This window comes from Primulina huaijiensis, chromosome 9 (genome assembly GCF_012295235.1).
Source record: "Primulina huaijiensis isolate GDHJ02 chromosome 9, ASM1229523v2, whole genome shotgun sequence".
In the NCBI taxonomy this organism is placed as follows: Eukaryota; Viridiplantae; Streptophyta; class Magnoliopsida; order Lamiales; family Gesneriaceae; genus Primulina; species Primulina huaijiensis.
The window spans coordinates 5,011,583-5,083,671 of NC_133314.1; the positions used below are offsets into that span (position 1 = coordinate 5,011,583).

A 72,089-nucleotide genomic window follows, 5' to 3' on the forward strand; every position below is an offset into this window, starting at 1 on the left:
GCTCCTAAATTTTTCGAATTACTACACTTCAGTCCCTAAGTTCTCGGTTCCTTAAAATTCAAGCTCATACTTTAAAATTCAAAGCATGCAGCCCTAAATCATCAAGTTCAATTAACCTCAAATTACTCTTAGCATCCATATTCAGCATTTCAAGCAATAAAACAACATAAAATACTTAAATAGTCGGATTACATGTAATAAGTGTTGTGTCTAGCTCTGCTTGCTCAGCATGCATCACAAAAGTTGGTCCAGTCACGGGCTGCCTCAGCTTCAGGCAATAAGTAGCTTTATGCTCATCTCCTCCGCATTTGAAACACTTGTTGGTGCCCCCACATGCCCTTGCCATAGTTCTTGCGACTACAATCATTGCAGAGCGGATTTACATAAGTTTTCGGGGCAACTGCTCTTTGTGGCTATCCCTGCTTTCTCAATGACCTCGAAAATGCTTCTTACTCTACTGTTGCTGCTGTTGTGGAGGGGGCCTCTTTCTCTGCATCTCCCACTCAATATCCTTCAGTAACTGCTCTGCTCTAAAATCTCTCATGACAGCATCATTATAATTCTTCGGATATCCTAGCAGCACATCCCGACGAACAGTAGGCTTGAGATCATCTAGGAAGTGTCTCAATTTCTCAGTAACATCATTGGCGATCAGGGGCACGTAATGACAATCCCTATCAAATTTCTTTACGAATTCAGCAATAGACATGTCTCCCTACCGGAGACTCATAAACTCTCACTTCAGCCTGGACCTCACATCAGCACTGAAGTACTTCTCACAGAATATCCTCTTAAAGTCTTCCCAAGTCAGGGTATTTAGATATGCCCCTCGTTCAGCACCCTCCCAACATAATGACGCTTCATATTTCAGCAGATAAATGGTGCATTGGATCCTGTCAGCATTGGCCATATTAATGTAGCGATAAATCACCTCCAGTTATCGGATTCATCCCTTGGTCACGAATGGATCAGTAGTGCCAGAAAAATACTTTGGGTCCATCCTCCTAAACTGCATGTACACATCCTCCTGTCGTCCCCGAACAGCATTGCCAGCATGCTGCTCCAATAATCGAGCCATCCCCTCTAGAACCCGTGTAGCACATTCGGGGTTGGTCGAGGTATCTCCTCACGTCTCTCCTCCTCTGTATGCATGGGGACAGTACGTCTCAGAGGCATTGTCTTAAACACCGTCCAAACCATGTAACCAGCATGCATTTAAATTTAAAAGAACGTCTAACCTCCTAACGTCCATATCATAGAAGCATTTAAATCTAACATGCAAAAATTAAAGTAGTAAAAACTCACAGACTTGATACTTGACTTCTTGAGCTTCTCGGAATGGCAGTAGACACAATCTTTACAAGATCCCTACTCTGATACCAACTGAAACGTCCTTTGCTTCTTACTTTAAATAAATAATACTATAATTTTTTTTCATTATCTTCATAAAGACCGAGACATACCGAAACATAAATCCATATTTACAAAAAAACGAAATTTGCGATAAAAAGCCATAAAACGTCAATCATAAAGCATACGTCAATCATACGAAATCCAGCGTCTAAACTTTTAAAAACAAAACATAAATATTCCTTTAAAATAATGCTCAAAATCTTAATCAAAACTTTGATTATCATAATATTGCAGAAAACGTAATGTCTTCGGAAGTGTACTGTCATGCCCTATCCACTCAAGCGTTCGAGCCTCCCTCAACATCATCTTCACCTGCGATCATTCCAACCTAGTGAGTCTAATGACTCAGCACATCCAAATCATACATAACAAGTAATACATATTCAGGCACATGCATCCTTAAAAAATACTTTTAATAAAATAATCTGACATGAAAACTCGTAAACATATAAACATTTTCATAAATCATTTAAGCACATAATATCATAAAGAATTTCCTCATCATAAATCATTTTAGTGAAGTTTGATCCTTGAAAGTGATTATTCTTTATCATTTATCATTTATCCTATATTTGATTGATCAATCTATAAACATGGTACCTGGCGGCGGGGCGTCAGCAACTCTCATCACTAGGCCGTGACCAAAAATAAAGTAAGTTCACAACCTCTTCTTAAGACGGATCCCCCACAAATCCTCTGAGTCACAGTCAATTCAAATCCTCCAAAATATTTTTCTTTCCTTTTATTTATAACATATCATATCCTCCAAAAATCATAAAATAAGCATTTTTGGGAAAATCACTCAACTTTATCATTTATCGTAAAAATATCATAATTTCACCATAATCATTTTAAAAATCATTTAACATATATTATGACCGTTCGGGACACTATAAAGACATTCGAACTACCCGAGATGTAAAATGATCATTTTATCAATAGACCATGAACTCCCCGTTTTTTTACTTTTTCCTATGTTTCTTGACTCGAGTTTATCTCGAATCATCATATGACCTTATTTTTTACTTCTACTAATTTTCTTAAATGTAAACTCGTGCCCTTCAAGTTATCCAACTTAATCGCTAAACCTTATTCCGTTGGTAGCTCGAATTGACTCGAAACTTAATAACTTTTTCCCAAACTCGAACGATGACTTACTATAACCTAGTCCAACCTCATGAGCCGCGGTCCAGCCCACACAAGATCACAGTCCAGCATCTTGCCTCATCCCTAACCAGACCGCACGTTTTCCCTACTTCACGCTTGGCGAGCACCCTTCCTTCCATGAGTCACCTTTGACCAGCCCCTAGCTAGACCAACTCCAGCCCCTTAGAAACCCTCTTAGGACCCTACTGGACCGCCCTTGCACCAGCCTCCCGCGCACAACCACCATGCACAGCCTCTTCTTCCTTTCCCAAAACTGCACGCCCTTGACTATAAATCGAGCCCTCAACGCTTCCATATCGTACTACCCTTGTTTCCAGCCATGCAAGGAATCTCTAGAACCATGACTCGACCCAACACAAGGCCTTGATCACGGTTGGACAGCCCGCACGCAGCCTCCCCTCGCAAGTGACCGAAACCGAACCCAACACATGCAATACACCCTAACCAAGGCTCGACGCTTTCTCCTCTCGTTCCAGCCCTTTTCTAACCTACATGGGACTCCTTTTAGGACTTCTAAATATCATCTCCCTTCCCCTTAATGACAGCTAGTCCCTAGGAATCATAACAACTCAAACATGCATTAAAAACTTCAAAACTTTAAAATAAATTATTCAAAACATTAATAAAACTTGATCATCATGTTTCTTCATTCAAAATATCATAAACATGCATAATATGTTTGAATGATGTAAAAATAAAGGTTTAGAACGTGTCTTTGGGTTTAAAACGCTTGAAATACGAATATCGATGCGGTGGAATGTCGGTGACGAAGGGAAGACGATTTCTACCATTTTTTCTCGACAAAAACCCATTGAAAACCCACCTTGGGATGCAAGAGAGTCGGTTGATTGTTGCTGGAAGAAAGAACGAAGGAGAAAAAAATTCGAAATTTCCCTTTGCTTGCAAAAGGAATTGGCCGCTGCTCACCTTGTACATAAGTTTTGTGTCTGTGTTTCGGTGTGTGTTGGTGTGTGTGTGTTTAGGTTCTTTTAAATATACATAATAAAATGTCACTTAATCACTTAATTAATGGAATTTATTAACCCTAGTTTTTAATTAATAATTTAGATCTATTAAGATTAATAAAATTTTTAGGACTCATATTAAAATATTTAAAAATACTCATTTCCAAAAATCCCTTATAAATTACATAAATTACTTGCTCGCACTAATTAATTTAAATTCGACTCCAAAAATACTAAAATACTTAAATTATTTAAATAAATGTTTGCTCAACTAAAAAAAAATTAGCTTTCAAATCTTTAACACCTTAATCGTCTACGATCCTCCGTCCCCGGCCAACCACCGATATTCGCCTGAAAACCTTTAAATTATGAAATCAAGCAAAAATATACAATTAATCATTTAATTAATCAAAATATATCCTTCATGCATCCAAAATCATTTAATTAAAATAATTTATCAATTTAATAATTTTCATGCATGCGGTTTATGTAACTGGATTTTTGGACATTGCAAATTGTAATAACTAGGCCTCACATGTGCGGCACATGAGAGTATCATGAAAATTGTGGAGTAGTCATATTTCAAACATTTGATTTTTTTTCCCAAATTTTTTCAAATGGTCAAGAACTTCTCACTACAAATAAGTAAAATAACAACGAAACACTAACCAAACTTTTTATTAAATCATAAAGAAATAATTCGATTGAATTCCTTTTACTACTAAGCTGCACTAACGTGTCAATGAAAGATGTCACAACCAATATTATCCATACTTTATTTTTCCATACCCATATATGAACATTGATAATTTCATGACTAAAAAGATTTTCAAACAAGAAAGGACATAACACATGTTTTATCAACTGAAAAATGTCATACTGCCAAAAAACAATACTACAAGAAAATAAAACTTGTTTTTGATTAAAAACAACCACAAAAATTGTTTAGAAAATACAAAGAAATTTCAGATAGATATTCGTACACGAAGTCAATCGTCGAAAAAAATTCCGCCAACATCTTCATTTATTCAACAAAAGCTTCATGTCTACAAAAATCTTTCCTATCTTGATATTCATTCATCAAATTCTTACAAGACCTCTTAAGATCATTATCAACATATACAACCGTATTAGCCTACGTGAGGATATACATATATGATTAATAACAATAAAAATTCACACATTAAAGTATTGGAATTAACAATCAAATTAATCGGGGTTAAAGTAGGTTTGGTTTGAAGTAAAACTTTTTTTTTTTGGCCTTTCTCTATGGTGAAGTACTGGACGGAGTCACAAACATTGATAATTTCCTTTTCTTTACACTATCATCAAATGATCCATTCTCAAAAATTATCTCATACAACTTCATTATTTTCCTTATCCATATCTATAATATTAGACTTACGCAATTTATCGACACTTATATTGTTATCATCTATACGTTCTCTTATCACCAATTTATCAATACCTACATTTTTTTCCTCTAGCAAGTCGCCAACATCTATATCTTCAACATTCCCAAATTATCCAATTCTTCACCACCTACACCTTCCCCTTCTCCTTTCGCCAAATTAGCAACATATATATTCACCAATACATCAACAAAATAATCAAAATATCTACTTTCATCAAGTTTTAAATTAAAGTCCCCTACTTCAATTTTCTCATCGACCCCATCAACATCTTCAACAGAATTCAGATCATTCTCGACAACAAAGCTCTTTCCCTTAATGTCTCCTGCAACGTCGGTCTCTAACGTGATGTTTTCTTTCTCAAGAAAAAACTTCTTCTTCGCTCTAGATCTCACACTCCCACGTTAAAATTCAGCACAAATTCGTTTCAATATTTTAATCTCAGTCATTTATTCTTTACAATGTTTTCGAGTTTACAAGCCTCAGAACTACCTTCTCCATGATTCTAAACCATTAGCACAATCTACAACATTACATAATTAATGAAGTCTGAAATTTTTATTTAAAAAAAGTAAAACAAAATATGTACGGTATTCGATTTATCTCCTCACCAAACGAAGGTAGTGACAAAAAATGTTTCAGAAAAATAAAACAAAATATTCTTTCTCAATTAAATAATGAATTTTGTGCAAACATATGTTTGTTATTGATGATTTATTGATGTTTACTCTAGTTTCATTTTTTCTCTTCTTAAAATTTCTTCTCACTCGTAATAATTACACACATAGAACATGTAATCTTGACTTAGATCAAGTATTTTTATCATTTTATCAAATATTATAATTACGGTGACATTAACAAACGAATAGATCTCTTATGAGACGGTCTCACAAATCTTTATCTGTAAGATGGGTCAACCTTTCCGATATCCAGTCTCACAAAATACGACCCGTGAGAGCGTTTCACACAAGTTTTTGCTTTAACAAAGTTAGATATTTTAAGAGATTATTATTATTATTATTATTATTATAACAGTCAAAATGTATCGTGATGATCATTTTTACACACAGTGATATTATTTCCATGTATTATTTCAATTTCTCCTGAAAATCCATCGCCATATATCGCTATCGGGCGTGTCGGTGTCGCTCTCAAAGGCAAAGTGGTCACCATGTATCCATTTTTCAGCTCAATAATTAATATGTAGTTATGAAACATTTTTGTTCTAATCAACAGATTCGACCGATGTTATCTGAAGTTGTACGCGAATTCTTCTCTTCACCTTTGATCTTCACCGTCTAGCTGAATTGCAGTGATCTTGCAGCGCGTGAATTGATTGAAAAGGTGTAATGGAGGCGATTACACCCGCTCGATTCGTCGGCTCTGAGATTCATGGCTTCCGTTCCATGGAAGGTATGATTTACATATGGGGCACACCTTTTCTTTTGTTGTTTTGAATTTGATTTGTGAAGTTTTTTTGTCAAATTTTGGATGATGGGTTTGCTGGGTTTACTCTTTTGCTCTTCATTAACTTATTGAATTTTTTTTTTTTTTTTGGTTTGGTTTTATTTTTCTTGATTAACATTTAACAGTGGCGAGTGAGTTTTGAGAAATTTTATTATTTTGCAGTATACGCGCAGTCTACTATCTAGAGGGATATAGAGTAGTGAATCGATGAATTGGACAAGACTTAGTAGGTCTTTTATTTAACTTCATTATTGGTCAACTGTGTATAGAAGTCCCATGAAAATAGATGCAGATAAATTAGGAAAATATATATCGGGTAGAATAAGGGAATTACAAGTCAAGGACGGTGGACCGAATCTCAGCCTTTTAATGTTGGGATTTCTTATGATTTCCCTCGGTCACGTTAATCTTGGGATTCCTTCTAGTTTCTTGCTGTTTTGTCTAGCAAGTTACTTATTGATTGAAGCTGTTTGGAGGTATGCGTTTCCTTGTGCATTAGTTTATCATTCAGTGTTTTTATGATACTTTACATCATTTTACTTCTCAATAAAAGCTCAATAGAAGTGCAATAGTAAGCTGACAATTTTGCCAACTTCAAATGTCAGATTGTTGTAATTTTTGAACCATGTTGCATGGACAGATTTGGATGTTGGTAATATGATGGAGGAAGTCAAGGGAAGGTGGCTCAGACCCAATGAGATTTACGCTATTCTGTGTAACTACAGATATTTCTCTGTTCACGTAAAACCCGTGAATTTACCGAAAAGTAATACATTTGTGTGCTATTTTCTTCTCTTTCACTATTATCGCAGGTTCTTTTTATGGACATCCAGCGGAATATTTGAATGTAGGACATGTAAGAATTATAGTGTGACTCTAACTAATATTGATTCTATTGGGGATGATGTAGGTGGCACAATCGTGTTGTTTGATCGTAAAATGCTCCGGAATTTTCGCAAGGATGGCCATAACTGGAAGAAGAAAAAGGACGGAAAAACTGTCAAAGAAGCTCATGAACACTTGAAAGTAAGGTTGTCTAACACATTGACGATATGTGTTGAGTTAACAATTTGCATGTTGCTACATTGGTGACATGGGTGAACGCAATTTTTAACTCTTTGTTAATTCGTTTTGGGATTTTCGGTTCTTAATAATTTTTTTATGATTTATTGACTATAGGAGGTTCAGTCTAGGTATTTCAGAAAGTATAGGTCAATTAACGTTGGTGTTCACACTGATTGTTGTTTAAATAGCAGTAGCTTGGTGTTTTTAGGATGGGTCCCTAGAAAAAGTAATTTTGTTGCCTCTCTTTGCAAGAACTTAGATGTTTAGGTCTGATATTCATATTTGGTTGGTTAAAAGATGAAGCAGCGTGGACTACTGATGTCAAATTTAATCATTCATGTTTTCCCATCAAATCTTTATGAATTTCCTCACAATGGTGTTTAACATATGAGCTCATTGTTGCCATGTTCTACAACTTCATCAGTGCAACAACTACTTCGTGAGCACCACAACCACCACTACCCTGAGAAACTGTGGACTTCTTAAATGTTCTGGTCCCTGGATTAATGCAGTGCGGGCAAAATTGCATCTTAAAAAAAGGCTAGTTGGAAGCATTACGATTGAAGATTCTGATAAATGGTGTTGGGGGTTTTTTTTTTGGGGCTGGGTGGGGATGTTCATTGAGGTTTGTGGAGCTTGGGTATAGTTTGGGAAACAAGGTGCGGAAAACTGATGCTGTAGTGAAGAGAGAGATTGGAGGGTGACAAGGAGAGGTTGGGAGATATAGGCATATCAAAAGCATTGGGTCAGCTCACAGCGAAAATTCGAAATTTTCTCATTAGCGAATCTCTAGGCCATAACAGTTCTGTTTTTATTTAACAAGCTTCTAGATTTTTTTACTGATTTAATTATATTAAAGCACGTTCACGAATTGAAGATTTGTAAAACAACATAAATAAATTGAATTTTGTCTTTGATTATTTTCCATCCTGCTACTTACCAAATCGAGCAACAAATTATGCCACTAATTTGCCAGCTTAATTTCATTCTAACTTAAACCCCAGTACTAAGTAATAGGACTAAATGCAACTGCTTATTCATTCAAAAAAAAAAAAAAAAGAAGAAGAAGATCGAAGGCTGCAATGTTCGGCCTGCCCTAGTCTAGATAAAATCAGTTCATATTCACATAAAAAAATCAGATGTCTTAAGTGCAAATATGACAATTACACAATATAGGTCCTTCTTGCCAAAAGCTCTGAAATTTCTAGCAGTTTTTTTTATCCTTTTCTGATTCAGAGTTATCTACCCTTTTCCTGTCTTTATAAGCTAGGGTTTTCTGTGAATTGGCCTCTCTGCCGCAGTTCAATTTCATGCCTTATCTTTTGTGGAATTCTTCCTTGTGTGAACGTCTTTCCTTTTTCTTCCCTTTTCCATCGTAACACATGGCATGTGAGTCGTGCTTATTGCCCTGTACTCTGTCTCTGGGAGTCCATATGCTATAGCTGGTACGCAGTACATATAGTTTCTTATACACGTTGCCGTGCTACACATGACTCATGTAGGTGTCGCTGTGTCTCTGTGCTAGTTTCTTCTATGCACAGTCAGTCTATATATAGCTCAACACATGACCTAAGAAGTGTTTGATTTTGTCTTGGTTTTTGGCTTGATTGACCGTTGACCCAGGGTGCAAAAAAAGGGTCACCACATACTCGTCACTTTTCATAACCCAACAATAAATTTTTTTATCAGGAATCAGTCATGGAAACTGAATGCATAAGCTTATTCAAATTTAATCAGAATTTTAGTTATAGTTGTTGCTAAACTGTAGCTATTAATCATGCCTATCAGTGTGGCAGGACTAATGATCAATCTTGCAGCATCCCATGAGGAGAATAATCCTTTACTGGATGATTGATTAAGAGTGCTGTATGTGTAGACTTCACTTCATAAAGTGATTATGGAACCTCATTAAACAAATATTCCACACAGCAAGCCATTTTCCATCTCTGTTGTGTTCTTCTGTGAACTCTGATGCACAATAAGCCATTTCCATCTGTCTGTTGTCTTCTTTTGTGAACTCTGATGTACAATAAGCTATTTCCATCTGTCAGTTTTCTTTTGCGACTCCTGATATGACTTACTTCTTTAAGATAAACATAGAAGTTCCATAGATACTTGGGATATAATTGTTTGCGTTATCATTTAAGCAACGAGTAATAAACTAGTGCTTAATTAGAAGATTAAAGTGAAATATATAATATGAAGAATCCATAGAATTAATGATATGCCAAATATGCCTTCTAGGCCTAGCTTATTATTTTTTACACATCTCGGACTCTCGGTATTAGAATCTTTTAATGGTAGTATGTCCCTCAATTGCACAGGTCAATTTATCTATTACAGTTATGCATTTTCTCTTATATTGGGATTCATTTGCCTTATCAGAATTAAGATGGTTGAATGGAACCTAATTTGAGAACTTATCCGACTCTTTGTTTTTGCAAGGGCGCCTAAGCTTTTATTTATATTCAGTACAGGTAGGTAATGAGGAAAGAATACATATATACTACGCTCATGGAGAAGACAAGCCAACATTTGTTCGTCGATGTTACTGGCTACTTGACAAGTATGAAATCATAAAATCGCTGACAAGTTCACAAATACACCTATCATCACATTCCTTATCATTTGATTATGAACATGATGCAGTCATTAATGAATTACTACATTAAACGAGAATTTGCTCTTGCGAGGTACGTGTTCTCATTAACAGCTTAGTAACTTGCAGGTCTCTAGAGCATATCGTCCTGGTCCATTATCGTGAAACTCAAGAGGTCAGTCTTGATTAACTTACTAAATCCTATCTAGATGTCATGTATGGAAAAATTGTCTTCGTTTCCTAATACTTCTCATACATAGAACATGCCTTTGTAAAATTAACACTTTTCCATGAATGTTATATTGTCTTCGAGTAAATGTTCAGTAGTTTTGCATTTTATTCTCTTTTGCTGGATAATCAAATGCATATATGGATCACACTAAGATACTTGTCGTGTACTTATTAGGGTACAATGTACCAGCTGTAATTTTTCTTGTTATGTTCCACATATTTTAAATTTCTATTTACCTGGATTTGGTAAAATGCATCTCGTACACGTGAAGCTATGGACATTATTTTGACTTTCATTTTTTGTTAGGGATACCAGCCCTTGTATATTCTCTTCTTCTCCCTTTTTCCTTTTCGTTGTAGTTCTATGCATATAAGTGGTAGAAATTAGATTTTTTCCGTTCATTTATGGCCAGCGACACTCTTTTGTCTACCATGAACTGGTAGAGCATCGTTCTAAAATTCGCTAGGCGCTAGTTGGGCGCCAGACTAGCGCCTAGAACCTAGGCCCCCTAGGCGAGGACTAGACGTCGCTAGGCGGATTCTACAGTATCAAGAGACTTGTATTGTAATGGTTCTTAAACAAATTTCATCCCAAACTTTGTTAAAATCCAATTGACACCTGGTTTATTCCTCCTGCTTAAGACGGATCAGAATAATAGGCAATGCAAAATAAATCAAAATAAAGAAAAAAATTACTTTTAGGATCTGATTCGATTTTCTTATGTGTGCAGAAGTAAATAGACAAAGAAGATGACGGTGGCGTGTTAGGAAAAGTGCAAGCTGAAAGCCCAAAAAATTAAAAGCACGATCCTATAATTCTTTCTTATGTCATGTTCTAGTTTAATTCGGCTTTCAATAATTAAAAGCCCAAAAAAATTTCCCAAAAACACTTTAAACGCCGAGGCCCGCTTAGGACTGCCTAGGCGCCCTTGCCGCATAGGCTGGCCGCCTAGAACCTTTTCGGTGCGGTCAAGCGGCGCCTAGCCCGAGTTTTAGAACACCGTGATAGAGCATATATCTGTATGGGCACATATCTTTCGTGATTTCATTATTAATCGTAATTAAAGTCCTAGGATTTGTTACATAACATTTATGTATACTGTCACTAATAAACGCCTTGTTCTTGCAGAGGTCATATCCTCCTCTTATATATTTTTGATAGCATCAATCGGCTTCTCTTCTTTTCTTATATCTGATGCACCAAAATATTTATGCTGGGCAGAAACCTTACATAGCATTGACTCTAGATTTGTGGAATCGTTTTGGAAGCCATGCTTTGGTATTCTTTGTCACTCCATTAGTTATTATAATAAAGGATAGGCTTCTAGTTTTCAGTTTATAGTTACATTCTGTAAAGACCCTTATGCAATCCTTTCTTCCTCAAGCACTGTTCATTTTCAAAGTTTATTTTTTTGTAAGCAGCCAGCTTAATGCCATAATTTGCAGTAATTTGTTAAGTTCAGATTTAGGGACAAGGATACTCTTCCTGTCTCTTATACCATTGTCCCTTCTTTTTTCTTTTCTTTATGGTTACATGCTTCAGGTCTTCGCCCATTTGCTCAAACCTAGAGAGTTGATAGTTTGTCAGCATTTCTGTACTAGCCTTTTTTTCCCTTCTTTAAGGATAGAACTTGGGGGAAAGGTGAATTAGTCTTTGTATGATGTAAACATCAATCAGTCGTGCTTAATATCCAAGGATAATTCATTGAGAATCATTGACACAATCTCATTCCCACCAGCCATATTAATGGATGATTCATGTATGTGAAATAACCTGTGGCTTATGCAACATGAATAATGGTTAACTTATGATACAGTTGCAGGTTTCGCAATATGTAGATTCCAATTCTAATTCAGCTGCCTCCGACCCATCTGCTTCTTGGCCTTCATTGGAAGAATCTGATTCGGAATTTGGCCAAGTGCGCTACAGTGACCGCACATCACCTTTAGGTGATTTTAAGATTTGTGCAAGATATATTGCTTCATCAGTCAGATGGAATTAGTTGGTCCATACCTGGAAAGGATATGCTATTTGATTGACCAACAAAGATGACTTTAATAGAAAATTCTAAAGTTGCAACAAGAGAGTATTTCCTATTACATAACAGGAACATACATGGCTACTAATAAAATTTAAATATGTGAAGCTGTTTATTGTTGCAATAGCGAGAGAGAATTTTCTTGAGCACAATTGACAAGATCTAGCTAAACTTTGTAGTATTCAAATGATTTTATTAATTTTGTTGACTGCTTTTCCTAAAAAAAAAAAAAAACTGGTTTTGAGTCTTCACATGTTTGAATTCTTAGTTGAACTCAAAGATGATAGCATTTCATTAATTAGTTGCTGGAAATTAGTTGGTATTAAGTTCTTCTTTAAAAAAAAATTTCAGAGTTCCGTGACTGTCTGACGACCATAGAGAATCATGAACAGAAACTTCATGAGATAAATACTCTTGAATGGGATGAGCTTTTGCTGCCAGATCATTCCCGCAATATGCTAGCTCTGCACGAAGGTACAGACTTAATATATTTAAGTGTTTAATATTAATATAGAAATATAGTTTTTGAAAGAATTGTTGTTTATCTTCTGTTTTGGTGGTTGCGATTTTTTCCTGCAGGCTTTGAGTTGAATCAATATGAGACGAAGAGTTGTAGGATTGGTGTAAGTGGAACTGGTTTTTCAATTTCGTTTGTAAACGGATTTTTTTATTTTCAATTCATTTGCTAATGAGGTGCATATTCTTAGTGCATTGTTTTTTTAATTCCATGTCCGTAGTGGACAGATTGAGGTCCTTGTGTTTGTTTGATACCCCAAAAGAATGAAAAATAATGTGGTGTACTTCTGCATTGTTTCCGCTGGAAAATAGTAGGTCCACATTTTCATGACTGGAAGCGTTAATTAATCAAAATGAAAGTAAGAATGGGCCAAGTACTCCCATAGAAATACCTTTTTGTCTTTAAATGTTTAGATGATGCTATAAAGGTTTCTCTTGTTTGGTCAGTTTGCTACTTCAATGTTAATGCACCCTGTTTGACTTGGCGTGCACAATATTTATTACTTTTCTGTGTCAAATATAAGAGTTGTAATCTGTGTTGGCTTTGATATTAGCATTCCCTCAGTGTTTTGTCATTGCTATTCTTATGTGGGTTCTATAGTTGCTTTATTTGGCCACTGTGTCTTTTATTGCCCAAATCAACACTCTGTTATTTAGTTTCAAGATGTAGATGTATCTGTGCTAGTTCATTTTTCGCAATTACTCCTTTCGTCCCTTTTATATTCTTTTTTTTTTAATCTTGTTCAACATATTAAGACATTCTGATAATGATAGGGTTTAGATGCCCATTTCTCCCAATATTCATTTTCTTGCAAATCATGTGTGGTTGATCTCAAGATGAATCTGATAGAATATTAGAAAAACAGAATCAGAATTCAGAAAAATTATAATTTGGTAAATTCAATTCCAGACATAACTTTATTTGAGTGGTTGGAGCTACAAAAGGGATGAAGAACTACCAAAAAAGGGGGGCTATAATAAAAACAAAAGGAACCACCACTACACAATTTTACCCACCTTCTTTTATGTGACTAACTTTATTTATAATAACTTCACTAGATATTTTTACTCCTAAAATCAGGGAACAAATTTCCTGAGATTAGGCTCTAAATGCATTAATCCATAATTCTGCCACCAAATCATCTTCCCTGATATTTGCTTCCTGTTTATTGCCTCTGAATAATTTGGAATCTATCATAATCATTCACGGTCTTTTGTTGATTAAAATTCATCAATATTCATTTCTGCGAACAGATTAATGCCATGTCAACCAACAAAGTGTCCCCAGAAAGTTCTGCCAACTGTTTCTTTGATCAAGTTTACGGGCAGAATTCAATTAATTACGCTTTTCCAAGCAGTGAACTCCACCAGGCTGTTGGACGTGAAAAGATTGCAAGTTTACAGACCAAGGGACTAGGGCCATTAGGTGAATGTGTGGATGACCCAGGACAAGATGTTTTCCAAGCACAGGATAGTTTTGGAAGGTGGATGGCCAATATCATTGCTGATTCTCCAGGATCTGCTGATGATCAAGCTCTGGAATATTCTATTTTAACTGTGAACCAGCCTTTCACGTCTGAGGCGGTGGATAATCAACAAACTTCTTCATTCAGGCATATATTCAACATAACCGAGGTCTCACCTGCATGGGCTGTGTCAACTGAAGAAACAAAGGTCATCTCCTTTTCACTGTTCTTCCTTAATGTTTGCCTTTATTTTTCATTGAATATTTATGCACAGGTTTACACATTAGTTTTGTAAATGAAGACAAGTTGCATATGAATGGTGAAGTAGCGAACAATGAAAATCAGTTTGTATCACAAGAATAATGGCTAATCTACTGAATGGAGAATATGTTTCAAATAAAATGTGGAATGAATTGTATCAATTACGGTCATTGTTTTTGAACTTGAGCAGCTTGCTGGACTGAAATAATACATTTGTCAGATCCATTGAACAAGTTATATTCCTCTTTTGGATTTTAAGGAAAAAAAATTCTTTTACCCTTTTTTCATGCACAGTTAACACATGGTTTTCTTTGGATTTCTTGAACTTATGTTTTGCTAAAAATTTTGGTAAATTGTGATTGATTTTCTTTTATTTTGAAATTTTGTGGTTTGTTGACTCGATGATTGTTTTGCAGATTTTAGTTGTTGGGTTTTTTAAAGATGGACAAGTATCCTGCACAAATTCTAATCTCTTTCTTGTCTGTGGAGATTCTACTATTGCTGCGAGAGTTATACAAGATGGGGTAATTCGATGTATGATTTCACCTCAAAGTCCTGGCGTAGTTAGTCTTTATCTGACCTTTGATGGCCACAATCCTATCAGCCAAGTTTGGACTTTTGAATTCCGAGCTCCCCTAGTGCCCAAGCATGAGATTTCTTCTGATGACAGACCTAATTGGGAAGAATTTCAACTTCAGCTAAGGCTAGCTCATTTGTTGTTTTCATCATCGAAAGACCTCGGTGTGTTTTCTACTAAACCTTCCCAAAATGCCTTGAAGGAAGCCAAAGCCTTTGCTCAAAAAACTTCACATGTCTCCAATGGCTGGATGTCTTTGACCAAAATAGTTGAAGATGCCAAAATTTCTTTTTTCCGGGCAAAAGATAGCTTGTTTGAGTTGACTTTGCATAATAGACTGCAAGAGTGGTTGCTAGAAAAAGTGGTAGCAGGGTGCAAAATTTCTGAACGTGATAAACATGGTCAAGGTGTAATTCATTTGTGTGCCATGCTAGGTTACACATGGGCAGTTTACTCGTTTTCGTGTTCTAGCTTATCATTGGATTATAGGGACAAATTTGGTTGGACAGCTCTACATTGGGCTGCATATTCTGGAAGGTAGTCTGGAAATGTTTCCTCTATTTGTGAAAGTTTCTTTCTCTCACTATGTTAACCCTCTCCTGAGGTTTTGTTGCAGTTTATGCTTCATCGTGTGTTGGTAACTTGATGCGTTGAATTCCTGTGATTTGGTTTAAGTGAATTTTCATGGTGTAAGACCTCTAAATAGAAGCTTAAAGTTGTTAAGAAATTGTTCAACATAATTTAACTGTTGAGATCAATAGCGAGTATCAACATAGTTGGAATATGTTTCTGTGACCATCCGTGACTAATTTGTTTGGTTGATTAATAGTATTCTTTATGTATTAATTTAGCACTTTTTTCAGGGAGAAAATGGTAGCGACCCTTTTATCTGCTGGGGCAAAGCCTAATTTAGTCACAGATCCAACTCCTGAAAACCCTGGTGGATGCACTGCTGCTGATCTTGCTTCTAAAAATGGTTTTGATGGTTTGGCAGCTTATCTTGCTGAGACAGCTTTAGTTGCTCAGTTTAATGATATGACATTGGCAGGAAACGTTAGTGGGTCCTTACAGCCTACCACAAGTGGAACAGTGAACTCCGAAAATCTAAGTGAAGATGAGTTAAATCTGAAGGAAACTCTTGCGGCTTACCGGACAGCTGCTGATGCAGCTGCACGCATCCAGGTTGCGTTGATTGAGCACTCAATCAAAGTAAGAACAAAATCAATTCAGTCATCTAATCCCGAAGAAGAAGCACGTAACATAGTTGCAGCATTGAAGATCCAGCATGCTTTCCGCAATCATAATAGGCGCAAAAAGATGACAGCTGCTGCTAGAATCCAATATAGATTCCGTACTTTCAAGATGCGAAAAGAGTTCCTTAACAAGCGTCAGAAGGCTATTAAAATACAGGTAAGTAGGAACTAAATGTAGGGAGGGGGGGCTTCATGAATGGGATGAGATCCATTTGTGGATTAAGAACATGGCTAGGTTGCTGGTTGCCAAAATAGTCTTTAGTGGGGGCAAAATGTTCGATCCGGTTTTCCCTTTTGACAAACCTAGTAAACACGGTAGCATTTGTGCATTATTCATTCTGCTATATCCAGTCTTGTGCTGAAAGTAAGTGCTTCTCATTCGATGCAGGCTGCTTTCCGTGGTTTTCAAGCCCGACGACAGTACCGCAAGATTGTATGGTCAGTTGGGGTCCTTGAAAAAGTAATCCTCCGTTGGCGTTTAAAGAGAAAAGGCATTCGTGGGATTCAGATACAACCTGATGATCCTACTCAAGAAGGTGACTCGGAAGAAGTTTTCTTCCAAGCCAGCAGGAAACAAGCTGAGGACCGGGTTGAGAGATCCGTTGTAAGGGTCCAGGCAATGTTTCGCTCCAAGAAAGCACAAGAAGATTACAGAAGGATGAAATTAGCACATAAAAATGCATCGGTAGATTAGTATTTGCATCTATTATCGTTCTGCAACATTAATTCCCTCAATCAACTAAACTGCTGTCTTGTCTTGTACAGTTGCAATTCGAAGAACTTCTCCATCCTGATTTAAACATGGGACATGTAAAGGACTGATCCACAACTGCCCCCTTAGATTCTGATACTACAGAATGATTAGAACAAAGCAAACACTTGGAGGTATATGATGCTAACATAGTGTGTGATACTTGTAAATTTCTAGACTGAGGTAGGACCTGTCTTGATCACACCTAAGTATAAATAAATATACGGTGTCTACTGCTTTCATCATTTCTCGTTTTCATTCTCGGTGTTTCAGGTTCTTGGAATATCCCTGTATGTTTTAGAACTCATCTTATTTATATATGTTTTTATGAAAATATATTAATATTGAATAAGAAATGAAGTAATTCACCAATTGATATAGAGTTCTGGCCACTACGTAAGCGTGACTGGAAATTTCAAGCTGGATTTAACTCTTCCTGATCTACACTTTTTGTTCAGAAATCGTTCTGAAATTCTGTACGATTTTGCCCAGATTTTAATTATCTGAAATGGGAAACATGTTACTTCTGTTGCCGAAAAACAGTAGTTACAGCTACTTTTCAGTCAATCGGCCAACATTTTGAACAACTTTGGTTCAGAACTAATGTACAAAATAAGTTTGTAACCATATGAAGCAAAGGCTTAGACATGTTGCCTTGAATTGAGCTTTTCTGGAAATTTCCAGTTTCCTTTCGTCTCGATCATGGAGTTTTCGATCTGACTTCGGTTGATCATCTCTTTACACCTTTCACACATTGTTTTCTGGGTGTATAGAGAGCATTCTGTAAAATTATCAGAATCTTTGTTTTTAATAAAATATAATAAAAATTTCAAATTTTAACAAACTGTAACAAAAGTACAAAAATTTTAAAACTATAACATTCCAGGAACAATTCCTCGGATTTAAATAAATCTGAGGAATTGATCATGGGATCCTAATATAGGATTCAAAAAGGGCAAAAAAATGGTTTTATTAAAAATAAAATATGGCCATATATTGGTCATCATTATTAATTTTTTTAAAAAAAATATGAAGTTCTACCTATGTCAATGTTCTGTGTTTGTTTGATGATAATGTACATTTTCCGATCTTCTCATATTTCTATTATTTTTAAAAAAACTCCAGGAAATCTTAAATTTTTTTCCCAAAAAAAGCCATTACCATTAAAATTATTATAATTTCATTAGTATTTTTTTAAGAATAAAAGCGAAGATGTGCTGCTTCGTTTCACATGAGTAAAAGGTTAATATTTAAATGGGAATGCGATGATGTAGTGTCTCATTCAATTTTGTATATTATTGATGTTATTCAGACTGTATTTTATGAATCAAGTTTACAAATAAACTATATATATATATATATAGTTTATTTGTAAAATAGAATTGTTCTATGGATTACCATGGATTTTAAAATTCTCCCATTTTATTATAGTTTGGTAAAAATATTTAATTTTTATAATATTTTATTAAAAAACCCAAATTCCTACACACCTCTATTTTCCTATTCTAACTTCGGCAATAGTTTTGCACGATGTTGATAAATGTATAGATGAGTTTCGCTCTNATATACTTGTTATAATGGTTTGATCGTGTTGAGTTATTAGACTCACTAGGTTTGAACGTGTGTAGGTAAGGATGATGTTGAGACCGGAGGGGCTGATCATTGACCAAATCCAGACCAAAAGCAGTATACTCCCGAAGACTTTGCATTTCACTATAACTTGAAGTTTAAAAAATGACGAGAGAACTTTTATTTAGCATGGTCGAGACTTTTTTTATTTGCTAAATTTTGTTGTCTATTGAGTATTTAGAACCTTATTCAAATATTACTTTGATATTTATGTGTCATTCGGATAGTTTTGGAAAATTACATTTTTTATTTAAATGGGATATCGATTTAACTTTTCATTAAAGTTTTATCAAACCGAGGTTTCGAATATTTTTTCGGTGAATAGTGGAAAAAAATTCTTGTGTTATTTATTTAAAATTAGAGTTTGGGAAGTTTCGAAAACAGTTTAGAGGGAGTGAATGAACTATAATAAAAACTATGTTAAATAATACTAAACTTAAGTTGTGTTAGAAGCTCAAGTAAAGTGAGCTAAAAAAATATTTAAGTGTGAAACAGCTCAAGTTGTTACATAAATAAGATATATGATAGTGCAACAACAAAGTTTACGATATTTGACTTAATAGCACAGATAACAATCAAAAAAGCACAAGTAAGTAATTGTAAGTAAAAGAGGCAATAATTTGTTTATGAAAGTTCGAAAGCTAAGCTTATACGTCTCCATTTCTTCTGTTTCTAGAAAGATTTCACTAGAAGATTTGATCAGTTACAACAAATTGTATAAATTCATTTCAGCTCAGTTCAACAACCCTAATAAACTGAAACTTCTAGCACTCTTTACGTCAACTTTATCTGTTCAGAAATAGGTTTCTAACAATTACAAATGATTGTCACAATACAACGCTTGTGTATAAAATATAAGGGATAATACAAAGTGCATAATATTGATCTTTAATCGATCTGATGAAACTTAGTGCATGTGCAAGGACAGCTTAAATATGAATCTTTTAATAGATCTTACGCGATTTGAATGCTTGATGAAAATTGATAAAATAGTAGCAGTTGCAAGAGCGATCTTCAATCTTTATGCATTCCTTCTTTATAGTCGTTGGTCCTCAACGTTAATAAATATATACGGTACTCACAGATGTACTGGATAGTCGACAATTATGCAAATACATGTGTCCTTATCGTGTAGCCGAATATAGTACCTGCCAATTCAATTTTCTTGGACACTAGCTGAAAAAGGTAACCAACAAATCTTTTCTCTTTTGTCACTTCTAACAACTTTATGACATACTTGGAGATAGTATGTTTGTCTTCATAGATTGTTGATAAAATGGTCTTCGATTCGATCTGTTCTGCTCGAACAGATTAGTTCAAGTCATGCTGATGAAGAAACTCTATCAGATCGAAATAGTTGACTAGCTCGATTTGTACGTTCAATAAATCTTGTAACAACGTAGGTTGATCAACACGCTTGTAGTCTTATTTAGTTCAGTTTAATGATCTCTATTAATATAAGTTTAAGTTAGATCAGTTTAGTTTATGATCGTCAAAACTTAAATATAAATTGTATATTAACAAAGATGTATTTATAAATATTTAAAACAATATTTGTTACGAAAAAATGGTCGTTTAATACATATACTAGGTAGGGGCACCTCAATTCTTGAGGTGCATGTCTTACCTTAGTTTGCCGTCTAACATATAAGTATTTATATTTTTCTTCAGAGTAACTTACCATGTGTTCATATTTGTGTAGGTCTTTTAAAAGCTATGATTTTTATGAGTATAGTAATTTTTATTTTATTTTATATCCGTAGTCATACGATTAGTATTTCAAGTTGGCACTGTGCTTAACAAAGTGAAAAATATGAAAAGATAAGGAATTTATAAAAGTGTTAATAGCTAGGAAAAATATTGAATTGGTGTTCAAATGAGAGAAGTTTAATAACATGTCTCAAATTGGACATAAAATATTTGCTCATCTTAAAATCTAATTAGGAATCTACTTCATAAATAAGTTATTATAAATTCAAAAATAGAGTATATATATTTAAATCATGATAGTGGTTGTAAGGGTGTCATACTTAATGACATTGTTGATGCTAATGAATTTATGAACGTGGTAACTTTAACTTAATATTATTTGTAATATGAGCTATTAAACAATCTATAAGAGCACCTAAAATCTTATTAGTTCTTCAATTTCTTTCTGAAATAGATAGTTGTATTGAAATTGTCTACAGTCGATACACGTACAGTAAGGATTGTTTTCCATTGAATTTGGTTTATATATTGAATCTGTAGTTAACAAAAGATGGGTATTGAGAAATTATAACATATCAAGTATGTTAAACGTTAGGTAACTAAGCACATAAGTGTATATAGAGTAAGATAGAGGGTGCCAAGTGAATTTTCATATATTATATGAAATGTGTTGAGTAATAGATAATTTGTAATAAATGTCGTGGTTGTTTTTGTCGATTGCAATAAAAGCAGGTTATTCATCTATAACTGTCAACAGGTGGTAAACCACTAGCTATAATTTTTACTCAAAAACCTGAGTCACCACCGCATTTGGTGTATTTCTGACACCTGTGATGTTAAAAAAAGTTAGTCATCATTTGTTCATGTAATGTGTCAATAAAATGAACATTGTTATAAACAATATAGCAGTTTTGAAAATGTATGTATGTTTTCGTAATGAAAAGAATTCATGTTCTTAGCTAATTTTAAAAATAACAATACCTGTGTGGTTTTTTATTGTTTCCTTTGCGCGCACGCGGTAGTGTTAATTTCCATGCGGCTGTGAGCGAGGTTCTGCCCTAAAAGGGTCATTTTGTGTGAATGCACGGAAAATGCGCGTTGGCGCGTGTCGGATTTTGTCCCAACCTTGTTTTTGGGCGTACGTCATGCACGCATGCTTGATCTTTGCAAACGACAGAGACAACAAGGAAAAACGTAGATCTGCTTGATATTAGCAGATTTCTATGCCTTTTTCTTCGGTATTTCAAGTGAAAAATTTCCACTTGTGAATTAACAAATAATGAAATCAAGTAATGAATCTAATTAAGAAAAAAATCAAGAAATTAAATATCAAGTATGTTAGATAATACATCTATAAGGTAACTCTGTAAATAGTAATTTAGTATTTTTTTTGGATTTGATGTATATATATTGCTGATAACTATTTTTATTTAAAGATTAATTACATAATTTAGGGAAGAAGAAAGCCTTTACTTTGTTTAAGATGTCGTTCATAATATGAGAGTGCATATTCGGTTGGAATAAAGTTGTTTCTGTAATTTTTTTGAATATTTTCTAATATAGAAAGTTATAATAGCATCGTTTACAAACAATATGGGTATAATCAAAGTTATTTTCATTGGAAAATTATAAAAAGTATTTAAATAAATTAAGTATAATACCTTTAATATTTTCAAAATAAATTTTATTTATTACATTGATGCTGACGGTAGCGAATATAATGATAACAATTATAACAATAATGATAATATGATTAATAGGTATAAAATAATTTTACTTTAAAAATTTAAATAAAAGTAAAACAGCTGGAATATGTGAGCTTGTAGGCTACCTATATGTCTTCTTCACTTTTTTAGAAAAAAATATGATAAGTACACTAAATTGGGAATCACATAGCATAGAGGGAAATCGTTTAATAATAGAAACAGAAGAATAAAAAATAGTTTTATATTTATTTTATTTTTCTATAGATGGATGTATGTAATATGAATTTACATTTAATAAAATAGTCTTTTATCGTTTTTATGCAATTGACGTAAATTAGAAACTTTAAAAACACATGAGATGATATACAAAATATTCAAATATATTCTGAAAAAAAATTGTGTATATTTCCTAAGAATGTATATAAGATTGGAAGTGGATCATAAGGTTAATGTTAGGTAGTGAGATTGAAGCATTGAGCAAAAAACTGTAGAATTATATACAATTAAATAAAGTATATTTATTGAGAATTTTATATATAACAAAAATTATTGAGAGTTTTTGAAACGCTTGGAAATTTTTAACTATGATACATAAAATATGGGATAAGGAAATGTAACTTTGTAAGATGATAATTTTGCTACTATATTGTATTTGTTTTTTGAGTTTAAGGTATTTATATGCATAGTTAAATAAAATTTCAATTCAACTTATGAATTTTAAAAAAGCAGTTGATCTTCTATGCAGATAATAACATTTACATATTTATAGTATTATCACAGGTTTTTAGCAGATAATAACCTTTACATATTTATAGTAATAGCATTGTACGTAAGATCCACTGTTGATCTTTTATGTAGCTACATTGTGAGTGTTTGAGTAGTAATAATATCATATATAGAATCTACGTCCGAACGTACATGTACTTAAATTATAAGTGTTTGAAATCATTGAAGAAACATTTAGAAGAAAAAGTTGTTTCAACTAATTAACAATGGTAAAAAAAAAATAATAACTATGTATATCATGTATAAATATATGTTGTGACTTGGTTTTTATCGTATGTTAACGGTTGATATATTTTACATGTATATAATATTTTTAAACTGGCTTAATCATTTGTATTTTTTCCGGGAATTTTAATGTTATATAATGCGTAGATAGTTGTGTTGATAAGAAATTAGGAAGAAATTTTTTTTGTAAATGTACACGTTACAAACAAAATCCATTGTCAAAATTACATGCACATGTTTGTGTACAACAGATGCAAGGACTAAGAGTTTTAATCTCATATTTAAACTACCATTATTATATCCTTAATTTGCGAAATCATTTCGTTACTTTTTTTTTGGATTTAGTCATCAAAACATCAACAAACTGTAGATATCACACCATATTTCGTAAACTTACATAACCACATCGTAATTTACATACAATTAACATTATGTTTTCCAACTGTATATACCTAAAAAGTACAAAACTAGCTGTTATGCTTCCATTATTACAAGCTTAGGTCAATCTTTGTCGCTAAGTGTTGATTTGAACACGATGAAAATAAACCAAACACCATGAAAAAGCAAACTGACGTCTAGTACATTAAGCATCGGCTAATGATAGAAATCTAATCAATTGTAAAGAGTATCATTGAGAATATCCAATTATATTACTTCAATTCATTGCAAAGCAAACATCTAATACAAAGAAATCAATTCATAACATTTAGCTTTTTTTCCCAATAAATAAACAGAAATCACTGTGCTTATAGCCAACTATATAAATGTCAATAATTTTAGACCCGATATAACGTCTACTAAATATTATTGATCACATTTGAAAAGCAAATGTCGGCGACTAATATCGGGAAAAATAGCGAAGACATCCTCTGTTGATAGATCAACATCCATATATAATCTAAAATGGGACAAACTATAGCATCGGGTTTACCATATTCATCTGACTCCCAAATGTAGGCCAGGGAGACACTAAAAGCGCTTGAAAATTGAATGACATGAAATGAATTATTCGTAGCACTAAATCAATTCTAGCATGAACACCTCTGCTTTGTTTTACTATTTTAATCCAATTTTGTTTCACCTACAAGAAAAAGCATCAGACAACTAGCAAACAAATATTTTGTCTATCATTTCATTTTTCTGAAACAAAATAGAACAATATCATACAACTTCTTGTAGATCAATATTAACAGTCAGTTTTAAAAAAATCAAAGGAAAACTTAAATAATGCAAAACTTTATAGAAGAAGTAGCAATCTGTAAAACGTAAAGTCCTTCGGGCAACTCATTTATAGGCTTATAACAAAAGTGACTAAATGTTGGCTTCTGGAGCTGAACAAACCATGCATTCACGCAGGGCTAGCAAAACTCAATGACCAACTACAACNAAAAAAAAAAAAAAAAAAAAAAAAAAAAAAAAAAAAAAAAAGAACTGAACGAAAAGCCTGGCTTCTTATTTTGAGTAAGTTTCAAACAAATAAATCCTTTGGGGACAACTTGGCAGCTTACATTTAGAGTTCAAGGCTATTTTATGCTTTTTTTTTCCTGCTTGCTTTGTAGAGGGTGTGATCCAAGCTCTGTACATAGTTTTTTAATTTCATCATTAGTTTTGCCTCTTTGAGGTGTACGTGCAGGTGTAGATCAATAAATAATTAGAAATGATCTTTGTTCCTCCTCCTCACACATACACATCTATATAAAATAAAATACTCCATTTTTTTAATTATCATATTAATATAATGTAACCTAGCGCATTAATAAATAATTTAGTATTTTTATCTTAATTCATTTATTCTCCAAAATTATCCATAATATATTTTCAACAATCTAATCAGACTATCAGTGAGCTTATGAATTTTTCTTAGTTCAGCGATAACTGATCCATCATCCCTAGCATTATTTTGGCTAACTCAGCTTAAACTATCCACAATATCTCCAACAATATAATCAGATGACAATTGAACCTACGAGGCCTTACATCTGTTAAACATTAAAAAAAGGATGATTCAGCCAACTACCACCAAGAAAAGCACAGTTATTTACAAAATATATATGAACACTATATTCTAAGACGTTGTGTTTGTCAAAAGGTAAGCAATAGACACATTTTATATATACATAATAATTTTTTGTTTCACTCCAGCATATACGTTTTTGAAGAGCCTGGACGTTTAAATCGTTTACATAATACGATCTTTAAAAAATTGCCAACAAAGCAATTTCAAAAGTGTACACAATGTAAGTACCTCAGTCTTTTTTAGCATGTTTTGGGCTTTTCATTGTTATATCTCCTTCGAAGTCGAGGCTTCTTTTGGCCGTAGAACTGATTTGATGCTCGACCAGAGTTGTTGGAATATGCTCTTTTTGTGTGTTTGAAGTGCTTGCTTGAGATTCAGGCATGGGTATGCCTGCCAGCAACTCTTTTTGAACATGTAAAGACAAGTTCTTTTCTTCAGAGCTACGCGAAGTTGATGATGATTCAGATGATGGAAGACACGCTATGATTATATTTCGCACGAATTTTCTATTTCTTGCTTCGTTCCTTGATGTCCTAACTTGGAAAAGGAATTGAAAATCTTTGAATTTTTCATTAATGGAATTGGGGCTAAAATGTCTTACCTGTTTTAGATAAGAAAAACAAAAGTTAAAAAATTGTAAGAGTCTTTTATTGAATTGAACTGGTTGCAACTGAATATAACCCTTGGTTTTCTTCAACGAGCTCTTCACCTGTCATATCTAATAACATTTCTACTTCCCAATGTTCCACATAGACAGTCAAACTTTCAGTTCCATCATATAATTCTGCTTGGAAGCGTAATATATATAGATATAATAAGTTACAATGTAAACCAGCGAGAATTTGTAATAAAAGTATTATGTATTATGTTTGTAATTGGTTTATGTTTTCAGGGTACAAGTGTAACTTACAGTGGTTGCAGGCCTGGGAAAGTATCGTTGCAGCATAAGCAAGTGAATTCATATCCATAAGCAGCTCCACAAGATTTAGCACAACTTGGACATGCTAAAAAGTATATACAGTGCTGTGAATCTGTAATTTTCAGCCTAGCTTTTAGCCAAAAAGATTTAAATTGTGAATGAAAATGTGTTTATATTAGCACTTGCTCTTAGAATTTAAAGAAAGGTAAAACAACATATGAATAAATGCGAAATTATTGTTTCAGTCAAGCTAAGGATCTTACGGATTTTGCGAATCTGGAAATTAAACGGCTGGTTTACGCCTTGGTATGCTTTCTCTTACAGTTTTTGGGAAATAACAATATCTACATATTATCTGTTAGCTTTGACCCTAAAAAAGTGGTTGTATATCAGTGACTCGCATTCCACAATATAAAGACCACACCAAACTTAAAAAAAATACATTAACAAAGAGTAGGAAGTTTAGGAAAATCTAGAAACATTCAGCCCTAAGAAAGACACCATTTGTTGTACAAAAAGAATTTGTCTTTCGTGTTCCACAGAAAATTGAATAAATAGAAAAGTATTTGTTTAATAAGAAAGTTAGCTAAAATTTCAACTACTTTGTTTTGAAGCCGAAGAAATAAGATTCTAAATAGAGAAAAAATAGGCTGAGCAAATATAAGTTGGAGCAATTCTAAGAATATGGGAGATACAAATATAAAACTTTGAAAAGGTTGTACTCAAAACTTTAATAAACTAATACCTGCAATTTGAAAAGAATAATATGGTAAATTACATTGTGCATAAAGTTAGTTGTAAACAATCGTAATTCAGAAGTTCTCATCGTAGTTAGTATATTAAAAAAAGTAATATATTCGTAGACAACCATATTATATTTCTAAGATGTAAAATTTTGTATAAGTTAATGACAAAGATGTAATTAGAAAGGTAGGCGTTAATAAGATGGAAAAACATCAATGAGCTAAAAAAAACAACTGAAAGTAACAGATTGCTCATAGGAAAAATGATAAATTATTAGTTTAGTACCTATTAAATTTAGGTAGAAGAGAAACGAACGAAACATGGAGCTACAAAATAGCAAGTAATAATAAAGTTGTAATCAACAGACGGACCTGTATGATAGGCGAGCCGAAGAGCTAAACAATTTTTTTTTATTGATATGCCTTTCGCAGCCGTAGCACGTACGGGTTGAAATAGTGGTACCTAATTCGGCCTAAGATGAAAATGTCATAAAACAGGCAACAAAAGAAAGATCAATATCCAGTGCTACAAACCCGTTTAAGATTTAAGCTAACACATGTAAAAAAAATTTAGTTCGTGGGAGTCTTGGATTTGGAACTTTTTTTCTTTTAAAATAATTTAATTTTGTGGTTGGCGGCATATATAATACATATGCAAATAAATATCTAAAGGTGCCGTATTAATTAATTAAAGTTTATGCACAAGCCGGTTGTCTTTCGGGTATCACAGCTTGCTTTCCTCTTTCAGTGTATCCACACTAGTAGAATTTCCTTGATTTATTTCGCATATTAAATGAAGTAATAGGTAGATAATTGTCGAAGTAGACGCACGTGAAGTAATAGGGTACAATTTTACTTCGCATTATCACCGAAGTCGTATCCAATAAATTAGCGAAGTCTTTGGCTGGAATTAGACCGATGACGAAGTAAAACAATGTTTTCTACATCATCGATTTTGTAAAGTGCAGAAGTAATAGCTTATATATAACTGCATAGTTTATATAGAATGACGAAGTATGCGTTGAATAACTTCATAGGTTTTGTATTTTTGTGAAGTAATTGATATGAATGAGTTCACTGTTAGCAACGGTTTCCACTTAGCGACGGTTTTGGAAAGATTAGCCGTCGCTAATTAGCGACAATTTTATGAGTAACCGTCGCTAATTAGCGACAGTTTTCTGAAATACGGTCGCTACCTAGCAACGGTAGCTTCAAAAACTGTCGCTAATTAGCGACGGTTACTCATAAAACTGTCGCTAATTAGCGACCCTTTATACCAAAACTGTCTCTAATTAGCGACCGTATTTATATACCTGTCGCTAGTTAGCGACGGTAATTATAAAACTGTCGCTAATTATATTATTTTTTTTAAAAAAAAATTATCTTTTAAATTTTATAATTATTCCTACATATTTTTAAATAATATCCTAACACATCTAAATATCATGTTTTAAATTTATAAATAATTTATAAAACAATTTTACTTTGCGATAAAATAAGCTAACAAAATTAACTTCATGATCATAAATTTAAAATCAAAGCTAAAAAATATAATCTAAATCGAAATTAAAACCGTCCGAGAAAAATAGAGGTAGATATGAAGTGGTGTGAAGAATAAGCTGCGAAAGTGGGTATTTATAGGGTCAATAAATATGTCGCTAATTAGCGACAGGTTTTACAACTGTCGCCGATTTATGTAGCGACGGATTGTTTAAACCGTCGCTATTGGCGACGGTTAAAAAAAATCGTTGCTATTTAGCGACGGTGTATACAACCGTCGCTGATTTATTTGGCGACAAATATTTAAACTGTCGCTATTAGCGACGGTTAAAAAATAACCGTTGCTATTTAGCGACAGTTGTATTTATACAACTGTCGCCGATTTATTTGGCAACGGATTTGTAAATCGTCGCTAATAGCGACAGTTTAAACAAAATTGTCGCTAATTAGCGACGGTTTACATATTTTTTTGTTTGTAAGTTTTGTTACTTCACAATTTACATCTAATGACGAAGTAGTAAATTTAAAAGACTTCATTTTTTTGTATTGTAGTGAAGTATTTAATAGAGAACGACTTCATAATTATTGATTTGTGGTGAAGTAAATTCTTTCTTTAACTTCGACACAATTTTAATATGGCGAGTTAATTTGTATTTTATTACTTCATCATTTAAGAAAAATTAATTAAAATTATGGTTCATTTTTTACTTCACTAAATATAAATTAAATTTTTTTTTTTTAACTCTTCAATTCATCAAAACTACTGTGTCGAAGTAAAATATTATAAAAAATTAGAAGTGAAGCCCGTGTTTTTTAAATTGTGAAGTAAAAAATAATGCTTTACTTCGCTGGTGTTATTACCGAAGTTGATTAATATATACTACTTCATAATTAATAATCGCCGAAGTAACGAGTGGCTAAGTAAAAGCCAGAAATTCTACTAGTGCCATTAACCATTTTCCCTTTTCATTCGGTACGTAGCATTTAATTTTGGCAAAAACTTGTGTGAGACGGTCTTACGGGTCGTATTTTGTGAGACGGATATTTTATTCGGGTCATCCATGAAAAAATATTACTTTTATGGTAAGAGTATTACTTTTTATTGTGAATATCGGTAGGGTTGACCCGTCTCACAGATAAAGATCCGTGAGACCGTCTCACAAAAGACCTACTCTTTAATTTTCACCAACGATCTTTGTGTTTTGTGTCTAACTTTATTGATTTCTTAATTAAAAGTGTTTTACCACATTAGGCATAACTAGATATAGAAGATAAAATATTAATTAATTATAATCTTTACTTTGTTTAATGTTTGTTTCAAATTATATAAAAGATTAATATCATGCAACGTTATCTTATCAAAATATATTAATTTCTCTATTTTTATTACGTATTATCCATCGGGCATCAGATAAATAAATACTCGGGTTCAATTAATACCTAAACCTAATTAGATAAAATTATCGGTTTTTAGGTACAAATGTTGTTCTATCCAAATAATCCGATTGGGTCTCTGATTTTTAGGACTATTTGGTGCTGCAATTTGTGGTATGTATGCTATTCCCTAGATTTCAAACTTAATTATAATACCAATAATAAATCAGTGACTAGAAGCTACTTGGAAAAAATATTGTTAGAATTTGAACGGGGGCTTCAACCAAAATACATGTGTACCTGTGTCTTAGTGTTGTAAATAAATCGAATCGGTTCGTGAACTTTTTGATCTGACTCAACGAATATTTGATTTGATTTTTAATTTATCAAACTCGAGTCGAACTCGAAAATATAAGTTCGAACTTTTTTGGAGTCGAATTCAAACTAAATTTATTTGTCTGATAATTCACTGGCCGCTCACGTGCCTTAATTTTTTTATTAATACTAGTTACTCTGCACACACGATGTGTGTGTACATTCTTTTTTATCATTATGGATGGACTAAAGTTAAATTTGACAAATGAGAGACTAAATTGATATTTGAATTGTTGAAATAAAAAAATAAAAATAAAAGTGTGTGTTGAAATTTTTTTTAAAAAAACAAAACAAAAGTGTAATATTAATATCATATAAGGGTAAAGTTAGAAGAAAAAGTTAGTGTCCTTCCTAGTTTGTTACTATCATGTCCTCAACTTTAATAAAATAGAATAGATAATATAATTATATATTAAATATATATACATTTCGAGTATTTCGGACGTTTCGAGTTTTCGAACCTTTATTTTCAAAACTTACTATTGGAACAATAGTTCGAATAGCTCGTGAATAGATTCGAACCAAAAAATTAAAAAAATTCGAATTCCAAATCAAACTCAAACTCAAACATATCTATTCGAACTCGAACAAATTATCTGTCCAACTTTAATTGGCAAAAACTTGTGTGAGACGGTCTCACGGGTCGTATTTTGTGAGACGGATCTCTTATTTGGGTCATCCATGAAAAAGTATTACTTCTTATGCTAAAAGCATTATTTTTTAATGTGAATATCAGTAGGGTTGACCGTCTCACAGATAAAAATTCGTGAGACCGTATAACAAGTGACATACTCCTTAAAAAAGGGTGTCAACTCAAACATATCTATTCGAATCAACTTTAAAAAACGGGTGTCATCCTACACGAAAAGTCAGAGCATCCCAAAAAAACCCGACCCAGACGGTTTTAACGCCGTGTATAAAATTACAATCAACAACTTTAAAAATCCACGCGTGCGTTTCATCGGCAACGCCACGTAGCTGAACCCGCATTCCCCAGAGACCGCCACGAAGCTCGCGATACTGGATCAAATGCAACGGACGCATATACAGCACAGAGGGACACCTGTCCATCTCAGTCCGTCTTTATCTCTCTTCTTCCCCTCTATTTTTTCTTGGGTTTCGTCAAAAAAGTGTGGGTAAAAAAAAACAAGATGAGTGGAAGTAACTTGGAGACTCGATCGTTGCTAGATGAGCTGAGGAGCTTCGATAAGGGAGGTTTCTTGGATCTTGGCCACCCTTTGCTCAATCGGATCGCTGAAAGCTTCGTCAAAGCTGCTGGGGTACGTTCTTTACATACAAATATATGCGCGCACACACGTGTGTATGTGTGTGTGAATATTGATGTTAAATCTCTAATGTGGGACAGAATGGTGTGATTATAGAGTTTGTTGTATTTACTTTTCTGTGATATTTGTGTTCTTATGATCCCGTGGCAGATTGGAGCAATACAGGCTGTGTCTCGGGAAGCTTATCTTACTGCTGTAGAAAGTGAGTTAACCTTTTCCCCCACTAATCAAATATTAAAATCTTAATCCTTAAGCAACTAAAATGATTTTGAAATCAAAATATTGGTGTCAATTTTTCCAGTCACTTGTAATTAAACAAGTTATCTATATTGAAGAAAAGGTCATCAAGTTTTGATGGAGCAATTTTTTTTCAGAAATTGAAAATGTTTAATTTGATTATTGATAAGGTGTGGATGGAGATGCAACCACAGGCGGCAGCACTGAGATTGGGGCTCCCAAAAGGCAACACCGTTTCCCGGATCTACGAGGTTTGGAACGTCAATCAGTACTTGTTTTAATCTAAACTGTGTTTGCGGTATTAGAGTTATTTATTGATTTGGGGAAGAATGTATGCATGTTTGTAGTTGTTCGGGGAGGGAAAATAATCGAATTCGTCTGGTAATTTAGTATATCTTCGGGTTTTGGTAAATTTGATATTTTATTTTAAACTAATTCCATCTATTGTGTAATCCTTTATGTAACAATAGTTCCTTAAATTTTTAAATACCATAAAGTTTTGGATTATTATCATATGATAATTAATTAATTTTAGAATAATTGGATGAGAAGTAATGATTATGTTTAGAGGTCTTTGTCTAAATGAAACGAAAATGAAATCACCATGTCTGATTTTATTTTGTTGGAAGAAGAATAGATTGATAAACGAAACCAAGAAAATCCATTGTTTTGGAATTCTGGTTGGTGCGAAACTAAAAGCCCAAAGCTTTTGGGGTAAATTATTTTTCCATAATATATACATGAGTATTTTATATAAGAATCATGCGGGTATCATGAAATATTTTTAGAAGAAAATTTGTAGGAAGGCGGCGACTGCGCCTGATGATTCTTTATTCTTCCTTGGTCATATGTGGTTTCTAAGTACTTACATGCATTGAACTTTAGAACAGGAGTGAGTGTTCCGGGTATATATTTAGTTGAGGTCGATTCATTTACTAACGAGAAAACAAAATGAGATTTTGTGATTTTGTTTCCGATGTTTCTGAAGATTTGCTTTGAGATAATTTGTTTTGAGGTTGGTTTGTTCTCGTTGGGAAAGAATAAATCCATGCTAGTGGTCAACTGTTGTAATATTTGTCTTGTCAGATGAAAATTCTCCCATCCAAGGATTATGTATTAATGTTCAAGGGTTATGAAGAATCATGTAGTACTACCAAATATAAATGAGTAAATAATTTTCTTTGGGAAGGAATACCAGAGATTCTGTTTCGCTCCACAAGCCTTGAGCCATCGAAGTTTGGTTGCCTTTGAATGGATTGATTTAAATGGACGACTTGATTAAAACGATATGTTTTAAATTAGTCTATTTTTGTTGGATTTGGAACCCATTAACATGACTGATATTAGTTATGAACAACGATTGAAGAATGTGAAGTCAGTGGAATTCAGAAAAGTTAAAATCATTTCAAATGCAAACGTGCTCTCAGTTATTGTAAAAACACGGTGAGTTAAATTGCCATTCAGAAGAAGTACGAGGGCATGGTGATACTGCTTTTTTAATTCTACTGGTTACTGAGCTGAAAATATTCGAATTTGTGTTTGGTTCGGTGCTGCATGATTTAGTTATTATGTGACCTTGTCGTGGGCACGATCTTCGATTGAGATTTTGTGAAAATCAACCTTACTGATATGTCATATCCGAGGTAGGCTTGAGTTCTCGGGGATGCCACAAGGTTTTAGAAGTTAGGCTACAAATTTGTTTAGCATTCCTTTGATTGAATATAATGCATGAGGTTTTAGAAGTTAGGCTACAAATTTGTTTAGCATTCCTTTTGATTGAATATAATGCTTTCATACGGTAGATTGGATTTCTTGGCTTATACTTATGCTATTCATGTTTGTGTTGACTATGTTTGCAGGAGAAAGTAACCGAAAGTCGGTTGAGGCCTTGGTAAGTTGAAGTAGCTTGTAGTCATAACTATCTTTATATATTTGGATGGATGTCTTCAGAGTAAAAGGCCAACCTAGGTTAACTATATTTCTAGTTCGGCATATATTATTCTCCGTTGATCGCGTGAACACGAGCAAGTTGGATGAGTAAAGAGTTTCTTGTTTCAGATTAATGGAGCTCATTCTAAATGTTTAATATATTTTTATTTCTTTGTGATTTAATGTTTTGTCATGGTGCTGAAATTGCAGGTGAAGAACACAGGCATAGAATCTATGCAATGGGGTAAGCCTGCTGATTTAGACCATGTGTTTTTAGTGTCCTAAGTGGCTATTTTTTATGGTCGAACAAGATGCTGTACATTTCCTTATGCTTTTCTAGTTTAAAGCGTTGTAATTCAAAAACTGAGGATTGAATTTGAAATAACCGATAGCTGCTAAAGGAATTGTGCGCTAATAGCCTGTCATGCGAGCCTCCCACTTCGGCCTGCTATACCAAATGCGAGAGAAACCCCATCCTTCTCTTTCCTTTTTTCGCGTGGGGACATGGGGATGTAACAAAGGGCATGCTATCAACTTGTTCTGATCTAGGATAATAAGTTCACGAGCTTACATCTGAGCTTGATTATAAAATTCTACTATTGATCATGGATGTCTTATTTCGGAATCACATTTCACTCTTGTTAATTACTACCAAAGAAGTCACTGACATTTGCATACTTTAAACCCATGGGATTACTAGTCATTATCTGATAGGAACTTAGGCCATCGGCCGTAGAGCTAATGTTGTATAGCTAATGTTGTACATGTGACCAAATGGTGCAGGTTTAGCAGCAGGGATGTATTCTGGTGTCACTTATGGATTGAAGGAGGCTAGGGGAGTTCATGATTGGGTAATAATTTCGTTTTTGCACAGTTTGTTTCTCTAGTTTCCTTTCCCATAACTAGAATCATCCCTCTGTACGGTGGATTATGGATGGTTTTTATGGTTCAGAAAAACAGTTTGATGGCGGGGGCAGTTACGGGAGCGGTGCTGGCTCTAACCACAGGCGAGCACTCGCACGAGCAGGTAGTGCAGTGTGCCATAACAGGAGCTGCCATCTCGACGGCGGCCAATCTTCTTACAGGGATATTCTAGTTTCTGGTTGTAATAATACATTTGTTGCACTTTGCTTACATTCTATGAACAAAGTATCAGTTGCTTTGGCAACCAACTCTCGTGACAATGTCACAACTTACTCTAATTTGATCTGTATTTGGCCTTCATTCGTTGGTTTGTGTACATTTTACCAATGCAGAATTCAACCATAACTTAATAGAGAATAATCATGACAAGAATGGTACCGACCTAATTTAATTTGTATTCTTTTACTTTTCATTGGTTTTAAGTTGCCCTTGAAAGCACAAATTTCTTTTGTTATTTTCGTATGTTGGGATATAAACATTTAATTTTTGAAAGTATTTTTCATATTTAAGTAATTTTTGGAAATATGTATCTGTTTGTGAAAATATAAATTTATGAAATTAGATATCTGTTGGTGAAAATAAAAGTTTACGAGATGAATTTATCAAATTATTTTAATGTATGTTTTAGTCAAATAAGAATTGGGTTTAGCTATTTAAAAAAGGTGGAAATAATAACACGTCGGTGGTTGTTTGTATAAAAATATCCTTTTAAGTATATTATGTAGCTAAGGATAATTTTTTTAAAAATAAAAGCATACTTAAGATGATGATGATGATGATGATGATAATAATAATAATAATATTAATATTTTTAATAATATTATTATTAAAATAAAAATAATAATAATGAATCAGGACAAAAATTTGTGTGAATCGGTATCACGAATCGTATTTTGTGAGACGAATATCTTATTTGGGTCATCAATGAAAAAATATTACTTTTTATGTTAGGACTATTATTTTTTATTGTGAATATTGGTAGGGTTGACTCGTCTCACAGATAAAGATTCGTGAGACCGTCTCACAAGAGATTTATTCACAGATCAGTCAACTTATCGGGCTGGATTTAGGAATAGGAAAAATTTGCATTCAGTCCCCTTTGACCATACTTTTTTATTCCTACTCCCCATTTCTTAAAATACCCTTCAACCATATTTTAAATTAAATGATTTTCTTTTCAAATTTAAAGGCTAATCATGCTTCCGTAAAATAAATTAAATCTTTTACCTTTTTGACCAGAATGCCACCGGGTTATATCCACCGTATTTTACGAACTGCTCCTCACAGTCCAACCACACGATCGCAACCGATGGTTACCGACGCAGATTCCTTCAGCAGCACTTAGCACAACCCTAATTCGTTTCCTACCTTAGGGTGTACAGCAAAAGATAAAATTTTGAAAATAATATATGAGTTGTTCTAATAGCAAAGATCTCTTTATTCAAACACAAACATTTATTATTACATTGAAACTTCCTGTAAAGGAGGAGGAACTTGTTTAGCTACTTATAGTAACCGAACTTGAAAACACATAAACTAGAAAGAGAAATATCACAATTAGTTTTGAAAGAAATGAGAAAAATGTTCGATGATCTTCACTTCCTTCTTCCTGCCTTATTTATAGAAAGCTTCTTCGGATTTGAAACTCGGATTCCAAATCTTGATAAGCCTTTACAGCTTGCATATGGACCCTGCAGTGGTTGAGTGGTCTATTGAGGTGGTCCCTCAATTATTTTTTGAAATGTCTTTTTCTAGATTATCAATCTAGAAATCAACTTCTCTTCTTCTTTTATCTCTCCACAATATCAGTAGAGATGAGCTTGTAATATATCTACTGAAATCTCGTCTCCTTTTTCTTTGTAATGTTTAATTATCCATCTGAGAGCTTCCAGCTGATCTATGTTTTTCTTGATTCTTCTTTTAGAAACTTTTAGATATGTGAAATACATTTTCTTCAGTTTCGTCTTTGTGTGTTATTCTGGTTCCAATCTCTACTTATTTATAGATGTGAATTTTGTGACCGGTTATCTTGCTTTTATTCATTGGATTCCTTTATTCATTTAAATATATGGTACCCAATGTAGTTTTGTCATCTACCACCAATTATTGGTGGTCCTGTTCTTCCACTCACATAGTGGTTCTTCTTTATGCTAGTGGGTTGATCACATGGTTGCTTTTAATTTTGTCGAGGAATCTCAGTCCTTTTGTATTCTCGAGGAAAATGTGTTTGTGGTCCTTCCCCACTTGTCCTGTTCTCGGTAAAATGTTTTCGATCAGATCTCGGTTTGAAACCTTTACCGAACTCCGGTTCTTTCTAGTTCTGGCATTCATGACAGATTTTTTCTGATCATCTTTCTATATGTGCAATTTCCTGCTGGTTCTGGTGCTGCACTGAAAAAATACAGCTTCAAAATATCTCCTTTGGACAAATGATCATTGTTTGTCCAAGTTTCATGTACCGCTTCCTGTATCCATTTTGGTAGTGCTGATATTTCCGGGAAGCTGGGTGAAGTAGTATAAACCGAGGCAAGGGCCTCAAATTTATACCAAGCTTTGACTTCCTTTGGATATAAATTTTGTTTCATCCATACCCTAGGATATTTTCCTGCAACATCAACTCGAACAATGGCTGGGTTGATGCCAATTCTTGTATTTAATTTCTCCCAAGTCTGTTGGTAAACCTGAAATGGAGAAATTGCAGTTTCATTAGTACCAATCTTAGCTTTGCCCCTATCGGTATTGGGTCTAAGGTTGATATCTCCCTCTTCAATCTCCGAGGTGAAGGGTTGACTTGAAGACTCGAGATTAAAATCTGGAGTTTCAATTTTTGTTTTAGACGACTCATCAGAAGATAATCCCGTCTTAATACTTGTGTTAGGGGTACTTGAATCCCCTGCTCTAGGTATAGAGTCCTGTACTCGAAAACTCTCTATTTGAGAAACCAGTGGTTTTTCAATGCCTTGGAAGAGAGGCCTTTGTATTACAGACCATAGCTGAGTATATGTTTGTAAACATCCTGTGATTCGATCAGAGACAATTCTCTTATCTGCTTGTTGAAGCCTTCCCACAACTTCTGCGTTTAAGACTAACTTGTTAAACTCGGTTTGAAGCATTTTAAGGTGTTCCCTCAAATGCCTCTGCATCTTGATAATAGCATCGACATCAATGCTGTCCATCTCTTGGTTAAAAATCTGCAAGAATATTTTCGTGAGATTTTATTATCACAATATCAAAAATATAATTTTGACATAATGCCTGCCATCGTAATAATATGGCATTCTCAGGTTTAGATTCAATTCTATTACTTAAAAAAGCTTTCACCTGTGTGTTATCAATCTTCAAAGTAAATTTCTTTGCAAGTAAAAATAATGGTCATTTCTCAAAAGCCCTTTTTACTGCATAAAATTCCTTCTCGTTGATATGTCCTCTGATGGCTTCTGCATCTGAGAATAAACCACTGCAATATCGGCATGGTTGTTCTCCCTTGGGTGTGAGCTTAGTAAGAACTGCTGCCCACCATTGATCACTGGCATCTGTGTATAATACCAGATAATCCTCATCTTGAGGAATAGCCATTTTTGAAAGATTTTTACAAATTTTCTTTAATTGACATAGTCCCTTTGTGTGTTCATCTGTCCATATGAATCTAGCATCTTTTTTCAATAATGGACTAAACACTTTCCTGTGTTTTGCTAGGTTTTTGATAAACATCCCAGCAAAATTAACAACTCCTAAAAAACTTTGAAGTTGCTTCTTGTCTTTGAGACTTTTTGAAAAATTCTGCATCTTTTCCACTATATGTTCTTGCAGAATTATTCCTGACTCATCGATTTCAATTCCGAGGAATTCAATCTTTCTTGTTGCAATGGCTGCTTTCTTTTCAGATAAAACCAGTCCTTCTTTTTTACAAAAATTGGAAAAACTTTCCAAGTGTTTAACATGTTCATTCATATCTTTATACGCTATTAAAACATCATCAATATAAACAAATATAAACTTAAAATAATCTTTAAAAAGATTATCCATCTTTCTTTGAAATATCTGTGGTGAATTAGCCAATCCCATTGGTAATACCTCCCAAATATAATGTCCATGAGGTGTGGAGAAAGCTGTGAATTTCTTGCTTTCTTCCTGCATTCGAATCTGATAAAATCCGGACTTACAATCGAATTTAGAGAATATCTTGGCATTACGTATGCAACTTATTATATGTTCTCTACTATGTATAAAATACCCATCAAACTCTAGAATTTTATTAATTTCTTGGTAATTAATAACTAATCTGGGTTTACCTCGTTTTATCTCACCATGATTTCTTACCAGAAAACCTGGACTGCTATATGGTGACATTCTTGCTTTGATTAAACCAAGGTCCAAATGTTCCTTGATTATAATCTGCATATCCCTTTGATCAATAATATTCATTGGGATAGGCTTAGACAAATCCATACTCTTTACCCTCCTTAATTTTAAGGCAAGCTATTTTTGTCCCACCATGTCAAGGGATCTTCATTGTAATTTTCTTTGATCATTTTCTTGACATCTTCCAAAGATACCTTAGATTCAAACTCTACTTCATTCTTATGCAGAGTTATCTTAAGGTATTCTATTTCTTCTGGTTGGAGATGTTTATCTGCTCTTAACTGAAGCATTGTTTCTCCAAACCTTCTAGAATCTTTCATTTTTGGGTTCAGAAGTTGTCCTGAATCACCACGCTTGCTGCGAAACTGGATTGGCAATTTTCTATAAAATGCCTCTCGTTGTCTCTGGACTATGATTTTGTGATTACAAAGGGTTGTAAACACTAATCTTCGAGTCTCATTTTCTTGAGTATAGGACTTGAACATTTGTAGGAAATTGTTTCCTAACAAAATATCAGCTCTTGTATCATGAAAATAAATTGGTGGTGTCTTTACCTTGTACCAAGGTGTTTGCCCAGCACCGCCAATCATTATTTCAGTCATCTTAATCCATTTACATAAGATTAAGATTCGTTTGGAAAAATCTCTTCCAGCAATCTTGGGTAGTTCTTTTTCCAAATTATTTGGAAAAACTCCTCGTTTTGCTGTACAGATTCCAGCACCTGAATCAATATAAGCAGCAAAATATTCTGCCTTATACTGTTCATATAACATTCCTACTGTAATGTATATCGAGAATGGGCTCATGGTCATTGAATTTTTCACATTTTATCATTTGCCAGAAACTCCATTCCAAACTCTAAATGTTTCCAAGGTTTATGTTCCTCAAGAAACTCTAGTCCAAGAACCAAGTAATCTGGTTCTTTCCCTGGTACTCCTGTGACATGAACTTCCAATTCTCCAACTTGGATCATTCCTTGGTAAGTTCCTATCATAGGTTGTTCTAAATAGTAAATGGTATTACAAGGAAATTGATTCCTCTGATCTCATATGCTCTATCTAATACACATCATTCAGAATTATTTATTAGAAATGAGTTTATAGAGATACCAAAGATATTTGGAAAAATTGCTCAGACAATTTATCCAGAAAGATGTGAGTTTCCTTTAATACAAGAAACAGATATCCAAATACAAGACAGACCGATTCTACAGAGGAATCAAAATCTTAGATTGGAATCAAGAAGACTATCTTTTCAAGGAGATAGAATTACAAGTTATCGGTGGGGAAAATCCCCTGTCCAAGAAATCCAACAGGAGCCGAAAAGTTTTTCTACAAGAGGAAAACTTAGATGCCCAGAAGGATGGAAGGAGATCGAAATAGTATTACCCTCCTTCATCAGCCTCTTTTCCTTGAAATTTTGATGCAATGTCAAGGCTCGACTGAAATCTCGATCTGCCAGGTTGTAGGCTATCCTTGGATAGATTACTCCTACAATTTTTCCTGCACAGAGATTTCCTGATATAGTTTCAAGTACTGAATCTTGAAGGTTCCCCATTCTTTTATCGCAGATAGTAATATCAATGGGTGAATATATACCTTCTTTGAAAGTAGCTTTTATCATAATTTGGATTGCTCCAATATGAATCCAAGACATAGTCTTGGCTACTTCTATCTTGAGTTTTTGTAATTCCTCCTTAATTTCTTCAGAAGGAATTAATTGCGTCTTCATTCTATTTCCAGTAAGTTCCATTGGGATTGCCATTTTCCTTCTGGAGACTTTATAGATTAGATGATGCTTTCTGTTTCTTAGGCCAAGATTTCCTAAAAACTTTTCTACCTGTCCTGCAGAGAATCCGTGATATCTCTGTAGGCTAGGATTTTCTTTCATGATCCTTTAGACCATGTTATGAGATATTGTTGTCTGGCTAAAAAATCCAGACAAATCCTAATGTGTTTCGTGTCGAAACATATCGTCTTCAGTCAGATTCCGATTCAGTTCCATCGGATTCTCCCTGAATTAGAATTTCTTCTTCTTCATATATACTTTCATCTGAGGCAATATCCTCAAATCTGTATACCTGAATAAGATCTTGGTAATAAACTGCTTCTTCAATATCCGGAGTTGGATCGAAGCGTTTAATACCTCTTTTTTCATTTTCTAGACAGTTGGTCGAGATATGACATCTTGCTCCACATGTCCAGCAATTACAGTCCTTGAAACTTTCATTAGCTCGAGTATGAGCTCTTCTGAAAGTTTTCTTCGTATGTGTTCTTCCTGTGCTTCGAGATGTACTCGATGCTTGAGATGATATCCTACTTCTTGATGGTCTACTTCTTTGTCCAGATTTGTAAGATCTGGCTTTCTGTCTAGACCATACTGTTCTTGGTTTCCAAGAACTTCTTCCACTTCTAGCATAAGGATGAGTCCTGAAACTTTTCCTTTTATACTTTTGTGGTTTACTTCCAATAATTGTTGGAAGATCATTTTCCTTACAACACAAAGGAGTACGCTTGTTAATGCCCCTTAATCGTTTGTAATTCTTTTGTAATGCTGTCAAATGTCACCATTCCGTCAATTTTCCTTTAAGGAAAGAGGCTCTTCGTGCCAATGTATCTGGATTTCCAGGTACATATTCTCTTATGAGCATTTCTCTCCAGGGACTTGGCATTTTTGCGAAGAAAAGCTGCATAGCTGTCTCTTCTTCGACTCCTGAATTCCATCTATATTTAGTGAATAACATAATATATTCATCCACCAAACATATGTCATGTGATTCAAGACTATACAGAGCTTGAGTATATTTCTTCCTCTTCTCTGTATCTTGGCTATTAAAATAGTCTATCCCTATAAATTGAGCTTTAAAAAGGGTAGTCATTCTTCCGGCTATCTCGCTTAGAGATTCTCCGGCTAGGACTGACTCTTTGGTTTCCACCGAAGTCATGTCCCAAGCAATTTTCACTGATCCCATAAGACTCATTTCCAGGAGTTTAATGAATCCTTCTCTATTGAGATCAAGTGTACTTGCTGCGATTATCATAGCAGATGTCCAATCGTCTATGAGTTCTTCTCTGTTGTTGAAATATAATACATCAAGGTTAAGCATAACCCCGTAAGGATGTATAGAATCTAAAATAGTTTTCCCATAGGGTGTTTGGTGCAAGGAAATTTGATTTCTCCTTGTCCTTGTTCCCGCTGGGTGTGATCCTCCACCAGTATGGAAATCAGATTGAGATTCTTTCATGTTTACATTCTGAGATCCCACACTTTCCCTTGGTGGTTCCTTAGAAGATGACTTAGTTATAGCAGGTGTTTCACCTCCTGCTGTGTTCATCTTCAGATCTAATACTTTGAGATTTGCGAAAGATTCCGCAAGCTCTTGTAGATCCTCTAGACCAATCCTTTCTAAAGTTGTCAACAGATTAATTTCTTTTCTGAGACAGACTTAATTAGATTGATCATCTTTTCTTCTTCAATCAAAGGTTTCGACACCACTCTGGCTTTCCCTTGTTGATGTAATAAAGGTTCAGTACCAAATGATGGTGGTAACAAACCTCCTGAAGTTCTTTTACTAGAACTGGGTTGTTGTTCTAGTTTTTGAATTCTTGTTTGAATATCCTTTATTATTCCAAGAATTTCTTCCTGGTTTTCAAGAATTTTCTCAACTCGTTGCGGTACAAAGTATAGCATATTGCCATAGTTTTGTACTGTTTTCTGGATTTCTCTAAGATCTAAATAGAGCTTAGAGGAATCTGGTACTATATCTATAAACTTATTTGATTGAATCATAAGTTTATCTGAGGGTGATGAGGTATCCCTTTTTGCTTCTGATATCTAACAATAGTTAGATGCTCTTGTGTATATTCCAAAATATTGGAATAATCCTTGTAAATTATTTTTCTCGAACCTAAGTTCGGATTCATAATTTTTTCGAAATTCTCCTCCTCAAACATTTCGTTTCTTTATAATAATAAATAATGTGTTTGAAATAAATTAACCTTAAGCTCTTATATCATTTCTGAAGCGCGGAGATCAATTCAAATTAAAATAGAGAATAAGGGTAATTTTGGGATTTTTGATATAAAATTTTCTCACCAGGGAGTTGGAGACAATTGTAGTTTGGTTTAGATACTGAACTTCAATTTGCCCGGAGGAATATCAATGTGTCGGTTCCGTACACAAGTATCGGAGACTCGAATCTGTGGAGGACTTACATGTGTTTCGTGTTGTGAAAAAGTAAAAATTTACGATAAAAAGTAAAAATCTCAAACTCTCAAAATTATACACTACACACTTTATAATATTTTTCTCTCAACTCAATTGTGATTTTCTTCACAAATGAGAGATCTATTTATAGAAAATTTTTATAAATAATCCAAAAATAAATTACATCACTACCTTCATCATCACACACAAATTTCAATATTCAACACCTAATTTTACATAATTTTCAACATTCAAATATTCAATACACACATTTTAAATATTATTTTTCAACACTCTCCCTTGTGATGATGATCATAATGATTGTCTTCATTACGTGTTTATATACTGCCTCGTTAAAAACCTTACTAGGAAAAACCCATTGGGATAAAAACCACAGTAAGGGAAAAAGAGTGCAGTCACGTAAACTCCCCCTCATGTTAACACGAACAATTCTTCACAAATTTCGTAGATTGCGCATCCCAATATTATATATGTGCTTAATGAATATTGTCGTAGGAAGTGCCTTTGTGAAGAGATCTGATGAGTTTTCACTTGATTGAATGTGACGAACATCAATACATTTATTCTTCTCAAGCTCTTTGGTGAATGCGAAGAACTTAGGAGGAATATGTTTAGTTCTGTCGCTTTTTATGTATCCTTCTTTCATTTGAGTAACACATGCAGCATTATCTTCATATTGTGGAATATCCGCATGAGATTTGGATATGTTGGGTCATTGATTTTAACCACACACATTCACGACTTGCATCATGTAGTGCAATAATCTTGGCATTATTTGATGAAGTTGTTACGAGCGTTTGTTTCTGTGAACGCCAAGAAATTGCAGTGCCTCCACGAGTAAATACATATCCAGTTTGAGAACGTGCCTTGTGTGAATCAGATAAGTATCCAGCATCGGCATAACCAATTATACTTGGATTAGCATTTTTTGAATACAAAAGTCCCAAGTCTGTCGTTCCTCGTAGATAACGGAATATATATTTAATTCCGTTCCAGTGTCTCTTTGTTGGATATGTGCTAAATCTTGCCAATAAATTTACGGCAAAAGATATATCATGCCTTGTACAATTTGTAAGATACATAAGTGCACCGATAGCACTTAAATATGGTATTTCTGGACCAAGAATATCTTCATCATCATCACATGGACGAAATGGATCTTTTTCTATGTTTAATGATCTAACAACCATTGGAGTACTTAAAAGATTTGATTTATCTATATTAAAACGTTTAAAGATATTTTTTGTATAATTTTTCTGGTGAACAAATATTCCACATTCTTTTTGTTCAATTTGTAAACCCAGACAATACTTGGTTTTTCCAAGATCCTTCATTTCAAATTCTTCCTTCAAGTATGACACAACTTCATGAATTTCATTATTCGTTCCAATGATGTTTAAATCATCAACATATATAGCAATAATTACGCATCCGGATGTTGTTTTCTTAATGAAAACACAAGGGCTTATTGAATTATTTACATATCCTTTTTTCATCAAATGATCACTTAGCCGATTATACCACATTCGGCCAGATTGCTTTAACCCATATAATGATCTTTGTAATTTCACATAATAACATTCTCTGGGTTTTGAACTTTGTGCTTCAGGCATCTTAAATCATTCAGGAATTTTCATATATATATTACTATCAAGTGAGCCATATAAGTAAGCTGTAACAACATCCATAAGACGCATTTCTAAATTTTCAGATACTGTCAAGCTAATAAAATACCGAAACGTAATTGCATCCATCACGTGAGAATACGTTTCTTCATAATCAATTCCAGGCCTTTGAGAAAAACCTTGTGCAACAAGTCGAGCTTTATATCTTACTATTTCATTTTTCTCATTTCGCTTTCGAATAAAAACCCATTTGTATCCAACAGGTTTTACACCTTCAGGTGTAAGGACTATAGGTCCAAAAACATTACGTTTATTTAGCGAATCCAATTCAACCTGGATGGCATCTTTCCATTTTATCCAATCCTGCCGATTTTTACATTCACCAAAAGATTTTGGTTCATGATCTTCATTATCATTTATGATGTCGATTGCCACATTATAAGAAAATATATCATCAATTTCTTCTATATCTTTTCGGTTCCATATTTTTCCAGTATTAATATAATTGATAGAGATTTCATGATTCTCGTCAGTTTGTGGTTCTGACAAAACATTTTCATCATCATGTGTTTCTTCAGGAACATCATTCTCTATTTTGTGATCATTATGTGTTTCTTCAGGAACATCATTCTCTATTTTGTGATCATTGTGTTTCTCTATGAATTTTCTTTTTCGAGGATTTTTATCCTTGGAACCAACTGGCCTTCCACGCTTCAGGCGTTTAATGACATCATGACTATCTTCAATTTGTTTCTTCGGAATTTCAATTCGAGCAGGGGCATTTGCAGCATGTATATATGATTTAGTTACCCCTTTTGTGTCTGCAAATGCATCTGGTATTTGATTTGCTATTCTTTGCAAGTGCACAATTTGCTGTACATCTTTTTCACATTGTTTTGTTCTTGGATCCAGATGTAACAATGATGATACATACCATGTAATTTCTTTTTCGGTATGTTTCTGTTCTCCCCCTAACATTGGGAAGATTTCCTCATTAAAATGACAATCAGCAAAACGTGCTGTGAACACGTCGCCTGTCTGTGGTTCAAGATATCGAATGATCGATGGACTATCATAACCAATATAAATTCCAATCTTTCTTTGAGGTCCCATTTTCTTTCGTTGAGGTGGTGCAATAGGCACATACACCATACATCCAAAAATTCTCAGATGAGAAATGTCTGGTTCTTTACCAAATGCAAGCTGCAATGGGGAGTATTTATGATATGCACTTGGTCTGATGCGAATTAATGAAGCAGCATGTAAAATTGCATGTCCCCATATAGAAATAGGGAGCTTTGTTTTCATAATCATTGGTCTAGCAATCATTTGCAGACGTTTAATCAATGATTCAGCCAATCCATTTTGAGTATGTACATGAGCAACAGGATGCTCAACAATGATTCCCATAGACATACAATAATCATTGAAAGTCTGGGAAGTAAATTCACCAGCATTATCAAGTCTAATTTTCTTGATTGTATAATCGGGAAATTGATTCCTCAATTTTATTATTTGAGCAAGTAATCTTGCAAATGCAACATTTCGAGTTGACAATAAACATACATGTGACCATCTGCTGGAGGCATCAATCAATACCATAAAGTATCTGAATGGTCCACATGGTGGATGGATTGGTCCACAAATATCACCCTGAATACGTTCAAGAAACATTGGTGATTCAGTTTGGATTTTGGCTGGTGATGGTCTTATAATAAGTTTTCCAAGAGAACATGCTTTACATTGAAACTTATTATTCTGAAAGATCTTCTGGTCTTTCAATGGATGACCATGTGTATTTTCTATAATTCTTCGCATCATTGTTGAACCAGGATGTCCTAATCGATCATGCCAATTGGTTAATATTGAAGAATTATCAATTACCATGTTTGATTCAATGGGACGTATATGTGTATAATGCAATCCAGTAGGGAGCATTGGTAGTTTTTCAATCACATATTTCTTTCCTGATTTATATGTGGTAAGACACATATATTTCTCATTCCCTTCATTCATTGTTTGAGTATCATACCCATGGGAATATATATCATTAAAACTCAACAAATTTCTTTTCGATTGTGGTGAATATAAAGCATCATTGATCAAAAATTTTGTACCATTAGGTAACAAAAATTGTGCTTTACCACATCCTTTAATCAAGTCTACAGGACCTGATATTGTATTCACCGTTGTTTTTGTTGGTTTTAGTTCCAAGAAATATCTTTTATCTCGGAGGATAGTGTGCGTTGTACCACTATCGGGTATGCAAACTTCAGCTTTGCTCATAGCATTTTCCATATTTGAACTTCAAAAAATATGCAATGAAAAAAAATTAATGACAATACATATGTAAATATAACACATATCATAATTGTACAATAAAACATTATCATATAAATACATGAAAAATAAATTATTGTACATTTATATTCTACCACTATATTGTTCATTTTCAGATAAATCATTGAGAAAATCTGCAGCATCAATATTGTTCATTTCTATCCCACCAACGTATTGATCATTTCCAGAGAAATCATTCATAAAATCAGCAGCATCAAAATGAGTTGAATCACTCAAACGGTCACTTCACTCAGTGAAGTTGGTCTCTTTTTCTTTCCCCTTTATCGATTCTTTATAGAGCTTGCAAAGGTACTCAGAGGCTCGACAAATACGAGACCAATGTCCTAGAGTGCCGCATCTGAAACAAGAACTTTCAAATCTTTTCGAGTGATTTTCATTAACACTCATATTCTCATGATGCCTTTTCTGTGGGTGGTTCGTGACGCCCTTTTGAGATGAGTTATAAAAATAATTATCTCTATTGTTTTCAAAACCACGGCCTCGACCACGACCACGACCAATTCCACGTCCACGACCACGACCACGACCACGACCTCGACCTCGACCAAAACCTTGTCTATGAATTTGATTTTGGTTTCCAGGTTTAAATTCATTTTTACTTACAGCATTTACTTCTGAAAATGCTGATGATCCAGTGGGTCGGGACTGATGATTTCTCATTAGTAGCTCGTTGTTTTTTTCCGCCACAAGAAGACAGGCGATGAGCTCAGAATATCTCGCAAATCCACGCACTCTATATTGTTGCTGTAAAGTTATATTTGATGCGTGAAACGTGGAAAATGTTTTTTCAAGCATTTCCGATTCTGTGACCTCATGTCCACAAAATTTTAGCTGCGAGATTATTCGATACATCGCTGAATTGTAATCACTGACTTTCTTAAAATCTTGGAATCTTAACATATTCCATTCATCACGGGCGGTCGGAAGTATAACTTCCCTTATATGTTCAAATCTTTCTTTCAATCCTTTCCACAGAGCCATGGGATCTTTTTCGATGAGATATTCACATTTTAAACCTTCATCGAGATGTCGACGCAAAAATATTATAGCTTTTGCTTTTTCTTGTGATGAAGATATACCATTTTCTTTAATGGTCTCGCTTAGACCCAATGACTCAAGATGCATTTCTACATCGAGAGTCCATGGCATATAATTTTTCTCCGTAATGTCGAGTGCAACAAATTCGAGCTTTGTCAAGTTTGACATGGTGGTACTAAAAAAAATTATGATGCATTTTATTAGTTAATGAATATTGCAATACAAAGTAATGGATAAACAACAAATACAAGCATTCGTAAAAATAAAGAAAACACATGAGGATGATATTCTCCGATAAGTACAAGATTCGTGAGTATTATAACCAAAATAATTAAAAATAACTTTGTGAAAGTCATCTTCTTTTTTCTTCAAAAATTTGATGAAGAATAATTTTAGAGAAGAAAGAAAGTTGGTGTGATTGAATGTGTTTGTGAGATCATATTTATAGGGCAAAAATTAGCCGTTTTGTTACCGTTTATGACCGTTGGTGTACAAGAAAATAAATATATGTATTTATATAATTTTATGGTAATAATATGGTGTATATAATATTAGTAATGTTTTAAATAATTATGTATATCATATCACAATATTATAATGAGGTGTCATAAGATATTTTGTTTAAAAACCTTATAGACTTTTATACTTGTCGTATCCCTTACCGGGAGTGTGGGATGTCGTCTTAACATCCTCCCAGGATTTATAACAAGTTTTTTGAAAAATTTATTTTGTTATTTATAATAACATTATATTATATAGTAAATATATAAACAATAAATAAATAAACAATAAAATAAATATTATTACTTTTGTTACCTTTTTCTTCTGTTTTGGAGCTTGGAAAAATATGGAGGATTTTTAGAGTTTCGTGCTGATAACGTGTTGTGAAAAAATAAAAATTTACGGTAAAAAGTAAAAATCTCAAACTCTCAAAATTATCACACTACACACTTTATAATATTTTTCTCTCAACTCAATTGTGATTTTTTCTTCACAAATGAGAGATCTATTTATAGAAAATTTTTACAAATAATCCAAAAATAAATTACATCATTACCTTCATCATCACACACAAATTTCAATATTCAACACCTAATTTTACATAATTTTCAACATTCTAATATTCAATACACACATTTTAAATATTATTTTTCCACATCTCGATCTATTAAAATACACCTATTAATTTAAATTTTCAAGAACTCATATCTGTCTCTATCTATTAATGACATAAACACAGATCTATATTCAATTAGTAATTGGTTGGGAGTGACATATTCGTCAAATAATTATATTTATGTTATATTTTAACATATATAATTTTTAGTCAACACAATCATAACAAAAATAATTCAAATTAAATTTTTTATTACAAAATTAAATCAAACAATTTAATTAACTAAAACAATTTTCTCCATGTTGTTTTGATGTTTTTATTGATTAACATATTTTTTGTGCATGAATATTTATTTATAAATAAACATAAAGAATGAGATAAAAGAATGTTAAATAGTATTGGGGATGGCAATAGGAAAGGTTTGAGTGTTTGACATCCTCATCCTCATTCTAATTCCATTTCTTTTGGTTTATAAGGATTCCAAAAAGATAACAAAAATACATTTCGGTAGAAAGTCATAGTCTTGTAATTATTTATATGAAATTTACAACAAATAAAAAGAAAATAGAAGTTAAATTTTTGGGGTCTTAGTGAGAAAATAAAATTGGCTTATATATAGTTAGCAAATCAAATGATAATATATCATTGTAATATTTCAATATGAGATGCTATGTATCACTAGTAACGTATATTCACAAAATATCTTGCCAAGTGAAGTATAGTGACTGTTCAAAAATTTGAAGTGAATATTGTGGCTAAAGATGTGGCTTTCACTAACATTCGATGTAGTACTTTTTTCTCACGTACTCGAGTAAGATCCATAAAATCGATCATTTACGAGCCAAAGTGAACTCACTTTTTGGAACCGAAGTCACTTTGTTAAAGTGAACCATATCATGTTTTAAACTTGTTGTTCATTAGACTCACTGTTCGGGCATAAGCCATGTTGTCTAATGGGCTAACAATCCGGTACATAGACTATTATTCAGGGCTCAAATTATTTAGTCATTCAGTAATATCATATCGGTAACCAGTCAGAAATCAACAAATCTAGAAATCCAAATATGCTGTAAAATATGACCAATAAAAATGAGAAATGTACAATATGATGTAATATATGAATAAATCATTAGTTTATGAAACTTTACTGTAAATCTCATGTCAAATGTCAAATTCTATTATTTCAAGAAATCAAATAGAAATCATCATCTTGGTAGCTTACTTTTTCATCTTGGTTTCAATCACAAGAAAAAATAATTTCTTATAAATATAATTTGATTAATTTTACAGTGATTAGGACTGGTAATAGGTGTTAGAACTTTTAAAAATCATTTTTGTACAAAACTTGTACCAGATATTTATTAATAAGAATTTAAAAATCTATATTAATTAAATTACATCTCCAAAAATTACCAGACATTCCAAGAATGCCTAAAAATAGTTCAGAAATGGTCGGAAATCAGAAACCGATGAATCAGAGCGGCACATAAGATTCATGCTCCGTTGCGACGGCGCATGGCTGATTTAGTGGTAATGCATGGCTGAATTTTTTCAGGAGGAAGTATTTTTGAACGATATACAATTTTATGTTTAACAATTTTTGAAAGTCATAACCGATTTATAGCATATTTTGAAAAACTAGAATTCATTTCGGACGACCAAAAACAGACCATGGAGATTATCAACCGACATATTTGTGAACTAGAAAATATTTTGAATAACTTTTATTTTAAAACCCAAGTGAAATTGTTTAATAAGGAGTAAATAAAGATAGAAATAGTTCTCTCAAAACCAGTTTTCTAGAAATTTTTCAGAAATTGTTCTTAAATTGCATTTTTTTTGGAATATTTGGATTATGATCTTGTTATAACTCTTAACACGCCATGATTTTTGGGCAGGAAAGGCTTGTTGTGAGAAAATGTGGGTATTTTTGGACAAGGTTTGATGTTTTTCCTTCAATTTTCTGTATTTTTAACTTTTTCACTACAACTTATCGTCTCTAAACCCATGAATTTAGATCAAATTTTTTGATGAAATTCAATGGCTATATTTATGGGAGAAGTGGAACAGCCAAGTTTGAATATTTGTCACTTATTTTCCAATTTTTTTGACACTTGGCTAGCTTTTATAAAATAAATTTATATTTTTTATGACTTAAATAATTTAAATATTATATAAATTGATAAACATAATTTAGTATTTTAAGTTTTTATTTTTTTACATATTTTATGAATTTTTATATATTTTCTTGAATATATATATTCGAATATTACAATCTTCCCCTTAAATGAATCTGGTCTCAGATTATCTACACGACAAGAAATCCTAAATCTTTCAGTCTATTTTATTCCTCATTTTTTTCTTGTCCATATTTTATCTGATGTTGCTTCTCTCAGCAAATCATTATGTTTCTATGATCTCATTTTATTGTTTTTTTTCCTGAATCTTTAATATTTTAGGTCAATGAATTATTTTGTTTATAGCAGCTAGGAGAATAATTAACAAGATATTTATTTATCAATAATAAATAAATTTATCATGTTTAAATGAATTATTTTGTTTATAACAGCTAGTGAAAACAAGATTGATTATCATCATCTTAGTCTTTTTTGCAATAAAGTTAAATTTAGATTCATTTTTCTTCATAAATTTCTCAAATTTCTTAACAAATATTAACATAGCCTCATTGCTTATCTAGTTAGCAGATTTTCTGCTAGAAGCTTCTTTGCTAGCTGTTGAAGTTGATGTGTAGCGGCTAAAGCTTTGGTAGGTCGAGAAGTTGATGGTTGTTGTGTTTGCTTTGGTTGTTGTGGAGCACCATCAGATACTGCGATTGTTGCTTTTGCGTTGAATATCTTCATTGGACTGTCAATGATGACATACCACATGTCATCATCTCGAGCTGCTAAATGTGCCTGCAGAATTTTTCAATCATCTTAATCTCTTTTTGAAAACATTGGAATATTATTAAATTATGTCATTTAAAATATGGTTATCAGAGTTTAAGAAAAACTCGATCTGATACCACTTGTTAGGATTAGATTAGAGTTTAGAGTATAAGTAAATTATACTTAAATTTTTTTAATTTTAAGCCGTTCTTAACGGTTTTCAGATTGTCAAAAAGTATTATTGAACGGCTAGCTTGTTGGATCTCTAAAAAGTGTAAGTTCCAAAACGGTCTGGCTTGACTAGTGTTGAACTATATTTGACAGTTTAACAAGAAACGTATTGAATAAAATTTTCAAGAATATTAAATGCGTAATTAAATAATATGTAGGATCGAGCTCTTGCCGCTTTACCAAAAGCTATAGCTGGTGGTAATGGTGCAACTCAAATATTTTAAACCGCACAGCAGCTCAAGCACCACGGTTCGATCGCTCTACCAAGCAAAGAGAATTATTGCACCCAACAATCTCCCTCCCAATAACTGCACTCCTTGCAATCAATGGGAATCGAACACGTGACCTTGGCTCTGATACCAATTGTAGGACCGAGCGCTTGCCGCTTTACCAAAATCTATAGCTCGTGGTAATGGTGCAACTTAAATCTTTTAAACCGCACAGCAGCTCAAGCACCACGGTTCGATCGCTCTACCAAGCAGGGACAATTACTGCACCTAACATAATACAAGTGTTTTTATGGATGTTCGGAGACAAAACTCGTACGTCACTCTTTCTTCCTCTCAGAAAAGTTTCAACTAAAAGAATTTGGTTTTACAACGTGTTGTAATAGCCCTCTTCAATCAAGACATATCATTGTCTAACTGAACCTCTTAGTGATAACAGTACAACTTTGGATATTTAAGAACCATCGATTTCCCATACAACAAATACAAAATTCAATGGTTAGACATGGCGGTTTGAGTTGGATAAAACAACACAAAATGATCTTTGCATGATCGGATGTATTCTGAAAAGCGTGTTCTATGTGAGTAATGATTTTTTTTATCTCTTAAGATTGCTAAAAAATCCTGTAATAAGTCAGATTGTAAAATGCGTGAATTCCAAGAGAAGTTTTGTTGGGTTAAGCGTGCATGAGTGAGAGTAGTACTGGGATGGATGACCTCCTAGGAAGTTCTCATGCGTCAAGCTGCTGACGTTGTGCCGCTTGATCGGGTTGGCTAAGTGGGCCATAGAAGAGTGACATCCGATCTTAACGGGTAATACTATCTCTGTTGGGGACAGGGCCGACGGTAAGGAAAGGGTAAGAATAATTTTTAAGGTATATGAGACAGCACCAGCAGATAAATACGCACCTCCCTAAACTCATGGGCTTAACATCATGACCCATTAGCACCCAAGTAGGTGCACTCTACGCTAACACAAGTATCGGGAAATAAAGTTTTTCATTGGCTAACAGCTATAGTTTTTGACCTAGTGGTAAGCGCTTGATCCTAACAATTGATATCAGAGCGAGGTCATGGGTTCAAGTCTCCCAAGAAGCATATTTATATACTTCTTGTGGGGACGAGGGAGAATGTTAAGTTAAGCATGCATGAGTGAGAGTAGTACTGGGATGGGTGACCTCTTGGGAGTTTTCATGCGTCAAGCTACTGACGTTGCGCTGCTTGATCTGGTTGGCTAAGTGAGCCATAAAAGAGTGACACAAGATTTTAACGGGTAATATTGTCTCTGTTGGGGATATGACCGATGATAGAAAAAGTGTAAGACTAATCTCTAAGGGATATGAGACAGCACCAGCAGATAGCGCAAGCTTAGCGCCACGGAGCTGCCCTAGTGGCGCCGCAGCGCTAGAGCTTTGGCTCTGCTAGCGCCGCGGCGCTAGTGCCTAGGCACTAGGCAGCGCGCCGCAGCGCAGCATTGTCCAGCACCTAGGCGCTTGTCCATGTTTTTTAAACCACCATTTTAAGTCCATGTCTTCCATGTTTGGAGAAATGTTCACATTTCATATAAAGATTGTTTTGGGGTTCGATGTCATGGTTTAGTATGATGATTAAACAAGGTCAAGTCCTGAGTAATTTAGAACGTCATAAGTCAATTGTTTATTTCGGTGGTGAGCACGACCATTACGTCTAAGTTATGGAAATTAAGTGCTTGAAATTGTTTTAGTATGTGCAGCAGTGGCCTCAAGCGAGATCCAACGAATCCCTCAACGCCATGTAAGTATGTTCGATGTGCAAAGAAAATGTTTATGTTTTTTAGGTATGCGAAATGTCTTGTGACCAAATATGAACGGGTTTGGAAGCCGGCGAACGTGGCCGGTGACCTTTTCACCCCGGTAAAGCATGACCAGGTTTAGATCATGATTGAAAAGCGATAAAGCATGACCAGGGACCAATCCACCCGGTAAAGCATGACCGAAGATCTCATGTATGTGGTAGTGGACATCTTTGTCAGCCCAGTACTGTGGTTTAGTCTGATCAGGCGCATTTATCTATGGGTCACTTGCTTTGAAACATATCTCTACGCAAAATGATAATCTTTATGTTTGTCCAAGTATGTATGATGCAAGTATGTTTACGAAAAGTTTTAAGATATGATGACATGTCTATGTTTATGTAAGTACGTTCAAGTTTAAGTATGTACGCTCTACTTTAAAATACATGTGGTTTTATTATGTATTATTTGCTATTCTCAGTTTATGCATGTTGAGTCTTTAGACTCACTAAACTTGATCGATACAGGTGAGGACGAGTTTGAAGAGGCGAGAGGTGGGGATCAGTGAGTCGGCTCGGACTGCGTGGAGGCTAAACCCGAGGACCGTCTATGTTTTCAAGAATTTTCAAGCATGTTAATTTTGTTACTCTAATTTTATGAAACTATTTTCGATGTTAAAAAAGTACCTTTTTGGCAAACTTTGTTTGTAATCGTTTTTATTTCTAAAATTTTAGACGAGCAGTTTATTTTTATCGTAATTTGAAATATTATTATTTATTTAATAAAATTTTAAATTTTCCGTAAATTTTAAGTATTTCAAAATACGGTATGTTACACACGCACCTACCCTGGCTCATGGGCCTAACAGCACGAGGTGTACTTTGCGCTGCCACAAATATAAGGAAATAAAGTTGCTCTTTGGCTAACATCTATAGCTTTTGTTCTAGTGTTAAGCGCTTGATCCTAACAAGTTCTTTGAGTATGCATGTCATGTATCGATGTTTGCATAAAATGATGCATGTTAACAAAATATTTAATTTACATCGATACTCTAATCATGTATGTCATGTATGCCACATTAACTCAACAAATAAGGTATATAGACACATATTCTCAATCAACTCAATGAAACATATATCATATGATACAAATACATGTCGTATGTTACTGGGTCGCAACATACCTCAATTCTTCGTTCTTAATTCACTGTAGCTTGAAGATTTTAGTATAGAATCTTTATCTACATCAATAACATATTCATTTCAATCAATTACTTCATTTAAATCAATGTTTCAAGTTTCAATTATCTTTTGAAATTTTGAAAATTCATATCAAATTGAAATACTAACATCATTCAATTCCGACTTGAAAACTTATTTTGTTGTCGGTTATTCTACAACGTATATGAATCTCGACTTCAAATACATACTATTTCAGTACTTCAATAAATAAAGGTGCTGAATATAGAAGAAAATTATCTCAAAAGAATGCTCTCGACGCGAGGATTCCGAATATATAATTTGTTTCGCGTTCTGACACTGTTTCGTGGGAGATTCGGACGCTAGAACCTTGAATTCTTTCTTTCCCTCGTTTTTCTCTTTCGATATGTGGAAAAAAATGAAGAAAATTTCATTCTTATCAGTTGTGGTCGCGCTGGGGCGGTCAAGTATGGGCGCCCTAGCGCGCCGAGTTCTGTCCCCAGCAAGTCTATCGTGCCGCGCTGGGGCGGTCAAGTTATCGTGCCCTAACAAGGTGCGTTCTGTCCCTAGAAATCGAATTGTTTCACGCTGGGGCGGTAAAGTTGTAGCGCCCTAGCGCGCCACACTCTGTCCGAAATCTATCACAATGTCGCGCTGGGGCGATCAAGAAGTGGCACCCTAGCGCGCCATGTTCTGTCCGAAAATGCTAGGTGTTGAATTAGCAAAAGTGGTCAACATAAAAGTTATAAATCTATGTCTTGACTTTCATTTGCCACCAACCTCACTCAATTTGGATATCGGACGCGAGAGTCATGCTCATTCTCCCAAAATATGTCAGTGCAAAAACTGCAATGCATACGTTACAATTCGGGATGGTTTTGCCCCTATTTTCAAATGGATTTGTACAAAACTCAAAACATGAAAGTTTTAGTACTATGTATTAGCTTTCTAATGAAATTAGTTTCATTTCATTTGGACTAATACTCAGATAAATATGCTGAAAATCGTAACATCTGTCACTTTTTTATTGCGGTTCAGCATACTTTTCAAGCACCAATCAATTTCTAATACAATTTTTCATTATCAACACATATTTTCTCACTTTCATTGTCAATTATATACTTCATACACTTAATAACACGACAATTTCATGAATTATCGATAATCAACATAGGATTTACGATAATACGATGTACGGTCCTTACAGCTTTTGTCATAGTGGTAAGCACTTAATCTTAACAAGTTCTTATAGTATGCATAAACATATTTATAGTCGGGAAGCTTCAATGGTCGGATATATTTTCCAACACATTTGTATCATTTCCCGATAGGACGGGCTTGTCTATATCAGCATTGTACACTTTAATAAATGACATTAGATGTCTCATTTGCTTTATCTTCTTGTAGCTCCTAGCTTTTAAAAATTAGTTTTACTTTAGTTATTTTGGAACGCATTCTACCACATCTGGAGTTGGTAATGTATTGTTACTGAAACTAGAACTCTCAGAGCGATTGGAAATAACTTACTTTGTTGATTTGCACACTTCTAACAAGCAATTGTAGAAGAATGGATTTTATTTAATAGAGCGGTCAGAAGATAGATAATCTGCAGCTGATGATGAATAGAGCACTGGATCGTCTAGACTTTGTATCGGCAGTCGAAAACTTGACAAATGAATTAGCGGCTGGTTTCCTGTTACATCTCCATGTTGTTATTTTGTCAATCACCAAAAATTAGGTAAAATAAGTGAATAAATTAATATTGAGAGTAGCTCTCTGTTTAATATATGTTAATGAATACTTATGGAAACATTCATCTTCTAATTTTTTATTCTATTATTTTGTCGTGTGATTAAAACTATATAAATTTATTTATGTTGTATTCAAAGGTCTACAATCTTTTACAGTGGACCCTCACATATTGGAATAAATGTTAACCTTTGGATACATCTTTGGGATATTGACACAGTTAAAGTTTATTTTATGCGATATACTTTAATAATTCAATTAATCTATTACAAAATTTAGACTAAAATTCCCCGTATTTTAGATTAGTTTTTGCTTAATTTAATTGAAATTCAAAATTTGACTGTTTTTACAAAAGTGATTCTAGTAAAAAGTCTGTATTATCAGAATAATTTATTTATCAAACACTACACACTTCCGATTTTCAGTTTTTTCATTTTTGTTTTCAAACACTACCTCAATTTTTTTTTCTCTGCTTCTTCTTAATCCTCAAATTTAATCGTTTCTTTAAAAGCAGGAGTTAATGCAAACATTACCTGTTATCCAATTAATCAAATCAAAATTTTAAATTAAATACATTCGATTGGTTATTTCTGTTTGGCTTATGTAATCAGATACATAAGCACAAAACCTTATGTTTGATGGTATCCTAATAAGATTTCCATTGTTAGGTAACTGTCCATTTTCAATTAGGCTGTAGATAATTTTATTGTTTAAAAGGAAATTATCAAAAAAGTATAATTGAACTGTTAAATAATTACCACTTTATACAACTGTAGCAATAGACTAGTAGCGGATTTCTCGGGCTCGAACTTTTGACACAATTATTGCGTATATCGTTAATATTTCTTACATACTTTTTCTCATAAATTTGTGTGGTTTTTTTTAATAAAAATAACAAAAATTAAAATCAAAGATCAAAATATTACGCCTGTAACTTTCTAATCTCGAGATTAGAATATGTAATGTAAACGCTTTGTTTCATTGGTAAGGGTATAGAAATGGTCATTCATACAAGTGAGTGATCATGGGATGCTTCACTGAACAACCATCTCTCGGACTTTCCAAGTGGCTATCACTTATCAAGTAGAATAATTAGCGGTTATGGTTGTACACTATTAGTTCTAAGACCTGAAACATCATCGAGGCTCTACGTACTAACACCTTATTTGACTCGTTTACCGACTCTATGAGTGTAACGCCCCAAAATCATTCCACGTAGACCTCATGCATTAAAATTATTAAATTATTAATATATTTTAATTAAATGATTTTGGATGGATGAATGATATATTTTGAGTGACTAAATGATTAATTGTGTAATTTTTTTATTTTCATAATTTAAAGATTTTCAGACGAATATCGGTGGTTGGCCGGGGACGGAGGACTGAAAACAATTAAGGTGTTAAAGACTTAAAGGCTAAATTTTTATTTTTATTTAATAAGTTGTATTTTTAAGATCAAATTTAAATTAATTAGAGTGACCAAGGAATTTTAGGTAATTTATAAGGGATTTGGAAAATAGGTATTTTTAAATATTTTTAATTTAAGGTTTAATGATTTTATTAATCTTAATGAGCCTAATTAATTGTTTAAAAAATAGAGTTAATTAAATTCATTAATTAAGTGTTTAGGAAATCTTTTTTAAAAAGAGTCCACATACACCTAAATCCTAAACACACACACACCTACACACACCAAACACACGCATGAAATTTACGTAAAAGAGGAGAAACGGCCGAAACAAGGGAAAAAAAACGGCGGCCAATTTCCTTTGCTTGGTAAGGGAATTCCGGATTTTTTTCTCCTTCGTTCTTCGATTTTCATCATCGTTCTTTCTTCCAACAACAATCACCCGATCTCTTGCAATCCCAAGGTGGGTTTTCGGTAGGATTTTGACCCAAAAAAAGGTAGAAAATGGTAGAACTGAACTGACTGATGCTCTAACTGATCAAATCAGTTTGAAAACAGCAATTAATCAGTTAAATACACAAGATATGTTTATATATGTTCGGATACTTCAACTGCTCTTACGTCACCCCTTCTACCACATCTGGTAGGATCCATTAGAAGACTTTGATTTATACAACTACTTGTACAAACCCACCCAGCTTAAGACTTATACACTGCATAACTAAACTCCAAGTCTAGACTGAAGGCAGCACCTTCTAGTCAATACTTCTTTAACGTCTATGTGAGAAAGAATACATACACAAGTATAACATCTTTGTGCAAGACTGTGTTTTGGGTGATGGTGAGAGTTCGTATGTCAGAACTGAACAAAAGTGTTCTCACACATTGAGGGAATAAAGCTTCTAAACTAAGCTGATAACACGTTGAATTGTTCTCTCAAATCTGGGCTAATTGCTTCTTCAAAGCTGATAAGCATTAAGCGTGCCCTTTTCTTTTTACCATACTCTCTCTGGTTCTGTCTCTATTATTTTTCGTCTCCACTGATCTTCTATTTACATAGTCGGGAAACTGATCGTACAGTGAGACTCAATTATTGTATCCGTTGCATCTTGAATTTGCTCCTTGAACTTTGTGTCTCGATTTTACGACTGCCCTTCTGGAACGTTTGTCTTTAATGCTCTGATGCGACGTTCATTTTTGTCCTTTGACTGGACAATTACTTTGTACCTTTGTGTATAGCTGGAATCTACTAAATGAGTTTGTCTTCATCTACAACTGAAAGATTCTTAACTGACGCTTCGAACTAGTCAGCTGAACTGATCTTCAGTTGGGATGATGAAATCAGATGACTCGTCAGTTGAACTGATTTCACTCTCGTTCAGCTGAACTGATCAACTGGGCTTCTTCATCAGTTGAACACTCCTTCGGCTGGCCAGGCTTCTAAGGTTCTTCTGCTGATCCACTTATCAACTGATCGGTCAGCTGAACTGCTCATTTGACATATCAGCTCACCTGATTCAGTTTGTGCGAACAGTTGGATCTTTAGTTTGCGATTTAAATTCCTTAAACTGATCCTAGCTTCTGCACACTTAAGGTAAATCATTAGTAACACAAAATGACAAGTTTTGTTAACATCAAAATTAAGATTGCGAACTTGAAAAGTTCCAACAATCTCCCCTTTTTTGATAATCACAAAACTTGAGCAGTTTAAAACAATATGTTCAGTTCAAGAGTTAATCCATTTAAACATCGTTAAAAGCTCCTCCTTAAGAACTGAGTTAAAAGACGGTTTAAAAGATAATTTAAGAATTGAGGGTATAAGAAAAACTCCCCCTCAAAAACTGAATTGAAAACCTCTTTGAAAAACAGAGTAAGAGAACACCTTCAGTTGAAGAAAAGAAAGCTCCTTCACAACAACTGAATTTAAAAACTGATTGAAAAACAATTCTTTCAGTTTGAGAGTATAAGAAAAACTTCCCCTCAAAAACTGAATAAAAGCTCGTATTTGATAAATAATTATCTAATCATTCATTCGGAGGTTATAATCATTCAAGCAACATAGACAAGAAATCTGGAAATATACATTCAGTCACAACGAAACACAGCTGGATAAACATGATGTTTAATTTATCAAATAAATTCCCTTGTATTTTACATTTGAGTACATACATCAGTTGAAAGAAAAATTGCTACTACAATAGAATATTTTAAACAACATCAGATATCAGTCGGTTTATGTGTGACAGAACTGGATTTACTAACAACTGGTTGTCTTGACTGCTTGAAGTGTTGCACCGGTCGTGAGTTCAATTTGCTAGAGAAACGAGTTAATTTGCTTTGAACTTGATCTCTTTGCTAGCTAACTGGTCGAGCAGACTCAAACTAGGCTCAAGCGGAATTCAGCTGGTGATTTAATCAACCAACATCTCAACATGGATGAGTTTCGTCTGAAGAACAGCTGACCTGATAGGCTTGCAACTGAAATCTTGTTCATCGAACAATTTAGCCCTGCATCTTGACAAATGAAGCTCAGGACCCTGCAGGCTGATTAAAATCCCAAAGCTATGAGTCGAGAGAAGTGGCGACAATGTTATTTGCAAAACCAATCCTCTCTACCCTTCGCAATGAGTAATAGATAAGAATTTTTAAATAGTTTTGAAAATAGTATGAAATACTTTTAAATAGCTTTTAACACTATTTTAAAGTAAAAAATTTTAAAACACAGTTTTCTTCAAATGTTCTTCTTAGAACAACTAGCTCTGATACCAATTGAAAGATCGTGTGCTGATGCCTTCGAAGGCATTTCGAATACAATATTCTCCAATGAGCTGCAATAGCTCGTGTTCAAAGAATGTTAACACCAATTAATTAAATCGAGTTTGGTTTAAAACCAAGCGGAAGAAACTCGAAGTAATCCTTCGTGAAGAAGAATGTTATATTAGAAAACATTTTAACTTATGTAAACTGAATAACTGAAAAGCAGGGGATCAGTTGTCGCATATATCAGTTCGGTTATGGTAAGAACTGAACTGACGGATGCTCTAACTAATCAAAGCAGTTTGAAAACAACAGTTAATCAGTTAAATACACAAGATATGTTTATGGATGTTCGGAGACTTCGACTGCTCCTACGTCACCCCTTCTACCACATCGGGTAAGATCCACTAGAAGACTTTGATTTATACAATTACTTGTACAAACCCACCCAGCTTAGGACTTATCAAGGTTTAAAAAAGCGTGAAGCGCCCCGAAGCGAGGATGCCGAGCTCCAAGCTTTTCAAGCTTAAGCGAGATTAGCACAGGCTTAAGCGTGAAAAAGCGTTTTTTATCTTTAGTGTAATATTAATTATCTCAAACCTATAAATAGATAAAATAATACATAAATATGATAAATTTAAGTCTGATGCATTAATTCTCATATTTATAAAATCATAAAAATATCAAAATTACAATCTTTATTTTTTTTACAACTAGACCACATTAAAAATGTTAAATATATGTCAAATCATTATCAGACACGCTTAATCATAATTAAAATTAAAAAATAAACATGTAAATTATAAACTTAATTTATTATTTTAAAATAAAAGTACATACCTTCAAAATAAAAAAAATTAAAAAAATAAATAAATGCGATTAATTGTGCTTAAACATGCTTAATTAAACATCTTAATTATGCTTAATTCGGTCAAACTACAGTTTGACCGCTTTTTTCCGTTTTCTCCGAAGCGGGGCGTTTTTGCCGAGCTTCAAGCATAAGCGCGCTTAAGCGAGGCTTAAGCGGGCTTTTTAGAACCCTGGTACTTATACACTGCCTAACTGAACTCCTAGTCTAGACTGAAGGCAGCACCTTACAGCCAACAGTTCTTTAACGTCTATGTGAGAAAGACTACATACACAAGTTTAACATCTTTGTGCAAGCTCGTGTTTTGGGTGGTGGTGAGAGTTCGTGTGTGAGAACTGAACAATGTGAGAAAGACTACATACACAAGGATTTAATGATTTATGATATGATATATGATTACGAGCTTTTACGCCAACTTATTTTATTAAAAGATTATTTTAAAGTTGCATGTACATGTATATGTATTATTTGTTACGTATGGATAGAACGTGCTGAGTCATTAGACTCATTAGATTTGGATGGTTGCTGACGAGGATGATTTTGAGGGAGGCGCTGAAGCTTGAGAGGATCTGGTACGGCAGTTCACTCCCGAGGGACTTTTATTTTCTGCACTACTAGATTTATATTTAAAGTTTTAAGCAAAATTTTGAGGATTATTTTATTAAAGATTTTATGCTTTATTTTGAAGTTTAATCGTTGGATTATTTTAAAATTGAAGTACGATTTTGTGGTTGACGATTCATGGATTTTTATGCATTTGAGTTTTTAAATATTATTTTTAAGTTGGAGGGTTTTGAGGATAGAAGAAAATGTTTATATAAAAAAAAATTTCTTAGTATTTATTTACATTTTTAAAGTTTAAAGTAAGGGACGTTTCAATGAGGGTCATTAGGTGGTGAGATTGAGTGTAGCTCCAAAGTATGTTGGAGCCAATGTTCTGTAGTCAGGGATTCACCGTTCACCTATGGGTGTAGATATTTTATGTGAGCTGATGAGTTAATAGTGCATGTAATCTTTTTCCAAAGTAAAATATATGATTTAGTGAAGGTGGTTCTATAGTTTCAAATCTGATGTCACTATTATTACTCAAAGATACATCGTATTGTTATCGAATTTATTTGCAACTCCGGATATACCAATGATCAGTTATACATAGAGAATCATCAGACGATGCTACTAGATGTTCATATCATGATCCGATGAGTGCTATCAGACTTTAATTATGACATTCATGTGATCAAAGGGTTGATGCACAGAATGGTGCAAACAAGGGAAAGCCCGAATATGAAACAAATATTGTTTCGAATCACCTGAGTTGAGTGAGTCCACGAATAGCTATATCCCTGAAACATTGAGGATCAGACAAGTATTGGATTCTATGTTTTTATGGAGATAGTCAAATTCAAAGAGTCGAATTTGGCAACTTTAGTTTGATGGAGATCAAATATATTGTTTATAAAGGAGTTTAAGATTAGATTTCATTGTTGGGAGTTGTGGATGTTAGTTTAAGTACTGATTAAGTAAGGGGAGTGCAACTACCAAATTTATTGAAAGAGTTCACAAAATAAGTAGCTGCCAAAAATGAATCAGGGAAAAAATTTTATCTTCGAATCCTATCATATTTATTCAAGAGTTGATTGGATGAGATGAGAAAAAATATTTGACATGAATTAAATACTTGGAGTTTTCAAGTAGGATAAGGATTCAAGTAATCAATTATTAGTAAATATGTATATTCAATAGTTGACAAGACATATAAAAAATAATAATGCACAACTAGATTTGTCCATCTCTCCCACACAATATAAATAAAATCGACCACCCTTATTCTTGGAGAAGAAACCTTCGGCCGATCACCTTCCACCACCACCACGTCTTCGCTTCCTGCCGCTATACCGTCATGGTTCCGCCGTCTTCCAACGATCTCGTCTTAACGCAAATTTCTTCTATATTCTCCATTCGTGAAGAACAATACAATCTTAAATCTTGGACCTAATTCGAATATGAAGAATAGATGACGATTCAATTGGTTGTTCATGGGAGATCTGAAATAATTTTGTGTTCATCATTTAGAACGTAAAAATAAATAAACTAAATATCATATAAATGATTTTAAATCATATGACATCCAAGGGAGTTTTGATTGTCAAAACACAAAAATTTTAATCCTCCATTGCTCTTTGGATGCAAGAAAACAGTAAATCAACGTGATATCAGAGTCAACATTTATTCGCATGATTTGTTTTTTATTGTTTAAATTGTATTGAGTTAATTATTTTTAATCACTTAACAAAATATTTTAGAAATTTGCAATGCCTGAAATATTGATTTTCAGAAAACAAAAAAAAAATCACTCTAGGAAACGGGCAGTACTGCCAGCACAGGGCGTACACTGAATGGGCATAATTTTAAAAAAAATTATTTTTTTGTGCAGAGCAGCATGCTGCCTTGTGTGATAAAGCAGCTGCCCATTGGCATTGCTCGGGCAGTGGGTGGGCAACTACCCTTCTCTGCACAGGCTCAAATATTTTTCGGTCCGGGTGCGATTTTCTATTTTTTGTAAAAATTTTGAGTTAAATTGCTAATTTATGAAATTTTGATCAAAATTACCCATGACATAAATTTTTGATAAAATTATGGATTTTCTTATTAATAAATAATTAGAATTGGATTTTAATTATTTATGGTAAAAGGTGTTTTAAAATAAATTTAATTATTAATGAATTAATTGAAATTAAATAAAGATGTTTATTTAATTTGTTGATTAAGTTTAATTATGATAGTTAATGATAAATTTACAAAAAAAACATAATTTGTTGATAATATGATATATTATCAGGATAATATATCATATTATGTATTTCATATAATATTGGATATTATATGGTATAAGAATGATCATGAGCCATGATCAATTTACTAAGTATGTGTTAGGATATTTTATCATGTTGTAATTTTTAATTATTTAATATTTAAAGTGGGCCTAGTTTATTGCCCGTTCTCACCCGTTAAATTTGTATCCCAATGTGTCATGAAAATTTAATACAAACATTAAGGAGACAAATATTTGAAAACGGTGGGCGTAGATAATCAAGAGTTTTGGAGATCAAAGACTTAAATATTGGAAGTTTCTGTAACTATTGCATTTACATCCTTGTATTTACCTAGATTTTGGACTTGGATCCATACTCAAGTATTCGCTACCTCGATCTGATCTTAGTGTTTTAATATTATTTCCTAATTGTTTCTCTACTTCCTATTTGAATTCTTTGAACATTTCAAATGTTTCAGACTTGTATTTCACCGAATACACGTATTCATATCTCGAAAAGTAACCAGTAAAAGTAATGAAGTAAGAATGTCCCAATTTGGTGCTAACACTTAACGGGTCACACACATCTAAATGGATCAAATCCAATTGATCATGGAACACTCCACTTTACCTAGGAAATGGGCTTTGGTAATTTTTTCTTTCAGATAAGACTCACACCTGTCAAGAGATTTTAGGTCTAACAAGTCAAACATATCATTTTCTATTAGTTTGTGCATCATTCTTTGATAAATATGTCCTAGTCTAGGGTTCCATAAGTGAGCTTGATTTAGACTATCTTGTTTACATTTTTTTTTTGTTGAAATCGCGTTAACTTGGACATCGTTATGTGAAATATCTTTTATTTTTAAGTTATAGAGATCGTTTTTTAATTCACATGTTCTAACTAATCATTCATTCTTATAAATATTGCAAGCACTTTTAGCAAAAAAACAAGAAAATTCATCTTTATCAAATATAGAAATAGAAACAATGTTTTAACCAAGTTTGGTGCATATACAACATCTCTAAAAAATAACTTAAAATTATTGTTTAAAATTAAATAAATACCTTATACTATCTTGTAGCAACTTTTGCTCAATTGTCCATCCTCAGGAAGGTCACACCATCCCTAATCCTCCTACTTCTTGTCAACACCTGCAAGTCATTGTAAAGATTAGATCAACATCCAGTATCCAATACCCAAGAAGAATAGTTAATAGAAATATTTACTTCAATATAAAACACACTCTTGTCAGAACTCTTCTGTGATACATATTCCATGCAGTTGTGTTTCTAGTGTTCAAGCTTCTTCCAGTAGAAGCATACTTCTTCTTACTTCTCAGGTTTTGCAACCCCTTTAGTAGCATTTGGAGTTTGTTTTTTCTTGGGTTTTTTTTCTTGAAAGAGGCAGAATGCTTTTTTCCCTTCCCTTGTGGGCCTCTCTTCATCCCAGATGATGACCCGACGATGACCCCACTAATAAAATGTACTTTTTCTTTTTTTTTTTTTATAGTAGCTTCATATGTTATAAGCATATTGACTAGCTATTCAAGGATAGCCTCGAGCTTATTCATTTTGAAATTCATCACAAACCTATCAACTAAGGCAGGTAGTGACAACAATAAGATGTTTGTGGACAACTTGTTTGGCAAGACTATGTCTAATCCCACCAACCTTTCAATGAGTACAATCATCTCACGCCTCACGTCATGCTCATAGACTGAGGTCCCATCTCATGTGTGTATAATGATGAGCTCCTTGATGATAGCATGCCTCAAGACACGAGTCTGTGCACCATACAACTCTTGTAGGTGCAAATAAATGCTCGCAGCATTTCCAGCATCCTCGAATGACTTATGCAATTTCATTTGATATAGAAGCAAGCATATAACTCTTATCTTGCAAATTATGGTCCCACCATTTAGCAAGCTTAGTCAATTCCTCGGCAGATTCTTTTTCGAGTACATATACTATCTTCTCAGAGTTCAGAATGATTTTTAGGTTCCTTAGCCAATCGTGGTAGTTATGTCTGTTTAGCTTATTTTGATCGAGAATAGTAGACAATGGATTTCATGACGACATCGTGAATATACTAAAAAAGAAACAGAATAAAAGTCACTGACTATTTTAAAATAATTTTTAAGACATAAAATATGGACTTTCATATTTAGAATTACTTCTTATTATTTTGAAATTTTCACCACCTTCTTACGAAAACGGTAAATCCAATTTCTCTAGTAAGTACGCGAAAACCAATTACTAAATCATTATTCCGAACAATATCAGTCAGTCATAATTTTCAAATGATAGAGGCCAATTGCATCCTCATGTAACCCTCATGTATATTGTCTCACATTTTATTAGATCCCAATAATATGGCGTTGTTCGTCTTCACGTTCCGATCCCGACCCATCAATGTTGAATCATAGTGGACGACCCCATTAGATCCCCCAATAATATGAGCCGAAGTCATGAGAGTTTCATCCGATTCATACATAGATTTGTATTCCTAATATATATGATACTTAACTCATATCTTTCATGGAAAATTTGTTTGCTAGTCATATTTTAGTTGATTGCAACATCCCTACATTATTGCCAATGAGTAGCATGACATCAACATAAAATACTAGGAATGTTACTGCATTCCCACTAACCTTATTTTATACACAAGGTTCTCAGAATTTTTAAAAAAATCAAATTTTTGATAGTTTTATCGAATATAAGGTTCCAACTCCTAGATATTTGTTTCAGACCATAAATTGACATATAAAGTTTGTATACCTTATGCTCACTTCCTATTGATATGAATATTTCAGGTTGAGACATATAAATATCTTCCTTAATATCATCATTAAGGAGTTGTATTCACATCTATTTGTCATATTTCATAGTTATGTCATGTTGTTATGACTATTAGAATTCTTTTGGACTTGAACATTGCTATTGGAGAAAATATTTCATCATAGTCAATTCATTACCTTTTAGTGCATCTTTTTGCTCTCAATCTAGCATTTAAAGTCACTACCTTTTCATGTGTCCAAGCTTTCTTCTGTAAATCCATTTGCATTACCTAGGTTAATTCTTCATCCTCATACTCCATCCCCATATACCAAGGACTAAGAATTTGTTCATTGTATATGGGGATGGAGAATTTAAATTGGAAGGTTGTATTGATTCCACTTCCAATCAGATGTGGATGATTAAAAAAACCTATGGATTTGTTTTCAAGTTAAATGGTACTGTTGTCTCTTGGAAAAGTTACAAGCAAGACACCACAATGAATTCCACCACTGAGGTCGAATACATAGCTGCATCAGCTGCAGCAAAGAAAGCTGTTTGGAAGAAGAATCCGTCCAAGAATTGGGCATAACACCTAATGGAATTGATCCAGTCTCGATGTAATGCGTGAACATCGGTGCCATTGCACATGCAAAAGAACCGAAGTCTCATCATCAATCCAAACTTATACTGAGAAAGTTCCACGTAATCCGAGAGATTGGGGGAAGAAGAGACATATCAATAGAGAGAGTCGTCTCTAAAAATAACATTGTTGATGCACTTACGAAACCCCTACTAGGACCATTGTTTGATAATTATCATGAAGCAATAACTGAGATCTATGACTAGTTGACTATAGGGAAAGTGAGATATTGTTAGAGTATATCCAGCAAACCAACTTTTGGCTCGAATTTTATTAACTCTAATGTAAAAAAAATGATTTATTTTAATAGTATTTTATGATTTTATCAAATTATGACACTTACTTTAAATGTATACAATGCAAGTTGCATAGATAAAGACTTTGAATATACTTTAGTACCACGATGTCAATTTCATAAGGTTGATCATTAAATTCATCACGCGTGTACTATATATTCTAAATATGTTCTTAGTCAATTTAATTGCCTATAATAAAGATAAAGGTTGCTCGAACTCGAGAATAGCATCTGAGATGTAAATGTCATGTTTCATTGATAAAAGCATGGGGATGTTCGTTCATATAAATGGGTGATCATGAGATGGATCACTGAATAAGCCTCCATCAGACTTTTCAAGTGGTTATCATTTATCGAGTAGAATAGTCTGCGATTATAGTTGTACACCATTAGTCCTTAGACCCAAGAGAACATGGAGACTTTATGTACTAGCACTGAATTTTGACTTGTTTACCAACTCCAAGAGGGTAATCAGTTGGCGAGATTTGGTGTAGCTCCAAAATATGTATGAGCCAATACTTTGTAGTCGGGAATTCATAGCTCACTTGCATGTGTGGATATCCTATGTAATATGATGAGTTAATAGTATAAGTAATATCAGGACAAAGTAAAATATGTGTTTTAGAGAAGTTGGTTCTCTAGTTGCAGATCTGATGCCACTATTATTACTCAAAAATACATCGCATCATTATCGAATTCATTTGCAACTCTCGATATCCCAGTGGTTGCAGATTCGACCGGTATATATGAGAGAAGGGGTCGTACTGTACGTTAACTATAACTTATTGATTCTTGTAGACATTATCAATGACACCTAGGAGATCATGGAGTGATACTACTAGACCCTCATACCATGATCCGATAGGAACTATCAGACTTGAGTTCTAACATTATTGTGATCAAAGGTTTGATGCAATGAATGAGGCAAACAAGGATAAGCTCGAATAAGAAACAAATGTAGTTTCGAATCACCTGAGTTGAGTGAACTCACGACTAGTTATATCTTTAAGCTATTGAAATTCACACAAGTATTGAAAATCAGCCACCCTTATTCTTGGAGAGGCAACCTTCGGCTGATCACCTTCATCCACCACGCTGCCACTTCTAGTCGTAGTTCCGCCGTCTTCCAGCGATCTCGTCTCAATGCAAATTTCTTTTATATTCTCTAGTGTGAATTAGAAGCGGAATACAATCTTCAATTGTGTACCTAATTCGGAGTTTGAAGAACAGAAGACGATCTAGTTGATTGATCGTATGGATTTATAAGAAAGACTATCTACACTTAAAATCTGAAATAATTTGGTGTCCAACGCTTATAACGCAAAAATAAAAAAAAACTAAACACCTTATAAATAGTTTTTAATCATATGCGTCCAAGAGAGTTTTGATAGTCAAAGCACAACAATTTTAAATTTGTGCTGCTCCTTTGTCATGGGAAAACGGTAAATCAACATNATAATACCCTACGCAACGCACTTCCACCCACCCTACGCAACGCACTTCCACCCACTTACCAACACTTTGAATATAGATTTACTCATTGTAGCACAAGTGGAAGATGCATATTGTATTAAAAAATTAAAATAAAAACAAGTGGATATGCATATATATCCAAAGCATTTAGTTTTGTCATTGATATCTAGCAAGGACGCCGATCACAAAAATAAATAAAAGTAGATAAATATGGCTAATTCATTCAATTCACTCAAATATTTAGGTGTGAGATGAATTTTGCAGAATGGGGTGCTTTCGATTTTTAATAAGTCAAAAACTTATGTGAGACGATCTCACGAGTTGTATTTTGTGAGATGAATCTTTTATTTGGATCATTAATGAAAAAGTTTTACTTTTTATGCTAAGAATATTATTTTTTATTGTGAATATCGGTAGCATTGACTCGTCTCACATATAAAGATTCATGAGATCGTCTCACAAAAGACCTACTCTTTTTTTAATAATATGTATATAATTTTGTAACGACAACATATTGTGGTCACATAATTTAGTACTATTTGTACAAGGTATTTAATTCCCATATAATTCACAATCCAACCAATATTGAAATCATTAATTATCCAAGTTTAATGATAAAAAAAGATAATTTGTTAAGAAATTGTAGCTTAAAAAAAATACTTAACTAAATTTATATTTTTTAAGTTTTTTTTATTAAAAAAAGAATCGATTTTGTAACTAAACACTGCATTTTTTAAGCAAAAGATATTTTTTTTATTAAAAAAAAGTAATTGAAAATGAAAAACAAATAACCAAGTTTGCATATTAGTAGCCGACGGTTGAGATTTTAGTTGGATCATCAAGAATGTCAAGCTTCTTATTTTCAATTAATAATTATTGGGTAGTTATCCAATCACAGTACTAATTTTTTTTATTTAATTTTTAACAACTGTGGGAGGGTAAAACTGTCATTTCATCATCTGTGTTGAGCTAACCCCTCGCTCAACCTCGACCCCTTATTTTCATGTTCGCAGATTTGGTCAATCAATTTACGAATTTCTCGTTTCTTGATTTCGATTTCCCTTTTGGATTTGGGAATAAATGTAGAGTGTCAACCTGAATTTTCGTGGTAATTGATGTGATGGCGGCGACGGCAATGGCGACGACGGCGGGGTTGGTGGTGCTAGTGTTGTACGTTTTGAACAGACGGTTTTCATCCTCGGAGGAGGAATCAGAGTGTGGCGGTGATCATCTGAAGTCGAAAAGCAGATCGGTGAAGAAACGGTTGCCACGGCGGCCAGCTCAGGCACCCGCCACTTGGCTGGAGACGATGTCTACGCTGTTGGAGACGTTGAGGTTTACGTACGCGGAGACTTTTGGAAAATGGCCGATCTGTGATCTGGCTTTTGGAATTAAGTATTTTATTCAAAGGCAGGTTGGTGTTCTCTTTGATGTTGATAATTTAGTTTTTTTTAACCACTTTGGTTTTAGAAAAGTTCGTTTACTTTTTTGGTTTCGATGCCAGTGATGTTTTGATATTTAATTAGATCCTTTGCTTTGAACACCACCCACAAAGCATTTCAAGAATGCATGCACGAAGGATGAACTTGGTTTTTGAATCAATTGTTTTTTAAATCTATTTATTTATAGTCGTAGTTGTAGTGATTCTCAAAAGTAATGATATTTACATACTATTTTTCATGTTTGTTTAGTTGGAAGGTGTTATTGTTAGCC

The 72,089-nt window shown here is 33.7% G+C and overlaps 3 protein-coding genes across 6 annotated transcripts in view; all 3 read left to right on the top strand.

Annotated features, from left to right (window-relative positions):
- The first annotated feature begins 6,009 nt into the window (after window positions 1-6,009).
- Window positions 6,010-17,542, top strand: LOC140983712 (calmodulin-binding transcription activator 5-like). 3 transcript variants are annotated; one of them, XM_073450813.1, is made up of 14 exons: window positions 6,010-6,130; window positions 6,271-6,370; window positions 7,065-7,190; window positions 7,335-7,450; window positions 9,967-10,055; window positions 10,218-10,263; window positions 12,137-12,269; window positions 12,710-12,832; window positions 12,938-12,981; window positions 14,129-14,548; window positions 15,018-15,715; window positions 16,042-16,588; window positions 16,820-17,116; window positions 17,197-17,542. In XM_073450813.1, the coding sequence occupies exons 2-14, from the start codon at window positions 6,307-6,309 to the stop codon at window positions 17,251-17,253; spliced, it is 2,760 nt and encodes a 919-aa protein (XP_073306914.1). In that variant the 5' UTR covers window positions 6,010-6,130; window positions 6,271-6,306; the 3' UTR covers window positions 17,254-17,542. The 3 variants fall into 3 exon arrangements, with proteins under 3 accessions (XP_073306914.1, XP_073306913.1, XP_073306915.1); XM_073450812.1 differs by having other exon boundaries at window positions 6,063-6,370; XM_073450814.1 differs by having other exon boundaries at window positions 6,063-6,370; window positions 12,143-12,269.
- Window positions 17,543-31,197: 13,655 nt separating this feature from the next.
- LOC140985362 (outer envelope pore protein 16-2, chloroplastic) lies at window positions 31,198-34,842 on the top strand. Its single transcript, XM_073453203.1, has 7 exons — window positions 31,198-31,446; window positions 31,603-31,654; window positions 31,860-31,940; window positions 33,549-33,580; window positions 33,829-33,862; window positions 34,402-34,469; window positions 34,571-34,842. Exons 1-7 carry the CDS (start codon window positions 31,318-31,320, stop codon window positions 34,712-34,714), a joined length of 540 nt encoding a protein of 179 aa, XP_073309304.1. The 5' UTR covers window positions 31,198-31,317; the 3' UTR covers window positions 34,715-34,842.
- A 36,511-nt stretch (window positions 34,843-71,353) lies between these two features.
- Window positions 71,354-72,089, top strand: part of LOC140984907 (uncharacterized) — a 3,880-nt gene continuing 3,144 nt past the window's right edge. For both annotated transcript variants that reach the window (XM_073452595.1, XM_073452596.1), the window contains exon 1: window positions 71,354-71,790. In XM_073452595.1, the coding sequence (XP_073308696.1) occupies window positions 71,497-71,790 (294 nt within the window). In that variant the 5' untranslated portion in view covers window positions 71,354-71,496. The remainder of the gene's footprint in view (window positions 71,791-72,089) is intronic.

Coding starts and splice junctions, on each gene's coding strand:
- LOC140983712 (XM_073450813.1), top strand. CDS start 6,307: ATGGAGGCGATTACACCCGCTCGATTCGTCGGCTCTGAGATTCATGGC. Junction 10,264..12,136: donor ATTATCGTGAAACTCAAGAG/GTCAGTCTTGAT, acceptor CTTATGATACAG/TTGCAGGTTTCGCAATATGT. Junction 14,549..15,017: donor TGTCAACTGAAGAAACAAAG/GTCATCTCCTTT, acceptor ATTGTTTTGCAG/ATTTTAGTTGTTGGGTTTTT.
- LOC140985362 (XM_073453203.1), top strand. CDS start 31,318: ATGAGTGGAAGTAACTTGGAGACTCGATCGTTGCTAGATGAGCTGAGG. Junction 31,655..31,859: donor TTATCTTACTGCTGTAGAAA/GTGAGTTAACCT, acceptor ATTATTGATAAG/GTGTGGATGGAGATGCAACC. Junction 31,941..33,548: donor CCGTTTCCCGGATCTACGAG/GTTTGGAACGTC, acceptor CTATGTTTGCAG/GAGAAAGTAACCGAAAGTCG.